Here is a 72089-nt window from a genome sequence, read left to right as displayed (position 1 = left end):
CTAAGGATATGGATTGTCCTGTGGTCTGATGAGCCCACGATAAAAATATTTGGTTCAGATGGTGTCAAGAATGTTTGATGGCAACCAGGTGAGAAGTAGAAAGACAAGTGTGTCTTGCCTACAGTCAATCGTAGTGGTGGGAGTGTCATAGTCTGGGGCTGCATGAGTGCTGCCGACACTGGGGAGCTACAGTTCATTGAGGGAACCATGAATGCCAACATGTATTGTGACATACTGAAGCAGAGCATGATCCCCTCCCTTCAGAGACTGGACCACAGGGCAGTATTCCAACATGATAACCATCCCAAACACACCTCCAAGACCACCACTGCCTTGCTAAAGAAGCTTAGGGTAAAGGTGATGTACTGCCCAAACATGTCTCCAGACCTAAACAATATTGAGCATCTGTGGGGCCTCCTCAAAGTGGAAAGTGGAGGAATGCAAGGTCTCTAACATCCACCAGCTCCGTGATGTTGTCATGGAGGAGTAGAAGAGGACTCCAATGGCAACCTGTAATACTCTGGTGAACTCCATGCCTAAGAGGGTTAAGGCAGTGCTGGAAAATAATGGTGACCACACAAAATATTGACACTTTGGGCCGGCCCAATTTGGACAATTTTGGACATTTAGGGGTGTACTCACATTTGTTGCCAGCGGTTTAGACATTAATGGCTGTGTGTTGAGTCATTTTGAGGGGACAGCAAATTTACACTGTTATACAAGTTGTACACTCACTACTTTACATTGTAGCAAAGTATCATTTCTTCAGTGTTGTCACATGAAAAGATATAAAAAAAATATTTACAAATATGTGAGGGGTGCATTCACTTTTGTGAGATACTGTATGTCTGCCACTTGCAGCTGCATGTGAAGGGATTGGGTACAAGGCCAACAATGCGCTTATCGCACATGATAAACTGAAGCAGTGCACCTGGACTCATGGAACGTCTATGATGTCTGTCTATTCCTTTGTGTCTGCCTTCTCTGGATCTGTCTGCAGAGTTCCCTCTCCCCCCACCTCCCTTATGTGTGCGCACTACACACAGGAGGTGGAGCAGGAGGTGGAAGGAAGGATCCCTACATCCTCTTTTCCTGTTTCATTTATAACACAAGGCACTGCTCACTGGCTGGGCTGCCAAGGTCTCCCCATTGCTGCTTGTCCCTTCCTAGCAGATCATTAAATGTTTACTGCGGATTCTGTGACTTCTCTGCCTCCGTGCTTGCAGTTTCTACAACAGCATCCCGATTCCCTATGAATATCGCTAGGGATCTCAGCATGCTGAGAAACAGCACCAATCTTAGCTAATACTTCACACTGGATATTTTATTTTTAACAAGACCCCTGAAGTTTGTACATTACATACTCCTAAGCATTGCACTCTGTACATTGCATATTCTTAACTCCTGCACTCTGTACTTTATGTATTTTTGACCTCTGCACTCTACGTACTCCTGACTCCTGCACTCTCTACAGTACATACTTCTGGCCCGTGCACTCTGTACATTACAAACTTCTGACTCCTATGCTCTATGCATTACATACTTTTGACCTCTGTACTATCTACATTAGATATGTCTGACCCCTGCACTGTTTACATTACATACTCCTGACACCTGCACTCTGTACATTGCACACTTCTAACCTCTGCACTCTGTACATTACATACTCTTGATACAGGCTTCCTGTACACTATATACTTATGACCCCTGATCTCTCTACATTACTTTCTCCTGGCAGCCACACTCTATACATTACACACTTTTGACCCCTTCACTCTGTGCATGACATACTCCTGATCCCTGGACTCTGTACATTACACATTCCTGACAATGGATCTCTGTACACGATATACTATGACCCCTGCACTCTGTACATTACATAATTCTGACCCCTGTACATTACATACTTCTGATCCCTATATATTACATACTTCTGACCCCTGTACATTACATAATTCTGACCCCTGTACATTACATAATTCTGACCCCTGTACTCCGTATGTAGGCTCACCCATAATTTACTATTGCCACACCTACAATTCACTGCAGCATGCATAGTGCGCCGCCTCATAAGAGAGGCCAACCTATGAGCTTGCACAATGGCCCATTCAGAAAACACCCTTGACACATATAGACCATTAAGGAAGTTTTGCCATTCACAACTTCTTATCTTTTTCAGGATCTCTGCACTTTAAGCTGGCCATACACTAGAAGCAATTTGTTGGAAACATTTTGTTTCAGGTAAGTTTGTTCAATCTTCAAATGGTCAATAGGCTCAAATCGACATACTCATTCATTTCTGGCTGCGGTGGTGGGAAAACCCTAGGAACAGGATGGAAATGTTTTCTCTTTTAATTTTAGTTTAAATTCATTCTAATAAAAAATGAAATAAAATTTTTACACAAATGTTTGTTCAAAAATCTACAATAGCCAACTCAAGTTCCCAAATACATCTTTTATTGCATCTGAGTTTCCAGATCTGCCATGAAAGTTTCAGGTAGTCTTTTCCTTCCTAATGGGGTTTTCATCTGTTTTACATTACAGATAATAGCAGAGGACTCCAAGGTGTGTAATGCAATCAGATAACTCTAGTGTGGGGATCTCACCACTGTCAGCCAATTGCCAGTATCCACCTGCAGTATAATTGAGGTATGAGTGGTGAAGCTGGCCATAGATGGATCTAGATTCAGCCAGTTCAGTAGGGACCACCAAATTTCGATCCATCTATGGCCGGTCCTTTTCGAGAACTGTTTTTTAACTGATGATCTGCTCAGGAATGGGTTTGCTGGAAAACTTTAGTTCAATCCTCCGCTGTCAGAATACAATGACACAGTGGTGAGGATTCCTGCATCCACATCGAATGTGGGAATCGATTCATTATTTTTTTGTTCAGCCTGCTGAATGAACAAACAAAACTGAGCCATGCATGGCTGACTTTAGTGAACTGTCCCATTAAAAGAGAAATATAGCCAAAGTTCTTTTGTGCATACGTCTCTTGTGGGTCACAGGAGTTCATTTACTTGTGCTCTCCTGTGACCTAAGATCAGCCTATAACAGGCTAAAGCCCGCTGTTGGTTGATGTCACATAGCTGCTCCAGATTAATGTTGGGATCCACCCAAATGCCTTAGGCACGTGTCAGACACAAGGCCCATGGGTCAAATGCAGCCTTCCAGGCAATTTTAATGTGGCCCTCACACCTTTAATGCATCTGCAGCACCCCCTTCTACTCCGCACCCACCTTATCACAGCAGCCACACAGAGAGGAGGACAGAGCTCCTCCTACAGATCCTGGCCTTCTGTGTGCAGCTGTGGAAATGCTTGTCTCTGCTCCCCTCCGCCCCCCAAGGAGTATAAGTGTGCTCCGTGCCAGTATGCACCTATCCTTCACAGCTTATGCTTTTAGCAATTACTAAAACCAGTAATAATCGAATACAGAGGCAATTACTTAATAAGATAAAGAGTATATACATTTATAATAGTTTTATAGATACAACCGACCCTTTGAGGGCAACCACAATTCTGATGCGGCCCGCAATGAAATGGAGTTTGACACCCCTGCCTTACAGGAAGCTCGCTCAGCATCTCAGGGCATTAAACCAGCTGCTCCCAAAACCCTCCCCAGCCTGGCACTTCAGTGAGCACTGGAGGGGCAGAGCACAGATGGGTGACTGACAGTCACCGCTCTCTGCTCAAAGTGAACAATGTGATTACTCAGTTCTCAGGCTTAGAGGCCTCGGGGGGACAGCCGCAGCATTGGACAAATGCTGCAGCCAGCAAGTAGGTAAGTATGTATGTTTTTATTTTTTTATATTCATACACTTCTCCTTTAATTAATAACTTTCCTTGTATGTGGGTTGATAGAAATATCCAGCCCCTCTAATCTAATGCAATATAAGGCTCCTGAAGATCTCTTCTGTGACTGTAACATAAATTGATTGCATCATGTGTTAATCTTTAGACGTGTTTGTAGTGAGACTTATCAGCTGACATCTTAATGTGAACTAATTTTAATTAGCCAAATGCATATAACCTACAATAATCCTCAGTAAGGTTAAACCATACAAAACAATAATCTGGATCAGGACACTTGTGTAAATTTCCAATTCCATTTTCAGAAGTAACATGGAGAACAAAGATGTGAAGAAGAACATGGAGAACAAAGACGTGAAGGAGAACATTTACATTACACATCGTTCTTTTCACTCAGTATATTTATTTGTATTGCACAATTTTATTTTAGGTTAATACAGAAATCAATTTAAACACAAATCAGTAAGGAATTAGTATCTCTTCATTAGCACTCCAAGTATTTAATATTTTATAATTTAAATTCATCCCATAATACTTACTCTGCCATTTAAAAAATTCTAGATTAAAGTGAAACTTTGCTTTGCCTGTGCAAATCAAAGCAACAGGTTCACTTAAAGCTTTTGTAAACCCAACATTTCATATTCCTGATATGTGCCTGCTGTACCGTGTACTTCCATGGGAACGTATCCTGTTCTCTTTGTATTGCTGTCTTTGTGTGAAATCCCCAGTGTTCCTGTCAGTCCCTCTGCTTTCCTATTAAAAACTGACCAGGAGAGCACACTGTGGTCAGTTCTGTAGCCGTGCTGGGAACACAGCCTGCTCTCTTCCAATGAGCAGCCTTGTGACATGCCGCACATGCACAGCCTTTCACTGGGAAGATCAGTGTACTGCAGCTTCTCCCCCCAACTCTTATGCAGCTGAGAAGAAAGGAAATGTGCCCACTTATAAAAAAGGGACAAAAGGCATTTATAATTTTTTTTTTTTAATCTATACACAAATGTTTTGCCTTTCATTTCTAGTGTTAAACAAACCATTCAGTTTAAAAGGTGATGGTTTACAATCACTTTAACTTAGCCTCGATTTACGGAACATACCCAGCAGAAAATACTTATCTCATCCTCACTTCTTTATTACCTTTTTATTAGATTGTTAGATATACAGAGAAATAATTTGTACTTCCGGGTATGGAGGAGCATGTGACTCATTCTCATTCCTCCTACATGATGGGAATTGGTGATTAACCAAGCGCTGTCACATTGGGAGGCAGTAAGAAAGTCGGTATGACAGCACTTGACCAATGACTAAGAACCATCGCTGTTAAGTGGAAGTAATATGAGCGAGTCACGTGGCCCTCCATACCTAGAGTGTAGAGAGGAGCGTGGATGTCCTCCAAACTCATTTCTACCTGAACTCTGAACTCACACTCTTTTTTTTACTCCAGTGAGCTGTGGCCTGGGTCATTCCTGCCCCACAGGGCAATGACCCAGTCCACAGCTAAATGGAGTAAAAGTTCAGGTTTGGGCAGAGATAAGTTGGGAGGACACCGAAGCTCATGTCTACTAGGAGGGAATCAGGTAAGATGAGATAAGATAAACCACATTCCAGAAATATATACTTATTTCTTCGTTTAAAAAAAGTAATTATAAAAAAATGACAAAGCAACCAAGTTAAATAAAATAATTACAAGGGGATATACGACTCAACATTGCATGACAAACATACTAGCATAAATTGGAATTCCTGGTAAAACTCATAATCTCGGGATTTTAATTGCACAGTTCAACATGCCTTCCTGAAAATCAATTAATGATTCCCATCTGACTGGTGACTATAGGTAAAATAAATGACAATTCTGCATAGTGCTTCCCCTCCATGCTGGAGATTACAGGAACTGATATCAAGAAATATTCTGGTACTAATGCTGGGTACATGTAAAATACATTTAGATTGGTATTAAATGTAAAAACAATCATGCAATATATTGCAGCTTACCAGTCCTTTATTAGTTCTGGCATTCGCTTTCCTTTTCTTTTTTCCCCTTCTATTTTCACCTGGTGATCTGGCCAGTGACACACTTCCTGTCTTATGGTGTCTCCACTCTAGATAGAAGAGCAGTGGAGACACCATTGGACAGAAGCACTGTCAGTCTGGGTAGAGGGTAGTGTTAAGCCCCGTACATACCGAATGGGCACGCTGGGCAGATGGCGGGGGCCCCACTTGCCCAGGGAACCCCACCTGCTCAGCGACCCAGCCCCAGCCAAGCATTAGTCCCGATTCCTGTGTGCATCTCGCCACCGAACTTAGCAGGTAGCAAGCACCTGTCAGCCCTGCGCTGCTGTCAGGCAACTTGGGCCGTGGAGGGGGAGCCCACAACTGCAGGAATGCCTGTCCACTTCTATGGGAACAGGCACACATAGGACAGTCGAGTCTGACTCTCGTCCGTGTGTGTGTGTGTTCACCCGACCCAGCCGCCAAACTGGGAAGCTGTCATTAGCCTGGCACTGCTGTACCAATAAATATTGCCTTATCGATAATTTGCATTTTTATTCTCATAGGTGATTGTGTAGGCGGGGCCCCAGTGCACTGCATTGCCCGGGGCCCTTTAATTCTCTTAAGACGGCACTGGCCCCGTACCCAGGGCCGAATGCCGGGCAACATTGGCCAGTGTTATAAAAACCAATCCGTCATTAGGGCCGTGTGTATGGCAGCTGGACCGACAGAAGATGGCTGTTCGATTGGCTTTTGTCGGGTGTGCATGCTGCAAAACCAGCAGCCAACCAACTCCCGATCAGCGCTCTCAGCCAATGGCTGGGAGCGCTGATCAGAGTATTCTGGTGGGGGGGGGGGGTGCCCTCCTTGTCGGAACACGACAGTTCAGCAGGGGAGATTGCTATTCTAACTTCGGATAACTGGAGCTGCCAGTTTTTTTTTTCGTTCAACCCAAAAAAAGTGATAGTGTGTACCAGGCTTTAGATGCACTAGTAGATTTACATGGATTTGACTGTTATAGCAACAGTTTTTTTTCCTTTTGGTATAAAGTTTTTACATAAATAAATAAAAGCTGATCATCGCAAGCATCTCTGTCAATGGTAAATGGTCTCAACACCCTAACTTCTACTTTTGTTGGACAGTTTGGTCTGTGAAAGGAAGCTGCAAAATTACAGACTTACTGGCCAGATCACCAGGTGAAAATAAAGGGAAAAAGCCTAAAGAATAAACTAACATAGCCACCATATCTACTGTAAGAACTGGTCAATGGCTCCTAATCCTATGCACTTCAAATTTTTAATTCAAAAGAACATTGAAAAGGCATATCACTGCACAAAGGTAAGGATGCACGACAACATACTTACTTAACTCTTTGCACATAAATCTAAACAGACCTGTAAACTTTCATCCACATTGCATAGTGTCATGTCTACAGGGCCACATATAGACCAGACCTGTGTGAGCCTATTGCATTGCTAATATCGACCAATTGTTTGATTAACTAAATGCATGGGTAGCAATGGAAAAGAAAACAAGTGCTGAAATATAAAATAACAAAAGATCCGAAACTTCCCAAGCCACGTGATGAACTCAGACATTTCCTTTTCTGAAAAGGTTGTTTCTTGCCCAAGGCCCCATACACACTGGCCATTTAGCCCTGGTGGATGAGGCTTTAGAGTTTAGATGAGGGTAGAGGAAACAGCTGAACCGTCCAGCCCTGCTGCCAGCAGCCTGTAAAACTCTGTAAGAGGCTGACAGTTGCTGTGGCTGGATGATGCATCTAGCAGGAATAGGGCTGTATATGCCCAGGGATGAATGCCCAGGACTCTGCCTGTACCTAAACACCAGATCCTCATGCACCAGGGCTAAACATCCAGTGTGTATGGGGCCTAGAAAGGGATGGTAATGAAGTGACTATTGTTTGTGTCTGCATAAATGGAAAAGGGCGCAGATTTTTGTTCCTGCGGAAATAAATTGACTCTGATGTAGGTAGAAGTACACAGACTAAACACCCGTGTGAAAGGGACCTTAATGTTATGGGCATATAAGAATCCAATCCTGTCTCTCTGTTCAGCTGTGTGCAATTCTCTATGAACAAGCGAGATGTGAAATTTGCATGATCTACTGCTACTTCTAGTATTGGGACTGAGCGGGTCATCTCCAAAAAGGTAAAAGCATAGGTAAGACATGTATATGGGAACTATTTTATCTTATAAAAAATCCATATAGTGATGCACTTTAACATGGAGAACAAGTCTATTCTGCCCTCTTAAAAGCAATCTGCAGTGGATCCCTTTTTAGTAGTGCAGCAGCCGCCATGCATTCAGGAAGCGACCCTGCCGCCTACTAAATGCTGTTTTTGTTTTTTTAACCACTTGCCAACTTCCCGCCGCAGATATACTGCGGCAGGCTGGCTCGACTATGCGAACCGACATAGGGGTACGTCGATTCGCAGGAGCGCTCCTGGCGGCGCACGCCCCTGTTAGGCAGCGGGGAAGCCAATCCACGGGGGCCGGGCACCCTCAATTGCTCCCCGTGGAGAGAGAACAATGGACTGCTGTTGTAAACACAGCAGACTGTTGTTCTCTCTGGAATAAACACAGAGCGCCTGTGATCCTCCTATTTAGGATTACAGGTCTCTGTATTGATTTCCCAAGTCCCTCCCCCATACAGTTAGAAAACGCCCCCCTAGGCTCACACTTAACTCTTTGATCGCCCCTCCCCTGCCACTGTCATTATTACAGTAACAGTGCATTTTTTTTAACACTTATTACTGTAGAAATGTCACTGGTCCCCCTAAAAATGTCAAAAATGTCAGGGGTCTGATCTGTCCGCCATTATGTCGCAGTCACGCTAAAAATCACAGATTGCCACCATTACTAGAAAAAAAAAAAGAAAAATAACATAAATCTTTCCCCTAGTTTGTAGACTCAATATCTTTTGCGCAAACCAATTAAAATACGCTTATTGCGATTTTTTTTTACCAAAAATATGTAGCAGCAGGGGCGTAACTACAGAGGTTGCAGGGGTTGCAATTGCAACCAGGCCCCATGCTCCAGGGGGCCCATGCAGCTCCCCTGTACACCTGAATAGGAGGAGCGGTGGGGCAGCATGTAGATAAATCGCTGTCCTCCTTTTTCCTTCTGTAGCTGCAGGAGGAAAATGGAGGAGATTGGTTCCTCTATATGCTGCCCCCGCCACTCCTCCTATCCAGTTCACTTGTGTTCTGCTGTCTCTGGGCCCCTGTGTGCTCCCCTGGTCCCCCCCCTACTGTGCTGCCAGGGGTCCGGGGGGCCCTTTATGGTTTCTTGCACCGGGGCCCTGAAGGTTCTAGTTACGCCTCTGTGTAGCAGAATACAAATTGGCCTAAAATGATAAAAACATTTGATTTTTACATTTTTTTTTCAGCATTGTCATTTTTTTTTGTTTATAGCGCAAAAGATTTAATTTGCACAGGTGATCAAATACCACCAAAAGAAAGATCTATTTGTGGGGAAAAAAGGACATCCATTTTTTTTGGGGTACAGTGTCGCATGACCGTACAATTGTCTGTTAACCTAACGCAGTGCCGAATCGCAAAAAAAATGGCCTGGTCATTAGGGGGGTAAAACCTCCTGGTCCAGAAGTGGTTAAATCACAAGGTACATGGTGTATCCAAATACTACTCCACAACTTCATTTCAAAAGGCTGGTTTGCAGTTGTGACAATTGTTCAGCGGCATCACCTGTCAAACTCTGCAAGCTGAGTCAAATTTGCTGCGACTCAAAAGCCTTTTGACCATGGCATGTGTACTTTACCATCTGACTGCAATGGCAGGATTTAGGTGGGGGGTCAGTAAAAATGCGGATCATCTGCCTTTTGCCACCCGTGTGAAATGGCCCTTACTCTTATATAACATAAGGAGAGTAGTAAACTTTTTTAGAGATTGCAGTTCTTTATACTTCATGCCCCTGACTCTTATTAATGGAAATCAGCACGCTTTTTCCCCAATTCTAGACACAGATTGAACCAATATTTCCATTTTTTTTATAAAACACCCTTCATCCCATAGATCACTCCAGAGGATAAAATATGTTGCAATTTTGTATAAAATGTAAAGCACAAAGATGAATACGCCTTCCGGAATATTATGGCAAAAATATGGAAACAATCATGATTTTATCCCCAATTTTTTACTTAACAATTAGTAGTTAGTGCAGGTAGATTATAAATTGTTGGACTGCCATTCGATCCTGCTCTAAACTTGACCCTGTGTTTAAATAGAATGCATTTATTCAAAAAACAACCCGCTTTCTAATCCCTGTTACAGACTTCTTTTTTTAATAAAGCTTACAGGCTTTTGAGAGTGGAACGCCACCATCTGGAGGGTGATAGAACTGCACACAGCATTTCAAGGAAATCTTTGCTATCCACAGAGCATATAGTGGTTGTAAAAGCTAAAAGGTTTTTTTTTTTTTTTACCTTATCAGGGGTCAGCCAACAAGACAGGAAAACATGATCATTTACAATGTTCCAGCATTTTCTCTGATGTCAACACTGGTGCACGGAGGTTAGTTAACAGAAAGCGATACGGGGGCTAATACCTGGCTGTCTCTGGCTTTAATACTATCTAGGTCAGGGGTCTCAAACTGGTGGCCCTCCAGCTGTTGCAGGACTACAATTCCCATAAGGCATTGCAAGGCTGACAGTTACAAGCATGACTCCCATAGGCAGAGGATTGATGGGACTTGTAGTTCCACAACAGCTGGAGGGCCGCCAGTTTGAGACCACTGATCTAGGACCTAGATCAAGCATACAAGTTAGGAGAAGTAACGATCTTACTTATACAGATGTGGTCATTCTTACCCAGGATGTTGCCCCGAATTTAATCCCAGCTATTGAAACTTATAAATAAAAGAGGACATGTCTGTAAGGTTCATACCACAATGCACTGTGCCAATAATTCCCAAATTTGATAACAGAACTATTAAGCCACATGCACAAATGACACTTGAAAGGCTGCTTTTAGAGCGTTTTTTATTTTTGCCTCTATACACCCCTCAATTTTAACCTGTTTGTCCATGCACACATACGTGATTATGGCTTATAAGGGGTATTTGAAGGCAGAAAAAAAACCCGGGGCTAGTTTGTTTAGGATTGGAGTGGAGTAGTGTCAAAATATGCTTGACGCACCTAAACACATGTAAACATGTCTAAATGTGCTTTAGTGCCTGGGGCGTCAAGGGCTTGGGTATTCATTCATTCATTCATTCATTCAAACAAGCAGAATAAATTATTATTCTGGCCAATAGAATGAATGAACGTCTAATCGTTTACAAAATGTAGAAGCATCCTGGGGAGGAATATATATATATATATATATATATAATGTTATTACAATGCTGGTGTTATCAAATTAAAAAGTATGCTGTGGCCATAGATTTTCTTTAACCACTTCTATACAGTGCCCTTTCATCCCCCTTCCTGCCCAGGCTGATTTTCAGCTTTTACGCTGTCACACTTTGAATGACAATTGCGCGGTCATGCTACACTGTACCCATATGACATTTTTATAATTTTTTTTAACACAAATAGAGCTTTCTTTTGGTGGTATTTAATCACTGCTGGGTTTTTTATTTGTTACTAAAAAAAAAAACTGTTTTTCTTATTTTCTGCCAGTAAATTTTGAAAATAAGTAATTTTTCTCCTTCACTGATGTGCGCTGATGAGGCGGCACTGATGAGGTGGCACTAATGAGGTGGCACTGATGAGGAGGTACTAATATGTGGCACTGATAGGTGGCACTGATAGGCGGCACTGATAAGCACTGATAGGCGGCACTGAAAGGCAGCACTGATGTGCACTGACGGGCAGCACTGACATGCAGCACATATGAGCAGGCACTGATGGACACTATGGCCACTTATTGTGGGCACTGTGGTCACTGATTGCGGGCACTGTTTTTTTACTTTACTGTAATCAGTGCCCTGATTACCTGTCCTAGCAGGATAAGAGTTGGCGCATCACACATACCTATATAGCATCAAGGGGTATGCAGTTCATGTATAGTCATTAGTCTGGTGTAGTTGATGGCTGAAATAGATTACACTCAGGTCCAGCTCAGCTGCAGAGAGAAGTCAGCTCTGAAAGTGAAAATAAAAACAAAAAGCAGAGCGCCTCTAAGTGTTATCAGTTTAATTAAAAGGGTAATGCAGGTACAGGAAAACTGCTCACATTTAAAACAGTATAAAATAGCTCATCTGTTAGGTGGTCTGCAGGAACACAGGGGTCCACGGCTGGATGTTAGTAGCTCCAAGAGGTGGTGCAGAGGATGGTGAAGGAGGGAGATGTCTGGAGAGCCAAGAGACCAGATAGTAGGATGGTCAGCAGCTTCAGGAAGGTGTTCTGTTCCTCAGGGAGACACCTGGTGAGCCGAGAGACCGTTAGGTAGGATGGCTGTCGGCTTCAGAAGGGCGCCCTGCTCCTCAGTACATCCGGCGCCAACAGATAGGGGAGCCCAGCGTGACAGATCCAGCAGCCAAATGCACAACGCGTTTCCGAGCGTGCGCAGTAGCCTCACAGGGCGTGCGCGTTCCTTTCTCAAGTGCAGTGGCATGACACAGAAGAGCTGAACAAGTTTATAGGAAGCCAGCACTCAAGCTGGGTGGATACAGATGGACTTAAAGTGGCCATTGTAAATGGGCTGGACAGTGGGACCACAATACTTAAAGCGGCAATAAGAAAATAAACACAAGAAAAAAAAAATCGCATACAAATAAAATCGCATTAAAAAAAAAAATGGTTATTTAACAAGGTAAAAAGACATACATCGGCTCTAATCATAATATGGTGTTAACATCTAGCTCTTCGTTTAAACCCTTGGGTGAAAGTGAATCCAGGGTATAGATCCAAAATGTATCTCGTTGGCATAATTTGGCAAATCGTTCGGCCTCAGATGAACGTTTGGGGATAGACTCTATTACCCAAACCTCCAATCCTGATGTGGACTTGTTGTGGAACTCGAGGAAATGGCGTGGTACGCTATGTTGGTCATAACCCTCCTCCACAAACCTGCGATGGCGACCAAATCGTTGCAGTAGTGGACGGATGGTGCGACCAACATAGAGTAGTCCACAGGGACAGGTCAGGCAGTAGATCACGTAATCAGTAGAACAGTTGTAGAATTCTTCCAAACGGTAAGTCTTATTCTCATGGGTGAACTGTTTTTTACCATGTCGCACAAAGGCACATGTTTTGCATAAAGGCTTGTTACATCGATACATGCCCTTTAAGGGAATGAGGCATAGTGGATTATGGACTTTTTTAGTTTTGAGACGACTGGGTGCAATTTCCACCTTTAGATTAGAGGCGGAGTCTTTGATCTGTAACGCAGTTAGAGATAAAGTCCTTGATACCAAAGAAGCCGCTTTTCTTAAAAAGGAATACTACAATACACCTTATTTCTATCACCTTCCCAAGGTACATAAAGACCCCCTCTGCCCACCTGGTAGACCTATCGTGGCTGCCATGGATAGCATCACCAGCGAATTGTCACAGTACATTGATGTATTTTTGCAGCCACTTGCCCAGTCCCTGCAGTCTTATATCAGAGACTCTATCCACCTATTGGCGCTCTTAGCCCCATACTCTTGGGCGGAGAGCTATCTTTGGTTGTCCCTGGACGTTAATTCCCTTTATACGTCCATCCCCCATGATATAGGTCTGCGGGCGACACAATACTTTTTATTAAAAGATCCTATGCTCAATAACCAACAAGCCACCTTTATCCTTGATGCCACCGATTTTTGTCTTAGGCATAACTACTTCTTTTTTAATGGCGACTTCTACCTTCAGACCCATGGTACCGCAATGGGCGCTAACTTCGCGCCCTCCTACGCTAACCTGACCATGGGTTTCTGGGAAGAATCCTTCATTTGGCACAACAACCCCTTTGCTCAATATCTAGTTTTTTACGGCCGTTACATAGACGATATCATCATCATCTGGGACGGTCCTCCATCCTCGATTGATGATTTTGTCATCCACTGCAACACCAATGATTTCGGTCTCACCTTTACTTCTGTTTGTGATGCGGTTCATCTAGCCTTCCTGGACCTCGAGCTGGGTAGTGAAGGAACTTCCATTTTTGCCCGGAACTACACCAAGCCCACCGCCGGCAACTCGTACCTACACTATAGTAGTTGTCATCATCCCCAGTGGGTAAACAATATACCTAAAGGGCAGTTCTGTCGCCTTAGACAGAACTGTACCAGGGATATAGATTACATCACACAGAGTGATGCTTTGAGAGCCAAGTTTAGGGATAAGGGTTACCCTGACCAATTGGTCAATCAAGCTTACACCACCTTCCTGCCTGGTAAACCCCCCAAAAATACAGCTAAATATGATGAATCCACTCTGAGGTTTATCACCAGATTCCACTGCCGCTACAGGAAAATGGAATCCATACTACAGAAACACTGGAACATTCTATTACAGAACCCCCATCTTTTACCCAGTTTAGGTCACAAACCTAGAGTTACTTACCGTAGGGCTCCCACCCTAAAAAACAAAATTGCACCCAGTCGTCTCAAAACTAAAAAAGTCCATAATCCACTATGCCTCATTCCCTTAAAGGGCATGTATCGATGTAACAAGCCTTTATGCAAAACATGTGCCTTTGTGCGACATGGTAAAAAACAGTTCACCCATGAGAATAAGACTTACCATTTGGAAGAATTCTACAACTGTTCCACTGATTACATGATCTACTGCCTGACCTGTCCCTGTGGACTACTCTATGTTGGTCGCACCATCCGCCCACTACGGCAACGATTTGGTCGCCATCGCAGGTTTGTGGAGGAGGGTTGTGACCAACATAGCGTACCACGCCATTTCCTCGAGTTCCACAACAAGTCCACATCAGGATTGGAGGTTTGGGTAATAGAGTCTATCCCCAAACTTTCATCTGAGGCCGAACGATTTGCCAAATTATGCCAACGAGAGACATTTTGGATCTATACCCTGGATTCACTTTCACCCAAGGGTTTAAACGAAGAGCTAGATGTTAACACCATATTATGATTAGAGCCGATGTATGTCTTTTTACCTTGTTAAATAACCATTTTTTTTTATGCGATTTTATTTGTATGCGATTTTTTTTTTCTTGTGTTTATTTTCTTATTGCCGCTTTAAGTATTGTGGTCCCACTGTCCAGCCCATTTACAATGGCCACTTTAAGTCCATCTGTATCCACCCAGCTTGAGTGCTGGCTTCCTATAAACTTGTTCAGCTCTTCTGTGTCATGCCACTGCACTTGAGAAAGGAGCGCGCACGCCCTCACCCTGTGAGGCTACTGCGCACGCTCGGAAACGCGTTGTGCGTTTGGCTGCTGGATCTGTCACGTTGGGCTCCCCTATCTGTTGGCGCCGGATGTACTGAGGAGCAGGGCGCCCTTCTGAAGCCGACAGCCATCCTACCTAACGGTCTCTCGGCTCACCAGGTGTCTCCCTGAGGAACAGAACACCTTCCTGAAGCTGCTGACCATCCTACTATCTGGTCTCTTGGCTCTCCAGACATCTCCCTCCTTCACCATCCCCTGCACCACCTCTTGGAGCTACTAACATCCAGCCGTGGACCCCTGTGTTCCTGCAGACCACCTAACAGATGAGCTATTTTATACTGTTTTAAATGTGAGCAGTTTTCCTGTACCTGCATTACCCTTTTAATTAAACTGATAACACTTAGAGGCGCTCTGCTTTTTGATTTTATGATTACCTGTCCTAGATCCCCCTTTGAGGAGGAGCCAATCCGCTCTCCTCGCCACACACTCTGACAGTGTGAGGCGAGGAGAGCCGGTAAACGGCACTTCCTCATTTACATGTAAATTGCTGTGATTGGACACAGCCGATCACATGGGTAAAGAGCCAAGTCATTGGCTCTTTACCAAGATCGGGTTGAGCTGTGTCCTAGGAACACGGCGCAACCAGGATCGCCACACTGGGCGCCCCCCTGCTGGCGCGCAAGAGCGGCCGTTCTGGGGGCATCGTCAAAGGACACACCGCTCAACCGTCATTTGATGGTGGGTGGGCAGCAAGTGGTTAATGATGAATTCATTGATACAGTCTTGCATTAATTTGTCTTTTATATTTGTCTAGAGTTCAGCGTAAAAAAAAACTTTGCTAAAAGAAATTTGGGAGGTGCCATTGCTGACCTTTTCCTGAAAATGCTTGTTGCCTTGCAGTTTAACCAACTATTGTAATTCACTGACCAGGAGGAAGTAAGTATATCAGGAAAGTCAGAGGTCCTTATCTGCATACATCAGAGTGATTGGCATGACAGCAAGGCAAATTAGCATTTATAGATCACTATGTTTCTTTCAGAAAGAACGAAGAATTTTTGCACTGGTACTGAAAAATAAAAGTAAGCGGGACAATCAGAAACAGGGTCTGAAAGTGTACAAGGTGGATTATGCCATAGCAGAAAATAAGTAGTATTTAGTTACTGGCTATAGAAACATTAATATCATTGGTGGGGGTAATAAACTAGTTGTAAAATGGTGAACACTAACTGCTGTGGTAATAGTGATCTAGGAGTAATTTATGGAGGAATCCAGCTGTAACACCAGAACAGCCACAGGTGCAGAGACATCTCATAGGAGAGCAGGGTACAGCAAGGCGGTGGACTCTCTTTCTGAAGTCTGGCGGTTCACCAAGTAGAGTTGTTCATGCTGATAATGCTCAATCAGGTGCACAACACTGGGAAACACCTGAGAAAAACACAAATGGGTGGGTGTTAGTGGGGGGAAAACACATCAACACTTTAGAAGGTAACAGGGGCACCTGAGGGTGACGGTGTATAATGTACTCTAAATCTTTGTCTTGGGAGACATTGTAGATTAGAGAATAAATTGAGAGGCAAGAAAGTTTAATTATTTGTACTTTAATCTGGAAAACAACTGCTATGAAAACCACAACCAGCTTTCTTGCCCTTCAAGCCATGCTTTAAAAACAAAATATCAGTGTTTATTTCCATGTAAATAGCTGCAAGAATAAATGTGCTGCGGTTGGCTACAATAAACTACTGAATTACTTGTGTTAGAAAGATGAACGCTGATAAGGAAATGGCAGCAAGAGGAAACGCCCAACAGAAAAATCTACACGCTTCTGACCATGTTCATAGCTAAATATTGCATAGCAATTTGTGTTTCAAACATCAGATCAATCTTTCTTGCAACTCAAGAAGACTGAAAAATAAGGAACCAGCCCCTTTGAGGATTTGCCAAAGTCACTCCTTTATCTTGTATCCAACCAACTTGGCCATCACAGGCCCAGCACCATTATCTTCCAGAAGGTTATTATGAATGCTCAAAATGCAGCTACCAGACTACGATCTGTACACTGCTGCCTTATCACATTGCTTACAATTCTGACTGTCTTTCTAAAGGAGGACCTTGAGGCCGATGGTGAGGCTTAGGCTGACCATACACAATTTATTTTCATTCAGCCAGTGGCCTGAACTAATAAAAAACAAACAGATTCATTCTTCCATACAAATAAGATTTTTCAAGGAATTCCACTGGCACTGGCACTCGCACTGTCAGAAAGAATCGATCAATTGGCTGATCGAGAAAAAGATTTCCAAACATATCTCTTCAACCAGGGGCGTAACTACAGGGGTTGCAGGGGATGCAATTGCAACCGGGCCCCATGCTCCAGGGGACCTGTGCGGCTCCCCTGTACACCTGGGTAGGAGGGGGCGGGGGCAGCATGTCGAAAAATCACTGTCCTCCTTTTTCCTCCTGTAGCTGCAGGAGGAAAATGGAGGAGATTGGTTCCTCTGTATGCTGCCCCCGCCACTCCTCCTATCCAGTTCACTTGTGTTCTGCTGTCTCTGGGCCCCTGTGTGCTCCCCTGGTCCCCCCCCCCCCCCCACTGTGCTCCCTCCCCTCTCCTGCTGGCTGCTGCAGGGGATGTGTCACAATAGAGAACCAGGAAGGGGTCGGTAAATATGTAATTTACCAGCTCCTTCCTTTTCTGAATGGACAGAGTCATAGTCAGTGACATTGTAAAAAAATAAAATAAAATGATAAAAAATAATACAATTAAAATACCAAAAAATAAAAACTACTGACACCAGTGGGTGAACTTCCAGGATTGCAAAGGTCACACGTGCAACCGGGCCCTGACATTCCACCACCATGGGGAGGCCCCAAGATGGCAGGAAGGGGGCCCACTGCAGAACTTGTGAAAAGGGTCCCACTGTGGGAACGTAATAAAGGGCCCCACAATGAGAGTAAAGGGCCCCAGGATCAGTGGGAAGAGCCCCAGGCTTGAAGGGAAGGGCCCTGGCAAGGGGTCCGGGGGGGCCCTTCATGGTTTCTTGCACTGGGGCCCTGAAGGTTCTATTTACGCCTCTGTCTTCAACAAAAGTCAAACAAACGATAAGCGGGGATGGCCACACACTGATTGAGATCCTGCTAGTCACTGGTGAACCAGACAAATTTCAATCAGTGTATGGCCAGCTTTAGAGATGGAAATAGTGGGGCCAGACTTACGACTCCTCTATGCAAAAAATAAGTGTGTTTCAGGGCATTTGGTTATTCTGAGCTTAGGGTGTGCTTATGCTGAGAAAAGGCTTTGTATAGTATGCTGATGGTGCTGGGTTAGGTAAGTTGATGAAGTTTCTGGTTTGCTTTAATGATTGTTTAGATCAGGGGTCTTCAAACTATGGCCCTCCAGTTGTTCAGGAACTACAATTCCCATCATGCCTAGTCATGTCTGTGAATGTCAGAGTTTTACACTGCCTCATGGGATCTGTAGTTCTACAACAGCTGGAGGGCCGTAGTTTGAGGATCCCTGGTTTAGATATTATATTATCCACATAGGAGGTCAGTGAATTGGAGGAACCTACTTGCATAGCTAGAAGGAAATCTACATTATAAGTACACATCATCAACCCACATAATCATTAATCTTGAGGCACAGGAAAATGGAAAATGCCAAGAATAAAACAAAAGGCTTTTGAATTCTGTTTTCTTTCTTTTCTGAAAATACAGCATTATGAAAATTGTTTTTCCTCTTCAAGAGACCCCATTTGTGAAAATTCTCCCCCAAAATATCTTTACTGTTCGATTGCTGTTATGAACCTGGTATTGTCATAATCCATCATACAAAAGATATAAATCAGTAAAAAGTACACCACATTGAGTCCCAAAGGATGGAAGTAGCATTTGTTGAAGTGCTTTTCAACGTCCATAAAGACCAAACAGAATGTTTTTGATGGCCATGTACAAAAGTCCAGTGACTCCCCTCTACTTCTCACAACTACATAAATGAATGAGTATACCTCATGCTGTAACTGACTGGGAACCCTCTGCCCCAGGTATACTCATGTAGTGGAGTTAGGTAACTGTTGTGTAGTGTTAAATAATTCCAAACATGTGCAAGTGATATAAGACATGTTATGTAGTCAGGTTCCTAAACATGCAGATACTAGTCTATTTGTCCTCGCAATGTGGGTTATCTACGCAGCTAAGTGAAAAGCCCCTAGGTCAGCATTCTCAGAAACCTTACTTTTATTGGGTGGAGGCAAAAAAATACATTGTTACAAGGTTATTTCCAAAAAACATAATATTTGTTTAATCTTTTATGTAAATCGTGATTGCACAACCGTGGATTTGTAGAGCAATCATTCACGGTAACAACACAGGTAAAGTCTTGCTATGTTTCTATATTTCCTGGCCGGAACATCGTGTACCTACTCACAGCAAAACAAACATTGAAGAGGTAACCTGGATATCTACATAAGGATAATATGCTTATGATTTACACATTCTACACAAACAACCTTACGTTACTTTGCACCTAACAGTTTGCACTGTTAGGTTACATGGCACCCGATGAAATAGCCTACATGGCTGCTGTCTTACATGTGTGTGGATAGACACACACTGGGAGTGGACACACTTCTACCTAATAGAACACGAAAAAGAAATTGCACTAACATCAAGCAAGAAGGGAAGAGTCTTGTACTGTGTTAGCCATTAATGAATGCAGAAATTTGGAAGTTAAAGTGATACCCTTGTAGCACTACCCCCAAGGGAGCCACTGATAGATTTGGGTCCACTGCTCTTTCCGTGGCTCTAATCGGAGCCCCACTCCTGCTAACACCACAAAAATATCTTGTCCGGGAGGGTCTACCAGCAATCACACAAAAAAACATACACACCAAGTGTGATAAAAAAAATTACCAGGTTGTATTAGTAGCAATAAAACTTAGACAATGCAATAGTTTAAAGACTAACCAATAGACACAGTGAGACAACACAGTAACAATACAGTACACTCAAAAACCCTTTAAAACATTGTAACCTCTGTCCTACAGGACTAAGGGCATAAGCAATAGCACTCCAACTGGCAGATCACTCCCCTAGTGAGACGTGTATGGATAAACAAGGAAACCAACTGGCTGGCTCACTTGTAGGCCCTCAGTCAGGAAAGTCTAGGGGTAGGCCTTAAACATTGGTAAGACTGCCTGCAAACCAGTAGGGCTTACTGGATAAACCTTGATTAGGAAGCAGTCTTAAAATTGGTTCTTCTGCCGGCTCAGTTGGGGCCCTTACATTGGCGTGCAATGTAAGATGCTGGCACTTTAAGATGTGGAATGAACAGGATAGTTCCCTTTAAGAGGCAAAGTTGTTTGTACAGGTCACTTTAAACGACACATTGTTGGATCGCTTTAGGAGGGTGAATCTGTAGAGGCGGTTCCCTTTAAGATGTGAAAGGGACCACATGGTGGTGCTCTGGCACATGACTGTCATAAGGTTTAATGGCATATCTATAACATCAGTTTGTGTGCATCTAGCCTTGATCACAGTAGGTGTTCGTTGGCTGGGCAAACAGTTATGAATAGCTACAGTATAGCTGCTGTTGGCCTGTCACTGCATTCTATGGGCTGAGCAGCCACAGCTACTCACACACATCATTCCAGTAGCAGGAATCTGCAGATTCTTAACGCAGGAAATCACTGGGTGTGCTGATTATCAACACACAAGCACAGAGGCAGAAAGCACAGATAGTTATCCACTCACATGATTTTTCTTGTACTTATTGAACAGATACATATATCTAAATTATTTCAATGCTTGTATATTTAACAGTTCAAAAGGGAACAAATAAGGGGACTTAAAGGGAAACTAAACTCTCTCAATCAACATTAATTTTTTTTAATCCTTATGTGGCTAGCATTAGTTAATAGATATGAGGGTATACTAATTACTAAATGTACTTGTTTTAAACGTTTTTTTTTTTTACATTTCTTCAGTTGGTTTCTGGTCTAGGCCAAAATTATACCATGTATCCCAGGAGTCTTTATGGGCATTTTTTTCTTTCATCCGGAGGAGGGGGGAGGAGGGGCTTTCTCAGCTAAGCACATCCTCCTACTTAAGTGCCTAAGCTAAGGGCAGGTGGATTCCAGGAAGTAAATGCTACATGAATCATCTGCTCTTACTCAAGATGACCATAGCTAGAAATGCTAGGAGGGTGTTTTTTAAAGTGATTCCCAAAAAAAATAGAGCATAGAGACATTAATGGATAGGTGAATTTGCTTCAAATATTAAAAATGAATGAAATAGTATTTTTGGTGCTCAGATGCAGTTGGGTTCTGCTTTAAATATTAGGGTTAACATACTCTTTAACTGGTTCCTCACCAGCCGCCGCAGATATACTGCGGCAGGCTGGTTCCTACAAGCAAATCACCGTAAATGTACGGCGCTCGCCTGAAGGCCGAAGGGGGGGAATGCGCGCCACACCGCCGGTGCGCTCCCGCCCCCGCTTGTTCACAGGGAAGCCGGCGCGTGTGTCAGGCAGCTCCGATTGCCACCTGACACCAGCGATCTCTCCCCGCTGAGGGAGAAGGACGGTCGGCTGATGTAAACACGGCCGTCTGTCCTCCTCCCTGCAATGAGCAGAGACCATGTGATCCTGCTATATAGGATCGCATGTCTCTATGGTCATTTCACAAGCCCAACCCCCCTACAGTTAGAATCACTCCCCTAGGCTTGCATTTAACCCCTTGATCACCAACAGTATTAACCCCTTCCCTGCCAGTGTCATTATTACAGTAACAGTGCATATTTTTAGCACTGATTACTGCAGTCATGTCACTGGTACCCCCAAAAGTGTCAAAAATGTCAGTTAGGGGTCCGATCTGTCCGCAACAATGTCGCAGTCCTGCAAAAAATCTCAGATCGCCGCCATTACTAGTAAAAAAAAAATATATATAAAAAAAACAATAAAAATGACATAAATCTTTCCCGTAGTTAGTAGATGCAATAACTTTTGCGCAAACCAATCAAAATAAGCTTATTGCAATTTTTTTTACCAAAAATATGTAGCAGAAGACAAATTGGCATAAAATGTTAAAAAAAAAATTTTTTTTTAAAATGTCATATAAAAGAATGTGAAAAATATTGTTTTTTTTTTTTTTTTTCAAAATTGTTGCTCTTTTTTTGTTTATAGTGCAAAAAATAAAAATCGCACAGGTAATCAAATACCACCAAAAGAAAGATCTATTTGAGGGGAAAAAAAGGACGTAAATTTTGTTTGGGTACAGCGTTGCACGATTGTGCAAATGTCCGTTAAAATAACCCAGTGCCGAATCGAAAAATAGGGCCTGGTCAGGAAGGGGGCAAATCCTTCCGGGGCTAAAGTGGTTAAAGACAGAGGAAGGACTGCACACCTTGTACAATGCCCTGTTCAGCAGTCGGGCCCCCTAGGCTACCCAAGGGTACATCTCCCCAACACATCCATTAAAAGCATTGGCACAAGGAACTTGCTCCTCAATTTTCATAACGTTTAATTTTATTGCTTCTCAAAAACATTATCAGTCTTCTGCAAAGGAGTGTACAACACAAATTAGCGCTCAATCTCCAAGACACAATGCTTCAATTCTATACCAACCCTTTGTGAAGTTTGGAGCTACAATGACAGGTGTCAATCTGTACCACCCAATCCGTTGTTTTCACATCATATCGCAGTTCACTGCCCACCATGGCAGGGATGTACCCAGAATTAACATGTGACAATGGTAAATAACATTGTAATCACTCACCTCTTCATGCCTTTTGCCCTCTTTTCCCAATGAGAACCCAAGAGTCCCTGCTGTTCTAATAGGGATGTTGTAAATGTGGTCATGGTAAAGCACTGCCAGGGTATATGAATGCAACTGATTTTGTGCTGAGCTGTGACGTACCAGGAAACATCCGTCCTACACATGTAATAAAATAGTTATAATAGTTGAAATTTTCCTTTTTTTTTTTAAGTACAGTAAAGTTTAGTTTATTTACATTGAAGTTTAATGAAGGAGAACCTACAAGCTGCATGTAAATTTATACTAGATGTATTTGTACCTTATTGATTCTACGGAGGGCCCACTCTGCTTCTCTGCGCTCCATCTCTCCTCCATACCAAGGTTTACTCTCCAGTCCCATATTCTGGAATATAAAACAGATCAATGGAAGTACCACCAGAAGGCCTCACGTGGTATCTACAGGCCAGTCCCACAGTTAGTTACCCCTACATACATAAAATACTAATCCCGTCTGTGCCTGTGGAATAGCATTGCCATTTCACTAATATGCTTTGTCAAATTCTAGTAATGCATGAGTGTGTGAGCATGTAGAGATTGGCATTGCTAGGGGTGTAAGGGGGGGGGGGCAGCTGCTGTGAGGGCAGCATATATTATGTGGTGGTTGGTGTTGTGGAGGACTTCTAGCAGTGTGACCATCACTTACTCACATTGCTGCTACTCTTAGGCCGGCCATAGATGGTGCAATTTGTAACTACGGGTTACAGGAGAGAAAATTGCACGATTCCTCCATCAACACAGGAAGTGTTGACAGGGTAATCAGCAATTGTAGAAGCAATTGTAGAAGACAGTTATAATCACTAGTGGCTACAGTAGCCTCTAGCGATAATCGCAAGAGAATCGGGCAGGCTGGTTGAACCCAAGTTGATTGATCAACTTGGTACATTCAGCCTGACCATTAACCACTTTACGACCGCTCACATTGACACTACTGCGGCAATGTGGCACGATCCTACGTCACTGGACTCCTCCCCTTGTGGGCGGCATGTGCGCGCCGCCGGAGGCTCGCTCCCGCTGTATTCAGTTACAGCGGGAGTCGGGCCAGGGGAGGAGAGGCGGTGATCACCGCCACTCTTCTCCGATCGTCGGGGATCGAGTGTGGACATACGCCCGCTTGTGTAAACAAAGCGGGCGGATCTCCTAAGTGACAGGCAGGGTCAGATTACAGGATTCAGCATAGCTGAACATGCGATCTGTGCCTGTGTCACACAGTCCCCTCCCCCCACACACGTCAGTAAGCACCAGGCATGCATTAACCCCTTGATCACCAATAAAAGTTAACCCCTTCCCTGCCAGTGTCATCTTTACAGTAACAGTGCATATTTATAGCACTGATTACTGTAGCAATGTCACTGGTACCCCCAAAAGTGTCAAAAATGTCAGTCAAGGGTCCGATCTGTTCGCCGCAATGTCGCAGTCCCGCAAAAAAAAAATTGCAGATCGCCGTCAGATCGCCGCCATTACTAGTTAAAAAAACAATAAAAATGGCATAAATTTCCTGTAGTTAGTAGCTGCGATAACCTTTGCGCAAACCAATCAAAATACGCTTATTGTGATTTTTTTTTACCAAAATATGTAGCAGAAAACAAATTGGCAAAGAAAGTAAAAAAATTTTGATTTTTACATTTTTTTGGGGGGAATTTCATATAAAAAAATGTGAAAAATATTATTATTTTTTTCAAAATTGTCGCTCTTTCTTTGTATATAGCGCAAAAAGTAAAAATCGCACAGGTGATCAAATACCACCAAAAGAAAGCTCTGTTTGTGGGAAAAAAGGACATAAACTTAGTTTGGGTACGGCGTTGCATGACCGCGCAATTGTCAATTAAAGTCGCACAGTGCCGAATCGCAAAAAGTGGCCCAGACGTAAGACAGCAAAATCCTCCGGTGGTAAAGTGGTTAACGGTTAGAATCTCGGCCGGTTCCTGCTGAACCAACCAATCAGCGCCCCTCCCCCACCTGGCTGCACTAAACGCACAGCTGCAGTTGTGCGCTGGGAGTATACAGTGCTGAACATGCCGCATTAGGGTCCTTTCACACGAACGATCAAATCAGGCGGACCTGATCGGATGCCACATGCATCCCTATGGGGCAGCTGATGTCAGCAGGGACATTTCCACTGACACCCGCTGCTATCCGCTTCCGATCCGGTCCGTGAAATCCGGATGGATTGAAACCCTATTTTCCATCCGCCCAGCGGATTGGATGGGATCGGATGAGAACGGACAGGCGGTCTGTTCTTATGCGATTCCCCCACAGAGGACAGCGGGGATCTGACAGCTCCGTCTCCGCACACAGCTCGGAGACGGAGCTGCCATCTGCCTGCTCAGCGGCGATCGGTGGATCGATCCCCCGCTGAGCAGAATGGAGTCCATCGGCGGATGCAGAACGTGTGAAAGGACCCTTACACTGTTTTTTTTATACTTCTTAGAACTGTGGACTTTACAAGTGACATTTACACAGCAGTGTTGGGGTGCAGTGGTTAGAAAACAAATACAGCTGTTTTAACCACTTGCCGACCGCCCGCCACAGTTTTACTGCGGCAGGCTGGATCGGCTGCGTGAAACGACATCCGTCAGTCACGCGCATGGTGCTAGGCAGCGGGGATGCCGATGTACGGGGCCAGCAGGCCCAAACGCTCTCCTCTCAGAGAGAAGAACAATCAGCTGTTGTAAACACAGCTGACCGTTCTTCATTCTGAAATGATTACAGAGCGCCTGTGATCCTTCTATATAGAACATCAGGTCTCTATGGTAATTTCACAACCCCTTTTCCCCACAGTTGGAAAACACTCCCCTATGCTCCCACTTAACCTTTTGATCACCCCTAGGTTAACCCCTTCCCTGCCAATGTCATTATTACAGTAACAGTGCATATTTTTAGCACTGATTACTGTAGTAATGTCACTGGTCCCCCCAAAAGTGTCAAAAATGTCAGTTAGGGGTCCGATCTGTCCGCCGCAATGTTGCAGTCCCGCTAAAAACCGCAGATCGCCGCCATTACTAGTAAAAAATAAATAAAAAATAAAAATGACATAAATCTTTCCCCTAGTTTGTAGATGCGATAATTTTTGCGCAAACCAATCCAAATACGCTTTTTGCAATTATTATTTTTTTTTTTTTTTACCAAAAATACTGTATGTAGCAGAATACAAATTGGCCTAAGGCTCGGTTTCCACTAGTGCGACTTGCGGTGCGACTTGACACATGTCAAGTCGCATGACAAGTCAAAACCCATTGTTTTCAATGTGGACCGTTTCCACTGCTGCGACTCAAGACGCAGCGTCTTCAAAATTGCTTCTTGCACTACTTTGGGCCGACTTTAGTGCGATATGTCCCTCATAGAAGGTAATGTAAGTCGCAACGAAGTCGCAGTACACGGTTTTGAACGCGACTTCGTCTCGACTTCGTTGCGATTTGCACGGAAGTTTACAGTAAATTTTTTTTATTGTTATGTTCCGCCCCAAATCACATGATCTCTGCACCTCCCAAGAACATCACTTCCCATAGTTAGCAGAGGAGAGGAGAGTGTTATATACAGCAAGCATGCCAAGATCCAGGAAGAATAAAAGAACTTCTCATGATAATGAGGAGATTATACGTCTGGTCAGAGCTCGCCCCTCAATATACGACACCCGAGACCCCTTATATAAGGACCATGTGAGGAAGGAGAGAGCATGGCTGGAGATTGCAAGGATCTATTTTGAAAATTGGGACTGTCTTACAAGTACAGAACGGACTGAAAAATGTAAGTGTTTCATATATGCAATTTATCACATTGCTGCTTGCCCCCATATGTACAGTACAGTACCGTTATTTTCTTTTTTTCAGTGCACTCCTTACAAACCAGATGGAGAAGCATAAAGGACTGCTATAACCGCTATCTCAGAAAATTACGAGAAGCAAGGAGTGGTTCTGGGTCCTCCAGGATTGTCCCCTATGCGCATGCCCAGGAGCTGGAATTTTTAAGGCCGGTGTTGGAGATGCGAGAGTAAGTTGTCAGCATTTTTTTAGATACTGTAGTTGACATATAAAATATATTAATATTCCTAAAATTTGAAATGTATTCATTATATTTCAGAACCCAAGCAAGCTGGCAAGACTCCTCACTTGGTTCTGACCAGCAGGAGGGGTCACAGGAGGCGGCAGCGGAGGAGGAGGAGGAGGAGGAGGAGGAGGGATGCCAAGACCCTGGTGACCCTGACCCTGATGGTGAGGAATCAGAGGGAGTAATATCAAGACCATTGTCCATTATTGATTCTCCTGCTGCGGTGGAGGCTGAACCAGGGCCTAGTACAGAACAAAGGCCTTCACGAAGATCTTCCTCAAGGTCTTCATCAAGGGCGAATCCTAGGGGTGGTAAACCCATGGAGGAGGTTCTGAAGGTGGTGAAGGAAATGAACGCACACATGAAGGAAAGCATGTGTGATGACACTGCTTTCATGACCGTGTTGTTGGGTATGTGCAAGCAGGTCCCCCCTGAGAAAAAGTATGCACTAAGGATGGCTCTCATGTCAACCGCCCAATCTTTTGTGGTTGGGGAGGCAAGCTCTACAGCATGTATGGAAACCCCCCCCCCCCCACCACACATATCCCCCCAATTACCAGTACCCACCACCACCACCACCACCACCAAGTTCACAGTATGGGCACCAAGTTAATCGCCCATACTACGATGAGTATGGCAACATGCCGAATATCTCCAGGCCCCGCATGTTGCACCCAATACCGCCCCCTATTGCCTCCACCCTTGGCACACCAAGACCTTACCAACCTGCTCCCATGCAGGTTACGCCTTTCCCGGAAAGGCAATACCGTCAGGGATCTGCAAGTGATTACCCAAGCCCATCTGGCCCATCAAATATTTCTCATTCTGGGTCCACTGAATCTCCAATTATATACCAGGATTTGTAATTTTTTTTGTTTTTGGTGTTGTTAATATTTTACCTGTTAATTTATTTTTTCATTGTTTTGGTGCTGGTATCTCCAAAACATTGGTGATGTTGTTATAAAAAGTTTATTTTTTTCTAAATTTTGAGAAAAAAAAAAAATAAAAAAAATTACCTTGTTACTCTACTCTGTGGTTTTTGTTTGGATTATTTTTGCTTCTATAGTACTGTCAATAATGTGTGTATGCTATATAATTATATCTACAGTAGAAAACAGCAAAACAGAAGGTTAAGCAATGTATTTTTATTATAGCTAGAACTGGAACAATATGCAGACTTTGGTTATAATTGCACAGAAATATAAGGAAAACATAACAGAATTTTATTCAAAATTGGACTGTGTTGGAACGTGTGATACATTATGAAATAGCGTCCAGCTGCCAGGGGACAGAACCAGCAGCAGACATGAAAAAGGATGTGAATCCCTCACGCACAGTAGCACCATTGCTTGTGCCCCTACTGGCACTCAAACTTGCACCCTCCATGTCATTCATGCCACAATCTTCATGATTGTACCCATCACGAAGTGCAACATAGTTGTGAAGAACACATGCTGCTTTGACTGCACATATTGCATTATCCATTTTTAAATTGATAGATGTGTGCAGGAACCTCCACTTGTTAGCTAAAATTCCAAAGGCGCATTCAACAACTCGTCTTGCCCTGGTTAAGCGGTAGTTGAAAACTCTTTTTTCCACAGTCAGAGACCGATTTGAATAGGGCCTTAAGAGATGATGACTGAGAGCGAAAGCCTCATCTCCAACAAAAACAAATGGCTGTGGTGGTCCGTTTGTCCCTGGTAGTGGACAGTCCGGTGGCAGCTGAAGTCCATCTTCCCTCAACATTCTTCCGAATGTGGATCTCGCAAATATGCTCGAGTCTGAGCTGCTTCCATACGAACCTATGTCTACATAGCTAAAACAGTATTTGGCATCAGCCACTGCTAGTAAGACAAAAGAAAAGTATTTTTTGTAGTTGAAGAATTTACTTCCACTGCCAATGGGCTTCAATATTCTAATGTGTTTTCCGTCAATTGCACCAACACAATTTGGAAAATTGCAGTGGTCCCAGAAATATTCTGCTATCTTGCACCAGTCTTCTGTAGTGGGTTTCTTCAGGACCAAATCCTTAAGAACATTCCAGATGGCTCTGCAGGTATCATGGATAATATAGCTGGCAGTAGTTTTGCCAACCAAGAACTCATAATGTAAACTTGTAAAGGTATGTCCAGTTGCCAGGTACCTAAAAATAAAAAAATAATGTTAGAATGATGCATAAACTGGCTTGGACGAAGGTACCTGAGGAAATGAAGGAAGAAGATAGGCAGGAGAAAGACACTGTTGAAAAAAACATGGCAAACATAATCACAACCACTACTACATATATGTTACATGATAATTACATGATAATGTGTCTCTCCAAATGCCTCAGGAGGTAAGTAGGTTGGAAAATTTACCTCAATGTGATAATCAGTCTTTCTATGGGCGGAATACTCCTTCTGAATCTAGTGTTTTGTCTCTCTAGATGTGTGGAGAGCGGAGCCAACAATTCATCAAAACTGTAAAAAAAAACATATATGGCATTTATCAACATTATCCATGTAAAAAATAACATACATAGAGACATATTTGTTAAAGAGTTGACATGAACATATGTTCTGACCTTTTAATTGACATCCGTGTGTAATTAAAGAATTTGTCTTCATGAGCACGGAGGTCATGATAAAGGATCCTGAACTGGCCTCTCTCTTCCCTTTGGGAGATGACAGGATGGATCCAGAAGCGATGCCTTCTCCTTCTCCTGTCCTCTTCTTCCTCATCAATAACAGCTGCTACAGCAGCCATAATTACTGCTGCTCCAACATACTGCATAGCCAACATGTTTCCTGCAACATACACTACTATTCCAAAACAGGAAATTACATCACTTGCAGGAAAAGGAATTACATCACTAGCAGGAAAAGGAATCTTTTATGTGCAAGTCGCATACATCAAAGTCGCAACAAGTCGTAGCCGCAACAAGTCGTTGTAAATTCGTACACAAGTCGCGCGTTTATCAAAGTACAAAGTCGCTATTGAAGACGCGCGACTTTGAAGTCGCACTAGTGGAAACCCAGCCTTAAAGGATGAAAGCATTTTTTTATTTGTTTGGGGGGGAATGTTATGTAGCAGAATGTAAAAATATTGCTTTTTTTTTTTCAAAAATGCTCAGTATTTTAGATTGCATACCCACGCACTTTGCACTATTTAGTGAAGTAAGCTGTAATATTGCATAGTTTAGTTGAGTGTAGGACGTGCCTAGTTTACAGCCTGCACTCCTTTTATAGATATCTTATAGTGAGAACATAAAAATCCAGAGAGAAGCTGGCAACAGAAATGGCAAAACCTACAAAAAGCTACAAATACACCATTGGTTTTCCAGTTCCACATTGATGTAAGAGTCCTTCTTTCACATACAATAGCCTCTTCAGTGGGGAAAAGTTGACTTTATTCTGTGTAGACTGACCCCCCCCCTCCTGTCCCCCGGTATTGATAGAAATTTCCCTTGCATTTTTTCTTACCTCTGATCGCTGTTTAGATTTCTCTTCACGTCCTGTGGGGAAAAAAAAAAAGACATTTCTGAAAGGCTAAATTTCAGGCAAGCAGGTACACATATTCACTATATTGTCAAAAGTATTGGTATGCCTGCCTTTACACACACATGAACTTTAATGGGATCCCAGTCTTAGTCCGTAGGGTTCAATATTGAGTTGGCCCACCCTTTGCAGCTATAACAGCTTCAACTCTTCTGGGAAGGCTGTCCACAAGGTTTAGAAGTGTCTATGGGAATGTTTGAATATTCTTCCAGAAGCACATTTGTGAGGTCAGGCACTGATGTTGGACGAGAAGGCCTGGCTTGCAGTCTCTGCTCCAATTCATCCCAAAGATGTTCTATCGGGTTGAGGTCAGGACTCTGTGCAGGCCAGTCAAGTTCCTTCACCCCAAACTCACTCATCCATGTCTTTATGGATCTTGCTTTGTGCACTGGTCCAAATCATTTGGTGGAGGGGGAATTATGGTGTGAGGTTGTTTTTCAGGGGTTGGGCTTGGCCCCTTAGTTCCAGTGAAGGGAACTCTTAAGGCATCCGCATACCAAGACATTTTGGACAATTTCATGCTCCCAACTTTGTGTAACATTTTGATGATGGCCCCTTCCTGTTCCAACATGACTGAGCACCAGTGCAGAAAGCAAGGTCCATAAAGACATTGATGAGCAACCTTAGAATAAAAAAAGTATACATAAGAAAAAATATATGTACTGTGTTGCAATGTGACAAATATCCCAATGTAATTTTATTAACTGGAATCAAACAGGGACATCAAAAATAACAAATTAATTTGAAAGTAACTAAAAAAGTAACAAAATAATAAAGCAAACAATAGTATACATTAGAGGTGTAGAAATCCACGGCTTTCCATAATAGTATACATCAGGGGTATTGAATTTAAATTTACAAAGGTCCAGTCAATAAAATATTCTTCCTGCAGAGGTCCGAATCACATGTTTCTGCGATGGCCACCCTGTATCCTCGCAACCAATCACTTGCTTGTTAACTTGGATAGCCCCCGTCCTCTGTCTATAGCTGTCCTGCCTCCAGCTGTTGGCTCTGTGAGACTGGCAGTGGTGATGGCTGTGGGCAGAACAACTCTAAAGGGTGGGACCACAGGGGTCCGGATGAGACATTAACTGGGTCCGGATCCGGACCCCGGTCCGCCATTTAGTGATGCCTGGTATACATTAATCTCATCAAATGGGAATTCTGCTAAACACTGATTACATGAAAATTAGTAACATAGTGTCGCTGCATTTTTTTTCTGTAAAGTTTAGCCTAGGTTCACACAACTAGAGTACAGTGCGTGAAATTGATCCTTGTGCGTTTCCCACATTGCTTTCAAGTCGCACTGCTCTTGCAATCTGCAGCGGGTACCAGAGCAATCTTAACAACACCCCAAATGCAGGACGCAAATGCAGTGCGTTTCCCTGAACCAGATTGCATGGTAAAAAACAACCATGCGATTCGGTTGCAGTGCGGTTCCAAAACTGGTACATACACACATTTGGTGCAATGCGGTACGTTTTGAGTCAATTCAAAATGAATGGGTTCAAATTGCACCGCACTGAATCACATGTGAATTGAACAAGAGTGCGGTGCGGTTCCTGTGGGATTCATAAGCAGTTCATAGTGGGAACTAAGACTTATGGTGTATATGCCGCTAACAGTCATACACATGTGCACAAATTAAAAATGCTAAATAAGAATCAAGGCTGACAATGACAAATCAGTACAAACCATGACTTTTTTAAGGTCACATGCACATAGGGCGTGAAAAAATGGCACTTTGGTGTTTTTTTTTCTTCTGCCTGTAGGCACACCTCTATGTTAGCCTGTGTGTCCATGTATACATAGGCATTTACAGACGTATAAGAAGAGAATCGTTTTAAAGGCAGAAAAAAAAAACATCACCAGCATGTTCATAGGAGGAGCTAAAGAGCAGAAAAAAACGCTGAAGATGCCTAAACATGTGTTAAAGCGGAGTTCCACCCAAAAGTGGAACTTCTGCTCATTTGCTTCCTCCCCCCTGTCCGGTGCCACATTTGGCACCTTTCAGGGGGGAGGGGGGAACGGGTACCTGTTTTGACGTGGTGCTGTCCCTTGGAAGTTTGGCCCCCTCCTCCTTTCCCCACTGCCAAGCCAATCCGAATGCACAGCGCACTTTGCGCATGCGCAGTAGGGATCCGCCCGTGAAGCCGTAAGGCTTCACTGCCAGATTCCCTCACCGGCAATGGTGGTGGCAGCACCCGACAGCCGATGGAAACATCGGCTGCGGTGCCGACCTTGCTGGACTCCAGGACAGGTAAGTGTCCTAATATTAAAAGTCAGCTGCTACAGTATGCGTAGCTGCTGACTTTTCATTTTTGGAGGGAGGGCGGAAGATGGCAGCTTCCTTGGCTGAAAACAATGGGGTGGTTTACTTCCACTTAAAATGGCAATCATAGCAGGGTGTGGACAGCTGCAGTCACAGCATGGGGTGAGTGCTTAAAGGATAAGTTCACCTTTGGGAACATGTTACATATTCCATCCATTTTTAGGGTGGAACATGTAACATGTTCCCAATGCTGCAGCCTCTTGCCCGATCACCCCCCTTCCTATGACAGCAGTTCAGGGAGAAGTTCCTTATACTAGCTGTCAGTTTTTTAAATCAGCGTGGCCGCCTGAGGCTCCGCCCACACCTCATTCATTCATTCAGCTCTGTGTGTGAATGGACTACAACCGTCAACATCCTTTGTGGATCTCAGCTTGTAGTTCTCAATGAACTTCAGAAAAAAAATGCATTTATTATTTTTTTTTAGTAAAGTGAATGTAAAGCTTTAGTAGAGTTTTCTGACATTGATGCAATGGTTAGCTTTTATTTATTTAAAGCGGAGTTCCATCTTTTTCTGTGTTTATTAAAAGTCAGCAGCTACAAAAAGTGTAGCTGCTGACTTTTAATAAACACACACTCACCTGTCCCACAGTCCAGCGATGCGGCCGCCCGAAGCCTCGATCCTCTCCCTCTGGTCTCGGCGGCGCCGGCATCACTGGTGGTACGCACTGCGCATGCGCGAGTTGCGCTTCGCGTCTTGATTGGCCGGCAATCTTCTGGGACCTCTGACATGTCCCAGAAGATTGCAGGGAGGGAGGGGGAGAGGAGAACTTCCGCTCACGGCGCCGCGGCGCTCCGAGCGGAAGTGGGAGCGGGTACCTGTCAAAACTAGGTACCCGCTCCCCTCCCAAAAAAAACGAAATGCCAAATGTGGCATGTCAGGGGGTTAGGACTACCTAAAGCGGAAGTTCCACTTTTGGGTGGAACTCCGCTTTAAGTAAAAACTGTTGCTGTACCAGCTTATAAAGTGTTAGCTGAAGCTCAGCTTTAACTAATCAAGTTCATCCAAAATTGCCAGTCTAATCCTACCCGCTGCACAGATTCACAATGATGTTGTCCTCATGTGTCTCTTTGTTGTTCCACCATCTAGAGTGAAGACACCCTATAGCCGGCCATAAACGTTTCATATCTCAGCCGATTCAGCAGGGACCAACCAAGATTCAAGCCATGTATGGGCAGGCTGTTTGGAAAGATCCCAATGAAGACAATGCAATCAACAGGTGGCCTGGAGCGTTACCACAAAAGAAGAGCACTACAGTTGGGGAGGGGTTGTCTTTTATTAACCTCTTGCCGACCACCCGCCGCAGATATACTGCGGCAAGGTAGCTTAGCCCTGCAAAACCCCGTACCCATACGTCGCCCCCTGGGAGCGAGCGTGGGGGCGCGCAAGCGCCACGATTCACCAGAGGAGAAGCTGATCTATGGGGTCGGGGGCCACGATTGCCGCCAGGCACCTGCGATCACTCCCCGGGGAGACAGAATGGCAGTCTGCCTTTATAAACACACCTCCCGTGTTTCTCTTATTTAGGAACACAGGTCCCTGTGTTGATTCCATAAGTCCACCCCCCCCCCCACAGTTAGAAAACACCCCCTAGGCATACATTTAATCCTTTGATCGCCCCTGGTGTTAACCCCTTCCCTGCCAGTGTCAGTACAGTAACAGTGCATATTTTTAGCACTGGTTACTGTAGTAATGTCACTGGTTCCCCCAAAAGTGTCAAAAATATCAGTTCTTGGTCCGATCTGTCCTGCTAAAAATCGCTGATCGCCACCATTACTAGTAAAAAAAAAAAAAAAAAATTATAAATGTAGACTTTTGTGCAAACCAATCTATATACAGGCGGTCCCCGGGTTACAAACAAGATGGGGACTGTAGGTTTGTTCTTAAGTCTAATTTATTTGTAAGTCGGAACAGGTAAATTTTTTAAGTGTAGCTCCAGCCAAAAGAATCAAGTTTTTTGGATAACATAGGGAAGGGTTAACACCCCCGTACCATTTGTTTTGCTGTCTGTACCCCTGTTCAGAAGATTTCCCCTCACTTTCTGTCCCTATGATAACTGTATTTTGAACATTTTGGGTTGTTGTGGAAACCAGGATTGGTGATGAAGCTTCAGTGAAGACCTCTTTTTCCCATGAGAACTCTTACAGGAGTGAATTTCCCTTCCTAGGGGTAGATTTTTCCTCACTTCCTTTTCTCTCTCTCCGTTTGTAAGTAGGAGTCGTTTGTAAGTCGGATGTTTGTAACCCAGGGACCGCCTGTACACTTATTGGTATTTTCTTTACCAAAAATCTGTGGCAGAATACAAATTGGCCTAAAATTATGAAAAAAAATAGATTTTTAAATTATTTATGAAATGCTATATAGCAGAAAGTAAAATATATATACATATTCTTTTTTTGTTTATAGTGCAAAAAATAAAAATCGTCAGGTGATCAAACACCGCCAAAAGAAAGCTCTATTTGTGGGATAAAAAGGACATCAATTTTATTTGGGTAGAGTGTAGTTAAGTCAGTCAGTCAGTTAAAATAACGTAGTGCCGATTCGCAAAAAATGGCCTGGTCATTATGGGGGTAAAATCTTACGGTCTTTAAGTGGTCAAGCTAAGCAGAGGTGGTCCTGTGGGTTCCAGAGGAGGAGTTAAACCGTCGTGTGCTGACATAAGGTGGGCCAGGAAAGGAACTTTTCTTTAGGGTCCAGCTATACAGTTTAAAGGCTTCTTCATGTACATGAATGATTTCAGTGACATTTGTGTTCACCTACCTGCACCAACATCTTTGTTTGGTTTTACCTGCAGGAACAAAATGGGACAAACCTTAGACTGCTAAAAGCAAGGTCTTTTTAGGTCCAAAAATTATCTACACTCTTGTCCAGCTGCTGTTATGTAGTCACTAGAGATGGGCTTTGAGCATGTTTGGGATCCCTCCTGCCCGATCCCGCCAGGAAGCTGACACTGCACACGGCTATTTACAGGCAATGAGACATTTCCCAATCCGTGCAGCTGTCATTAGCCGTGTGCAGTGTAGGTGGCATTCCTGGTGGGATCAGGCAGTTGGGATCCCGAACGGGCCCAAGCCCATTCCTAGTAGTCAGAGCAGACTAAAGCCTCGTACACACACAATGAATTTCCGCCGACCAGTCGTCCATCTTTTGTCCAGAGTTGTGTTTTGTTGGTTGGAATGTGCTTAGACTGCACACGAATTTTCCTGCACGACAGAATTCTACTTCAGAAGTGATGTCATGTGTTAGTTTGCTTTCTTTGTGTTCTTTCTTCTCTGAGCATGCCTAGTCTTGCTCTTAAGATTTTTCCCTGTCAAAATCTGTACTGACTGCACGAAAATCGGAGGTGTTTTGACGGAGGACAAAAATTTTATAGCCTGCACACCAGAATTTTTTCGGCCGAAAAGTCGGAAGCATCATACTAACAAGCCAAAAATCGGCAGATCGGTCGTCGGACGAAAATTTCCGTCCGAATTTCGACTCGTGTGTACGGGGCTTAAAGCTGGCCATACACTAGTAGATTTTTAAATTAACATTCATAGAAATATTCATATAAAAATTCTCAGTATATTCAATGATTTGACGAATGTCGTTCGAAAGTAGTTCAAATTTTTGTTTCTTTATAACAACATTCGATTTTGGATTAAATGAACTTTCCTGAGCAAAAAACACAAAAATACCACTATTAGAATTTTTGATCATTGGGGAAAAATTTTCCATTCCGTTCCTTCAAATTTTATTGTTACTGCAAAAAGACTCTTGATTTGACCCTACCATTGATTAGAAAATCAAACAAACGTTCTTGAAATGAACAATTTCTAAAGAGATTCTACTAGTTTCTGGCCAGCTTTGGAGCCCTCATAAGAAGCCTGACTTTACTAGCCTTTAAAGAGGTTGTAAACCCCCCTTTAATGACTTATGCCTATAGGTAAGCCTATATTAAGGCTTACCTATAGGTAATGTAAATATCTCCAAAACTTGCACCTTTAGGGAATATTTACATTGCATGCAGCTGATGATGTCATCGGCGCATGCGCTCTGTGCTGTGAACTGCACTGCGGGGGGCTTCGTTCTAAGGTAAGTACTTCATAATGAGCTAGTATGCAATGCATACTACCTTATTATGCCTTTGTCTTTCAGGTTTTTCTTTTTTTTTTTTCTGAGGTTTACAACATCTTTAATGTACTATGTTTTCAAAAATGTGCAAAATGAATTCAGTAATGATACTGTTTCCAACAGGATGAGTTTTCACCAATGTACTCCATTGCTTTGCACTGGTAAAATGTCCACTGTGCTGTATTTTATTGGGTTTAATTGTAATTTGCAATTTAAATCATTGAGAAGAATAACTCCATAATGCAGCGCAACAAATAGGCAAACACATGAAAAGACTGATGAAGTCACATGGGTTTGTTGAATAGAGACACGTGTCCATAAAGTTCAATTTTTAGCCCCGGTTCACACTGCTGCGTCAAGTCATGCCCCATTAACTGCAATAGAAACGTTCATATGCAAGTCATATGCAAGCCGCAATAAAGGATATGGGATGATGGATTTAAAGTCGCAGCAGTGTGAACCAAAAAAAAAAGAAACCACCCAGCACACTCTGTACCATTAACCTTTAGTGGACTAGAAATGTTGTGACCACAGTTCCCAACTGTGCTTATTTTCGAGAAACCCCTTTTTTTCTAAAACAGCATTTCTAAATCTATTTGAATCTCAGGGCCCTTTAAAAGTATGCAAAATCTTGTGGCACCCCAGTTTAAAATGTAAAAACCGAAAAATTACTTATCAATACGAAATCTGTGCATGGTGAAATGCACACAACTGTCTTGATAAAATTTACTTCACATCAGAGACCCCCATCACGTCAGAAGTTCCCCATCACATCAGAGAGTACCCCATCACATCAAATTCCCTGCATCACATCAGTCTCCCCATCACCACCTAGTCTTCCTAACACAGAGCCCCTTTTACTAATGTAATGCACGGTGTGATCCAAGGCAAACTGGGTCCTGTGAAAGGCAAACGGGTTGGGAACCACTCCATAGGCTTCCCTGTAGGATACTCAGTTGCCAAAGAAAGATCCTGGGTGCCTGCCTGGGTCCGCATACCCCATCTAAGCAAGTAGAAGAGGAGACAATGGCGGCACTTCTAGAGAGTAAAAAATAGCTCCTTTATAGAACAATCATGAGGATAAAAGACATGCCAAACACACTCAACCAAAAGAGGGACAGCAGACCTGTTTCACACTCCTGTGCTTAGTCATTACAATGATTAGGCACAGGATTGTGAAACGCGTCTGCTGACCCTCCTTGGGTTGAGTGTGTGTGGCATGTTCTTTTATCCTCATTTTTGTTCAAAAAAGAAGCAAATTTTTACTCTCTGGAAATGCCGCCATTGTCTCCTCTTCCAAACTGGGTGCTTTGCTTGCGGCACCCCGGTTAAGAAACAATGTTCTAACAAAAGTACCATCTAAATCTAGAAAGCATTTATTACTGACATCAACTCCATGTCAAGTCAAGTCTGGGTATGATTTCATTGCTTATTTTTAGCACTATTACAAAGAAACAGTAGAAGTGTTGTCCACAGTAATCAACTGTCTATTTTTGTACTTACTCCAGAGATTCAAAGGCATTTAGTTGTTATGGGCAGCATATGTGTTTCTTTTAAAACAGTGAGTTTAGCAAACTATATCTTTTTAATATACTTTTTTTTTGTTGGTATTAGGCAGGCCATACATGGTTTGAACCGTGTATGAGCAGGCTGAATGTACCAAGTTGATAGATCTATTAACTTGGGTACAACCAGCATGCCAGGTTTTACCTGCGAATGCGATTATCGCTAGTGGCTGTTATAGCCGCTAGCAATAATCACCGTCTTCCTTCAGCGAGGACGGCCTCCCCGATCCTTCCCACCCTGCCCACTGGGAGAAGACAACGGCTTGACAAGAGGGGTTCTCGCATCAACACTGTCTGTGTTGATGGGGGAATTGAGCAAATTTCTTTTGTGTATGGATGGCCTTAACCACTATAAGAAGCATGTGATACAAACATCTGTCTTTTCTATATAGTGTCTTGAAAATTAGCTGTTAATGTCCATTTGAAATATTGGATGTATCGCTGGGGATGCAGTCTAACACAAATTGGCATAATAGTTCCTCCATCGTGTTTGAAAGTTTGTTATATGGTTCTTGTGTATCTGTGCAATGTTGACAGCTAGGACTGACAGATTTCTTTTCAATGACAGATGGCCCATCTATGATTAGCCATTGAAAGGTGTGCTCGCAAATAAACTGCAGGCACACTGATCTTCTGCTTGAAGATGACTGAATAGTTCTGGACTGGTGATGACCTCAATCCTTTGGCCGGGCTCCAAACCGGAAGCATGGAACTCAGAGCTTGTCAGGCAACTTATTCACTAACATCTGTGATATTTGTTTAGCTCCCTCTGACCACCATTGTAAATGGGCACTTGATCACCAGTTTAAAGGGGTACACTACAATGACAATCAGTGAAAAGGGAAGCCCTATACTGACCACCAGTTTAAAGGGGGAGTCACTACACCATCAACCAATTTATTGGGGGGTACTAAACTTATCACTAGTGTAAGGAGCACACCAATTTTCACTGTCTGGGTTGCTTTTTCTAGCCATTATTATTTATTTGTGTAATTTTATGAATACTAATTAAAATATTTTGTTAATTAGAGGAGGGGGTTGTAAATCTCTTGCTGAGCATGTAATGCATATGTGCGGAAGCAAGGAGGGTAGGCCTTAATGCCACATCCCGCACATGGGCATCCACAGCATCTGAGGTTTTTGTGCTGAGAGCACACTTACTGTGTGCTCCCAGCACTACAATTGAGCTGTCAAAGACAGGTATTGGACTCTAGTTATGATCAGGAGCTGCCGGTGTTCCGTGAAAAAACCATACCCGTGAGAAAACCATACCCTCGTCCCTTCCGGTGCACCTACGGAGGGTATGGATTTCTCACGGTACTTACACTTACCGCGATTACATTAAAACAGCTCCTCTGCAACATAAATCATCTCCGTTCCTTCCCCTCTCACTTCCCTGCTCACGGCTAATAAATATAAAAGCGCATCACGGAGCCGAGATCTCCGTCATTTCGAATTCATACACCCGCCGCCGCTTTTATATTTACTAGCCGACATCAGGGAGGTGACAAGGGATAGCAGAGGAGATGATTGATGTTGCAGCCGAACTGTTTTTATGTAACTGCCGCAAGTATAACATTACACACAATACCGTGATTATTTCATTCCCTCCGAGCATGCGCACTCCTCAACTTCACAGCTGTTCAATGGTGTTTTCGGGGCTCTGAGCATGCGCACTGTTACGCTGCTCAGCTGTTTCGGACAGGAAGTGACGAGGGTATGGAAATCTAACGAGGTATGGAATTCTAACGTTACATCGGGATGCATTCCCAATCATGTGACCTTTTTGACAGTCACTCCCCCCTTAAGTGAAGAGCCCTTTACTCCCCCCTTAAGTGAAGAGCCCTGGGGGGCAGTGGAAAGGGGTTAAAGAACCGTTCCAATATGAGTTTCACATACTCTAGGTATTCCTCTGAGAGTAGCTACAACTTATTTATAAGATCTTATCATATATTTAGCACTCATTTAATTCCATATGTGTACACTTTACCGAAGTCTCCAGAAGTGTCAAATACAAATCTGCAAGAAAGAAAATAATAATATGAATCACTGGTCAAAAGTTTAACATTAAATTAAATATCTCCATTATTGTGCTTCTTTCATGTATTTATAAGGTGCTAATGTACTACTGCAAAGTGCATGCATTCTTATGACATTTGTTATTCTCATCCTTCTATTTAAAACTTGTGCTCAGCGGCACAACTGTTCATTGGCCCCATGAGGTTACATGACAAGTGCACTTTAACCTATGTTGGTGGCTAATGACAGTTGCACTTTAACGTGTTTGTGTGTAATTATATTATTTCTATATATATATATTATATATATATATATATATTCTTTGCTGCAATATTGCATGCTAACATGCAATGTCGTGTCACATTTAAACATTTATTCTTTTGATAATAAACACAGATGAATTTTTTGTGACATGTAACATTCTAAAACATGTGTTTCTGTTTGAATGGTGAAGAAATGGCACCACCTATGGGTTTGAGTTGCTAATAACAGGCCTACAGATAGTGGTTCTATGATAAAAGACAATCCCAGAAAAAGGATCACACTGTTTTCTGAGGCAAATGAAACAGAAAATAAAAACTTCAGACCGGTGAAAAATTTGATTTTTGACTTCCCGTAAAATCCATTTCTCTAATGTTCATTGATGGACACAGCTCCTGATCTTCTTAACCATTCAGTTATACTACTCTCTACAGGAGTAGGGCACTAGGCAGAAAAAAAGTCTGGCTACCCCTATGGGCAGTCCCAGGGGGTATACGCCTTCTCTCTGCTATAGGTACTCAGTTTTGTTACATGCAGTGTCAGAAGAATTACAACTCCACAGAGGGGTGGGTGCTGTGTCCATCAATGAACATCAGAGAAATGGACTTTACAAAAAATAGGTCAAAAATCTAATTTTCTCTTTCCTTCATTGACGGACACAGTTCCTCATCTTCTTAACCATTGGGACGCCCCAAAGCAGTGTTAAACATGAGGGATGGGATCACCCAAGGTCCCCAAGGCTAAACTATAGCCAACCAAGTAAACAGGAGCTCAACCAAAACATCTGGAGCCCACCTGAAAAGAACAATACACCCTCAAAGAGGACCAGGTCCTCTAAACAGCAGCCTGCAAAACCTTGCGGCCAAAGGAAGCATCCGCAGATGCCAACACATCCACTTTATAGAAATTTGTGAAAGTGTGCACCAACGACCAGATGGCCGCCTTGAAAACCTGCGTCACTGATGTCTGATGATGGAAGGCCCAGGAGGCACTAAGCGCCCGAGTAGAGTGCGCCTTGATAGGGAAAGGAGGAACCTGACCCTTGAGGGAATAGTCCTGAATTACCGTCTTTCTGATCCATCTGGAAATAGTCACAGAGGAAGCGGAAAACCCTTTTCAAGGCCCATCCATGAGCACAAATAGTGAGTCTAACTTCCTAAAAGACCCCGTAGCTGCCAGGTACACCCTATTTGCCCAGACCACATCCAAGGCATGCAAGGCAATTTCCTTTGGAGGTTTTGGCCTGGGACACAGGGAAGGCAACACAATGGGGATGATTTACTAAAACTGGAGAGTGCAATATCTGGAGCAGCTATGCATAAAAAAACATTTAGCTTCTGTTTTTTTTTTGTCAAAGATTAACTGAACAAGCTGAAGTTAGAAGCCGAGGATGCCTCCCCAGCCAGACAGGCTGGCATCCGTGGTGACCACTGTCCAATACAAGGGGAGGAAGGATTTGCCCAGCCAAAGTGCCAGAGAAAGAAGTTACCATATCAGGGACTCTTTCGTTCCCCGGCTCAGCCGGATCTGATTGTCCAGAGACTTCGGATTCTTGTCCCATTTGCCCAGAATCTCCCTTTGCAGGGACCTTGTATGGAACTGTGCAAAAGGAACCGCCTCAAAGATAGACACCATCAGGCCCAGCATCCGCATGCAAGTCCAGGGGGATGACCATCTGTTAGACAGCAGGAGACTAATCGAATTGTAGCCTGCAGTTTCTGGAGTTTGTCCAGAGCAATGAGCATTCTGGCTAGGGTCAAGTCCAGAGTCAGACATAGATAGTCCAGCTTTGTGGACGGAACCAGAGCAGACTTTTGAAAATTCAGAATCCAGCTGAACTTCCTCACAGTTCGTATGGTGATCTCCAGGTTTTCACCAGAGCAGTAGGAGACCCGGCTCGCAGAAGGAGGTCGTCAAAGTAGCCCACTACCGCGATCCCTCGTTGGCGTAACAATGTTAGCACCGGGGGCTAACACTTTTGTAAAGACCCAAGGAGCAGAGGCGAGACCAAAGGGTAATGCCACAAACTGATAATGCTCCTCTCCCACGGCAAAGCGGAGGAAGTGCTGGTGACCAGCACATATTGGAATGTGAAGGTAAGCATCCTTGATGTCGATAGAGGCAAGAAAATCACCCTAATGCAGGGATGCCACCATCGTGCAAATGGACTCCATTCTGAACTTCTCCACCCAAACAAAGCAGTTTTGTGCCTTGAGGTCCAGGATTGGATGCACCTTGCCTTCATCCTGGGAACTCTAAAACAGTTTGAGTAGAAACCTTGAAAACTTTCCGATGTCAGAACCAGGACAATCAGCCCTTGAAAGTAAAAGGGCTTGTACCGCCCCAAACAGACCCTGTAAGCGGTCCAGGGACAGGCGTAAGTTCGAAGGAAAGAACGTTGCCGGGGGGTAAGAGCGAACCTCGATCTTGTAGCCGCACCGTATGACTTTGCGGACCCACTTGTCTTGTACCAGGGAAGTCCACGGGTCCTGAAACAAGCAAAGACCTCCCCCCACCCCTGATACGGGTGAGGGCACACCTTCATGCTGAAGGAGCATTGTCCGTGGGTCTGGAGAAGCCCGCTCTCGACTTGCCAGACACCCCTGAGGTAGGAAAAAACTTCTTATGAGCAGAGAAGGAAGGCCTACAAGGGTTCTTGCCCTTACAAGCCTGCGTAAAACAGGTACTCTTCCCCCCTGTGTGACCCTTAATGATGTCATCCAGGGTAGCTCCAAACAGGCGATCTCCTTGAAAAGGAAGTTCAGTCAAGGCCTTTTTAGAAGTTTGGTCCGCAGACCAGCATTCCAGACAACAAATATGCCAAAGGACCACTGCTGAAACAGTGAGCCTAGCTAGGGAAGCTGTGTCCAAAGAGGCATCAAAGATAAACTGCAGCCCATGGACCAAATGGTCTGCCAGCTCAGCAAAGGCAGGGGAGAGCTGCTTCCCCTCCAGGTCACGGCGTAAAAGCTTAGCCCACTCGGTCAGATTTTGCGACAACAGTGCAATGGTAAATACCAGCCTCAGTGCCGAACCAGCCAGAGTGTACATACTGCGGGCCACAGCCTCCGCCTTCCTGTCAGCCGGGTCCTTAAAAGCCAGAGACTCTTCAACCGGAATCATAGTTGCCTTGTTCAACCTGGAGACCGGAGGGTCCACCACCGGTAGAACAGTCTACTTTTTAAGAAGGGACTTCTCATAGGGGTACCGCATAGCAAATCGCTTAGGGACCACAAAGGGACATTTTGGCCACTCTTTAGCGACGATTCTGTCAAAATAGGCGGGGGAAAGAAAACACCTTTGCTGCTCTGGATGGCTTGTAAATGCCAAAGGGAACCAAAGCCTCCATCGCAGCTTCAGCTGCGTCCTCCATTTTTAAGGTCTCACGCACAGATACAATCAGAGCAACCACTACCGCCTTCTTGTGCGTGGCTACAGGAGTGGAGAAATTATCATCACTATCTGAGAACTCAGAGCACGTGGTCGCAGACCAAGCAGAGTGACCCACGCCCGAGGCGGTCAAATCAGATTCAGGATCTGAAGAGACAGATAAGGCAGGGGGAGCTTTTTACTAGCCCGCCGCCCAAAAGCCACCTCCACCTGGGACACAAAGGACTCCAGGACCACCGTCAGTGCATCAATGGATGGTTGGAACCCGGAGGGCCCCGCAGAGAGGAGATCAGGTGGGGAAATATTCTCCAAAGACTCCATGAGTCAATATGGGGAACCCACAAAAAAAGATGTAAAAACACTGCTAAGGGACACCCCCACCACTGCAGGAGCACCACTCACCGCCAGTAACAGAGCACCTAACCGATCCTCAGCAGAGAGAGAGAGGGCCACCCCTGCCAGAATACTCCGGGAACAGTTTGGGCGAGAAACACATTAACCTTTAAATTTATTGTTCGTTCGGTAGAATTTTCCAAACTGTTCCTTCCTTCCTTAAATTATTTTTTGGCTAGTGCCTGGCCAGCATAAGAGTGTTAAAAAAAACACTAACAAACGTGTCTGATAGAGCCTTATCTTTACAATTTCTATCTTGTGGACACCTGCAGATAGCCCTGGGCATCCATTCTTCAAAGAAATTGATTTCACTGACCATGCCCCCCTCCACCTCTCCTTTCTTTAGGCAAAAACAGACTTGCTACTAGGAAGACCAGATCATATCTACATGTATAACCCTTCCACTGTTTCTGCAAGAGCATTTCATTTGCTATGTAACTTTCTGCTTTACGTTATCAGCAAGTTATGGGACTACTGAAGAGGAAGTTTGCTCAGTAAACCATAGCCATATTTATCTTAAATACTGTATCTACTAATTAAATGATGAGTATGATGGGATGTTATCTTGAAATTAATGTTTACAAATTATTAAAGACATTAGTTTCATAAGCCTAATATATATATGATTGTGTTTTAGTTGAAGTGATTACAGTGTCTCTAGAGATAATTTGATTTGTGTCTAGCTTACCATCCATGCTTCTGGGAAAGTTGGTGAAGGTTGGTGGCGGTGAACATATGGAAGAGCAAGGAAGAGACATCCTGCGGTCAGGAAGGGGAAGAGGCACTGCACGTTTGCAGGGTGGTGGAGGCCTGGCCTGTTTCAGGGCTGAAATAGAAGACAAAGAAGTCATCTAATACAGTTACAGCCCATAGCCGCTCCAAATGTTCTAAAACCCGATTAAACCCAAGTAGACCTCCCTTTTTTGCCAAACATAACGGCAAGAATATTTATTCAGTGGTGTAACTATAAGTTGAGCTGTGGCCCCCTGGGTTTCATAATGATATCACAGCAAATACAATGACCTGTTTATTACAGTGATGTCATTTAGAACTGGTCCCAAGAACATTCCCTGCACTGTAGTACAGAACAAAATGTGCAAATTAGCCCCAACCTCCATGAGTAAAAAATATACTTGCAATATGCTTTTCTGCTGCTATGGGGCACCTAGACATGCAGCTGTGTGTATGATCTATATAGCTAGGGGATGCAGGCACACCAGCTGCCTTTGGCGTATATAATATAACTACATAGTAAAAATGTGTGGGTTCATTGTATGGAGTACATTGGTGTATTTACTATAAATACATAGTAAAAATGTGTGGGCTTATTGTATGTATTGGTGTATATACTGTAGCTATATAGTAAAAATGTGTGGGCTCATTGTATGGGTACATTGGTGTATATACTGTAGCTATATAGTAAAAATGTGTGGGTTCATTGTATGGGTACATTGGTGTATATACTGTAGCTATATAGTAAAAATGTGTGGGCTCATTGTATTGGTATAATGGTGTATATATACTGTAGCTCTATAGTAAAAATGTGTGGGCTCATTGTATGGGTACAATGGTGTATATACTGTAGCTCTATAGTAACAATGTGTGGGTTCATTGTATGTATTGGTGTATATACTGTAACTATATAGTAAAAATGTGTGGGTTCATTGTATGTATTGGTGTATATACTATAACTACATAGTAAAAATGTGTGGGCTCATTGTATGGGTACATTGGTGTGTATACTGTAGCTATATAGTAAAAATGTGTGTGTTCATTGTATGTATTGGTGTATATACTGTAGCTACATAGTAAAAATGTGTGGGTTCATTGTATGGATACATTGGTGTATATACTATAACTACATAGTAAAAATGTGTGGGTTTATTGTATGTATTGGTGTATATACTGTAGCTATATAGTAAAAATGTGTGGGCTCATTGTATGGATACATTGGGGTATATACTATAACTACATAGTAAAAATGTGTGGGCTCATTGTATGGGTACATTGGTGTATATACTGTAGATATATAGTAAAAATGTGTGGGTTCATTGTATGGGTACATTGGGGTATATACTATAACTACATAGTAAAAATGTGTGGGCTCATTGTATGGATACATTGGTGTATATACTGTATGTATGTGTAGGTTTCAGGACAACCAAATCCTCTCACTCCATCCACCCAAGAGTCTGTCTTTATGGTGCAAATGGTTGCACAACTATTGATCATGAACAACTGAAGAAAGAATACCAAACTTACGTGTTTTCTGCTGCTGATGACTCTGACAAAAAAAAAATTCAGGTGTAAGGAACATGCAAGTTTCTAAGCTGTTGTTTAATAGGTCGGTTTCAAAGCTCAATACAACAGCTGTTTCTCTACCATTAAAATGCTCAAGCTCATTAATAAGAAGCAGCATGTCTAGACATCCAATTTATAAATCAAGCCAAAGATCCCTACACAAGAGTGAAATTAATTCTCTGCTTTAGCTGCCTTCGTAATGGGCTCATCCTCTGACTGAGTCCAAAATGTACATGTATAATAAACAGTCAAAATAGAAACGCACAAAGTTCAATCTACAGTAACCCATAGCAACTACTTTCTTTAATTAAGTCAGACCAGTACAGTATTCATTCTGGTTTGCTTGGGTAACGCACTTTGCCCATGGCACTTCAAATCATGTACTTTTTTATTAATCCCAACTGTCTACTGCTGCAGTTACATACCGCTGCCCTATTGACAAATCAAAGTATTATGCCCGCTAATGTAAGACCTAGTGTTTGACTTTGTGGGCAGGTACAGGGTGTTCCCTAATATGGTGGTTAAAGTTGACTCGATTTGCTTTTTGATATGTTATAGGGAGGACTTAGAAATGTTTTTGTATCTAGGCACCTCAGTGTTTTGAGGAAAAAGGTATACCCTTGAAACGCGTAAACTTCTGTTACATACTATTGTGTATCATCTGTGCATTGCCAGGGCTACAGGCTGAGGCTATGGTTGAAGTCTCCTGTTTTATACTCTGAGCCTAGCACTCATCTGTGTTAGTGAGTATAATCGTTTACTACTTTTATTTTAAGGGTGCCATTTATTTTTAATGGTGCCATTGATAATGCACTAGACTGGTGTGTCCTTGCTTATTGTTTTTTAATAAATCTTCATTATTTTTAACAATTAAGTCCAAAAATACAAAGGTTAGTAGCTGCACTAAAAATATAATTTACCTGCTGAATTCTGTCTGGTAAGGGAGGCTTATGGAAACTGGGTCCCCCTGCAGAATGATCTAAACGGAAATAAACAAAAACTGAATTTTTGTAAAATCTTACCGTAAAATTCCTTTCTCTGAGTCCTCCGACAGTCGCCGCCCCTTCATAATCTTCACCAATGGGTATTGACCTTTGCTCCGTAGGAGTAGCTAGGCAACAAGATTTGTTAATACAAAAGCTTTTAGCATAATCACACCCCTAGGGGGCGGTCCCCTCAGTCAATACCTCCCTGCTTCCAGCATCCTCAACTCAGTTTGGTAGCATAGCAGTGGAGTACATAAACAAAACCCCAAAAGAGGGGCGGGGGCGGAGACTGTCGGAGGACTCAGAGAAAGGAATTTTACGGTAAGATTTTACAAAAATTCCGTTTTCTCTTACGTCCTCCGACAGTCGCCGCCCCTTCATAATCTTCACCAATGGGACGTCCCAGAGCAGTGTAGACATGAGGGGTGGGAAACGCAGCCGCGTACAAAGCAACGCAGTACCCACATCAGAGACAGGAACCTTACCAAAGTAAGAGAACCAACTGGGCAACAGGAAAACGTGCTCAACAGGAGCAACAACCCAGGAAAGAACAAGTAACCCAGGGGTAAGACACCCCAACAGCCAAGGGCCCAAAAACAAGGGTCCCTAAGGCACGGCCGCACTAAGAACCTTGCGGCGAAAGGAAGCATCAGCCGATGCCTGAACATCCACTTTGTAAAATTTTGAGAAAGTGTGAACGGACGACCAGGTCGCCGCCTTACACACCTGGGCCACAGAAGCCCGATGATGACAGGCCCAAGACGTACTCAGAGATCTGGTAGAGTGTGCCTTCACAGGGAAAGGAGGAACCTTCCCCCTCAAAGCATATGCCTGCTCAATGGTCTGTCTGATCCATTTGGCGATGGTCGCAGCCAACGCCGCCATGCCCTTCCGAGGTCCCTCAGGAAGGACGAATAGGGAATCCGACTTGCGAAAGGATTCAGTCGACGAAAGGTAAACCCTGATCGCCCGAACAACATCCAAGGAATGCAGGGCAACTTCCTTTGGATGCTTAGGCTTCGCGCAAAGCGAAGGCAAGACAATGTCCTCATTAAGGTGAAATTCCGAGATCCTTTTCGGAAGAAAGGAAGGGTTAGGTCGAAGGACCACCTTATCCAAGTGAATCACCAAGTAAGGAGAGCTGCAGGACAAAGCCGCCAGCTCCGACACCCTGCGAGCCGAAGTGATCGCCACCAAAAAGGCAACCTTCTTGGACAACAGAGACAACGAGATCTCCCTGATCTTTTCAAAAGGAGCCTGTTGCAACACGGACAGAACAAGGTTAAAGTCCCATGGAGGTAAAGGTTCCCTCCTAGGAGGGACCAAATGTCGCACCCCCTGAACAAAGGTGCTAATCAACGAATTGGACGCCACCGGGCGTTGGAAAAGAATGGCCAGCGCAGAAATCTGACCCTTAATCGTGGTCAGCGCCAAACGCTGGTCCACACCAGTTTGGAGGAAAGCCAACACTCTCGATACCGAGTATGAGCGAGGGGAATACCCCCTGGACTCACACCAGGCAAAGTACGCTTTCCAGGTACGGTAGTAAATTTTTCCTGAAGAGGCTTTTCTAGCCTTAATCAAGGTGGGAATGACCTCAGGGGGGAGACCCCTATCCTTCAGGACCTGGCTTTCAACAGCCAGGCCGTCAAAGCCAGCGACTGTAAAGCAGGATGGAATATCGGCCCTTGAGACAGAAGGTCGTCTCGAAGCGGCAGACGCCACGGAGCGTCGACTGCCAGATTGACGAGGTCCGCGTACCAAGACCGGCGAGGCCAGTCCGGTGCCACCAGAATCACCGTATGCGGTTCCGAAGGAACCTGGACAACAGTTGAATCGGGGGAAAGGCATACATCAGACGATACTGATGCCAGGGCGCCACCAACGCGTCCGAGGTGTCTGCCCGCGGATCGCGCGTCCTTGCCACGAACCTTTCCACCTTGTTGTTTAGACGAGACGCGAACAGGTCCACATCTGGAAGACCCCACTTTGCGCACAACATCTGGAAGACATCCGGGTGAAGGGACCATTCTCCCTGGTCCAGGGTCTGGCGACTCAGATAGTCCGCCTGCCAGTTCTCCACCCCCGGAATGTGTACTGCCGATATCGCCGGGACGTGCGTCTCGGCCCATGACAGAATGTCGGCCACTTCCCAAGCCGCTCAGGCACTCCTGGTGCCCCCTTGATGGTTGATGTAGGCCACCGCCGTGGCATTGTCCGTCTCAACCCGAACTGGACAGCCCTGAAGCCGTTCCGACCATTGCAGAAGGCAAAGCTTTATCGCCCTCAATTCCAGAATGTGTAACGCTCCTGCGTTTTTGTAGTAGGCTGGATATGCAGCTGCAAAATCTCCACTCAGTAGTCATGTAGAGATGTGTTGAATAACCAGATCCAACTCTCCAGACTCATCACTGTGGGCCTGTCAGCTTCAACATACAGATATATACACACTCAATAAGATGTTCCTGGAGTGGTGGAATGTATATGACAGTATGAAGGTGTTGTGCTGAAGGGACAGGTGTGAACAGTGATAGAGATGGTAAGTACTTGATAGGTTTGTTCAGGAGAGTACTAGATGGTATTAGGTAGAGTGCAGATAGGTTAGTAATCGAGTATGGTAACAGGTGGTAAGGACAGCAGATGACAATTACAGGATAGACTAACCCAGTGCAAGGATAGATGATAGTAGGCTCAAGAACTAGCAATCTATGTAGCAGTGCAGATGATAGATGGTAGTAGACTTAAGAGCAAGCAATCTATGTAACAGTGCAGATGATAGATGGTAGTAGACTCAAGAGCTAGCAATCTATGTAACAGTGCAGATAGTAGATGGTAGTAGGTTCAAGAGCTAGCAATCTATGCAACAGTGCAGATGATAGATAGTGTAAGTAGGTTATGGAGGATTCCCCTGTGGGGTACTTATCACTAGCAAATGTTAGTAGTAGAGGGGTCCAGTAGAGAGGGGAAGATCCAGTAGCGAGATACAGGGATCAGTAGCGAGGTTCCGGTCTGCTCCAGGTAGAAGCAACCAGCTGGAGGTTCCGACAGCAAGACAGGCTTGAAAGCATGTGGATACACAAGGCAGGTTGAACGAACGATGTGAGTGAGAACGCCGGCGGTTGAAATAGCCGCTCTGCGGCGCTCAGCGATGACATCATCTTTCTTAAAGGTGTATGCGTACCACCTAGTAAGAAAGGTGGGACGCATATTTGGAAGGAAATAAATTATTAAGGGTACCAGAATCTTACAGAATGTTGATCGGAAGAGACGACTCCTCCTCCGACCAAGTTCCCTGGGCGGACAGAACGCCCAGAACACCACCCCAGCCCGACAAGCTGGCATCCGTGGTGATCACCGTCCACAAAAATGGACGAAAAGACTTGCCCCCCGACACTGCTGGGGACTGGAGCCACCACAGAAGACCCCTTCTGGTGCGATGGCTCAATGAAATCCGTAGATCCAGAGATTGCGGTCGCCCATCCCACTCGGCCAGAATCTCTGCTTGAAGACCCCGCGTGTGAAACTGGGCAAAGGGAATCGCCTCGAAAGCCGATACCATCAAACCCAGACATCTCATGCATGTCCGGAGAGACGAGTATTGAGTGTCCCTGAGGGACCTGACCTCGTCCTGAAGCGTCCTGAACTTGTCTTCCGGCAGGAAGACCTTCGCCTGAACAGAGTCCAGAATCATCCCCAGGTAGGGAAGACGAACCGACGGACACAGCGTCGATTTCGGAATGTTTATCGTCCAACCGAACTCCTGCAGAGTCTGCATTGTGGCGGACAGGTCGGTTACCAGATCCTGACTGGCAGGGGACCGATGTAGGCTATCGTCCAGATACCCCAAGACAGAGATGCCCTGAGCTCGCAATAGAGCCAGGACCGGCGCTAGCACCTTGGTGAATACCCGCGGAGCTGAAGCGAGACCGAAAGGTAACGCCACGAACTGGTAATGATCCTCCCCAACGGCGAATCGAAGGTACTTCTGGTGACCCTCGAAAATGGGGATGTGTAGGTACGCATCCTTCAAATCGATGGAGTCCATGAATTCCCCCGGAACCAGGGCAGCCACCACCGAGCGCAGGGATTCCATGCGGAACTTGCGAACCCGCACAAAGCGGTTCAGAGCCTTTAAGTCCAGAATCGGACGCACCTTGCCCTCCTTTCTGGGCACAGTGAACAGATTGGAATAAAACCCCCGAAACTTGTCCCGATGAGGCACCGGGACCACCACTCCTTGGGCCCGCAGGTCCCGCACCGCCAGGTGCAGATCCTGCAAGCGCTCCGGAGATAGCTGAAGATTTGAGGGAAAAAATCTGCCCGCCGGCCGAGAGAGAAACTCGATCTTGTAACCAGATCGAACGATTTCCTGAACCCATCTGTCCCGAATGCGGGCCACCCAGGGTTGCAGAAAACCGCGCAAACGTCCCCCCACCCCAGAATTGGGTGAGGGCGCCCCTTCAGGCTGAGTTGGCGTGGGAAGCGGAACCGGACTGGCCGGACTTCTGCTTACCCGCCCACGGCTTCTTCTGGGAGCCTTGGCCTTTGAAAGGCTTGCCTTTGGATTACGACCGAAAGGCACGAAAAGAACCCTGAGCGGGCCTAAACGAGGAATTCCTTTTTCCGCGAAAAGACTTATTCTTGTGAGAGTGGGGCAAGAGAGTGCTCTTACCCCCTGAAACACCTTTTATCAGTGAATCCAACGCCTCACCAAAAAGGCGAGACCCCGCATAAGGAAAATTAGCCAGCGTCTTGCGAGAAGTTTGGTCAAACGACCAACTCTTCAGCCATATCAGACGACGGTTCAACACCGCTACACTGGATAGGCGCGCCGCCAAGGGGACCAAATCCAAGTCCGCGTCACACAAATACATGACACCCTGATGAATTTGATCCACCATAGCCAACGTGGTCGGCGGAGCCGAATCAGTCACCAGGGTGCGCCTGAGCACCTGTGTCCAATCTGCAATAGCTTGGGCTGCCATAATGGAAGCAAAAATAGGCTTCAGCATAGAACCAGCAACCGTATAAGCATGACGAGCAAGGGACTCCAATCTCCTGTCCGTAGGGTCCCGGAACACCGGGGTATCCTCAGCAGGAATCGCAGTAGACTTATTCAGAACGGCCACCGCGTGATCCACCTGAGGCGGTACACACCAACGCTCTTCGGTGGAGGGTGAAAATGGATAACGCAGTTTGAACCTATTTGACACAGAAAAGGGCTTCTTTAAATTGCGCCATTGCTCATCAACAGCGTGTTGAAATTCCGCAGGGCAGGGAAAAACCTGCGCTGATTTGCGTTTCCTTTGCGTCCCATAAGAGGACATCAGAGCAGGAGGACTTGGTTCATCCTGCAGACGCAGCGTTTCTTTAATAAAAGTAATCAACTCATCCATGAGTGCAAGCTCTTCAGACGAGCCAGGGGGAGAAGTATCAACCCCCTCCACCTCAGCCTCCCCCTCAGACCCCATAAGGTCCAGAGAGGAGCGAGACCCTGAGAAGGGCACGCCAGCCACAGCAGCCCCATCGCCCTCTGAATCAGAGGAAATGGATAATCTGGCCATTTTTGCGGATTGATCAGCCATCAGCATCTGCACCTGAGAAGCCAAGTTCGCTACAACAGCAGCCAAATCAGCCCCCTCGGGGGGTGCAGCAGCCCCTTGGCCCCCCACCAGGGCGGGAGGAAACTTGCAATCCTGAGAATCCATGCCCCAGTAAAAAACTGAAAAAAAGGAACTGCCCCTTTAACACCGCGGCGAGCGCAGCCCACCGCACACTACTGAATGTACCGACCCCGCAGGGAAAATGAGCACTGAGCAAGGAAATGCAGGATAAGGAAGGTAAAAACCTGGAGAGACCACACAGGCTGCTGCCACCGATCGCTGTTCCAGTGAAAAAGGAAGTGATGCAATGGCTGACTGACCTATATAGCTTATGAAGGCTCCACAAACATGGCCACTCGGCTGAGGGATTCAGGCCACAAGAAAATGGCGCCGACATGTGCTTGCTCGATCGTTCGTCGGCAAAATGGCGGCGGTTGGGCGGCAAAACACAGCGCTGTACTAGACAGGGCCGGTCACCACACATTAACCGAAAAAATTGGCTGAGCCCAGTCTGCCCCATACATTACACACAGCAGAGCGGGAGAGCCCCCCCCCCCCCCCCCCGCAGCCCACAGAAAAGCAGCTACACAGGGATCTTAGGGAGCCCGCACTTACACAGACATGTGGGTCACACAGTCACAGACCAACACCCATACAGACAGGTCCCCCCATAGAAAGTTACTTACCCACCGGATGGCGTGGGGAGCCGTCACCAGCGAACAAACCGCTATACAGATGACAGGGAGTGTCGCAGCCAGGACGCAGCGGACTGCGGTGCGAAACCGCAAAAATGGCGTCCAGTGAGGTAGCCACCTCACAGGCAGCATCCCTGCAGCGAACAGGGATGGGTCGTTCAATATGCCAGGGAAACCTGAGCTGAACGCTCGATGGCAGGCTGGGGAACCTTCTGGCTCTCAGCCCTGGGATCCAGGGCGGCCAGTCCGAGACCCAGCTCCGCATAATCATCTTCATCCGAAGAAAACTAAACTAAGGCTGATAAAATAACAGCTAAGTAAAAGAAAGAGAAAAATACTTTAAATAAAATCAAAAAAGGATAGAAGGCTGAGACTGAAAGCCCCAGCACAGGAACAGCCAGCTACTCCTAAGCTAGGCAAATTCAAACTGAGTTGAGGATGCTGGAAGCGGGGAGGTATTGACTGAGGGGACCGCCCCCTAGGGGTGTGATTATGCTAAAAGCTTTTGTATTAACAAATCTTGTTGCCTAGCTACTCCTACGGAGCAAAGGTCAATACCCATTGGTGAAGATTATGAAGGGGCGGCGACTGTCGGAGGACGTAAGAGAAATTAAGTTTATGTCTGTGACATAAATCCTGAGAGTTTCCTTACTTACTGTGAATCGGTACATTATAAATTACCATCACAAGGTGTTTATCAAGGCAGCCATGTCAAGTCCTACTAGACCAGTGATGGTCAACTTTATTAATATAGGGGGCTCCTAGTGTGACCTCTGACAACACCAAAGGGCTGTAAATAATATTCTGCAAAAGTAATGCTACAGAAAGCCTGCAGACAGGTGACAGGACATGACCAAAAACCTCATGCATGCTACAAGAGATGGTCAGAGACTGCAGAATTGTTGCAGGAGAAAGACTGGGAGTACACTGCTGAAGATCACTGCTATTCAGCCCCTATACCAGTGTTTATAAATCTTTTTGCAGTCAAGGCACCCTTTAAAATTATGTACAATCTCGGGGCACCCTCCAAATTTATGGACAGTCTTGAGGAGCCCCATTCTAAAATTTAAAAACTATTCTGATAGCTTTACAAAATGTGGCAACATCAATACACGTAGGACAGCCAACGGTAAAGGTGATTTATTCTTCCAAAGCAAATACACTTTTGCAAGCTGGTACTGACTAGTATTCTTATCTCCCTCAGTTTTTCTCCATCACTTAGCTGATGAGACCCCAAAGCTGATGGAGAGAGGCAAAGGAGGGTCAAACAAGGATGATTTGCAGGCAACTGACATCCTCCTTTTTAATTTATGATGTCATTGGTTGTTAGGAGGTTGGCAGGTAAAAGGTTGTAATGGTGTACAATTAAAACCTGTGGCTTGGTGTAACTAAAAGGCAGGTTTCATCCACCCACCGGCGTGTATACAATTTTGGAGCAATTTTTTGGCATTTTGCCAAGGCACCCATGAAGAACCCTAAAGGCACCCCAGGGTGCCTGGGTGCTCTGGTTGATAAAGACTGCCCTATACAAATCAATGCTTTCTATTTTGTTCTCCCTAGAGTCCCCTTGCAATGACTTTATCCACATTTATTATTTCTTTCAGCAAGATCCATTATAAAAGATCAGCAGAAAAAATATATATATAAAAAATAAAAGAAGGTTAGCATATAAAATAGGAATACAGTGAAAGAAATAATCCAAGCCATTTAACAATTAGAACCCAGTCTAAAGAATGTTTTTCCTTCACCAGGCTGAGTAGGCACCTGGGTAATAAAACACAGGCTACAGTCTGCAGGGGGTCTGAGGGCAGCACAATAAGCATGAGGTTGGGTACCAGGGAACTGGACCATCCACTAGTTTCCCCTTTCTTGTTTTACCTAAATATAAACTGTGGTTGTCCTGGGGTGTCCACATACAGTGGGGTCCTCTGCTCTGCAGATCGCATGGAGGGGCTTCGTACAAGTCTGAATCATCCTCCTCATTCTCCTAGAGAAGCAAGTAGGTGGTAATAATATAGGTGGATATAAAGACCTGTCCACAGAAAAGCAGTATATAGATTGAAACAGATGCTTACCTCTATCACTTCATTTTCTGAAAAGAAGACAAAGACTTTATGTCAGCTCTAGTCAAGTTATTAAAGCTGAAAATAATCTGCTTGCTCTCCGTAGCACCCCCCCAATCAACAACCTGCTAATAATATGTTTAAATTTAAAACATTAGGTTTTCATTACATACTTATTTTAGCCATCGCTGGATCTTTGTGCTTCTCTATGCAATGCAGGCAGGTCACAGCTGAGAGTACTGGCGGGATGCTGTACATAGCTTTCTAAAAGCATCATAGCACCCTGCCCCTATAATTCATTGTAAAACCACTCAGCCCTGATACAAGCTTTTGGGTGGCTTTTTGGAGGAGTTATGCAAATATGAAAATGGATTAATAGGTGGGTGTCAGTCTGGGGAAATCGGTGTTCCTAGCCAGACTGCATTTACATGTATACATACATATTCGCCAGCACACCAAGGCTCTTGCACAGCAGTCCGAAGAAATTTTATATTGCAAAAGTATCACATCAGGGTAGGTGCAACGTTTCGGAGTCACAAGGTCACCTATCCTGATGTGTTCTTTTTGCAATAAAAAGTTTCTTTGGACTGCTGTGCAAGATCCTTGGTGTGCTGGCGAATATGTATGTATGATAGATCCAGTGTCCAGCTGGTGATCGCTGCAGCACCCAAAACTGATGTGCCTATATCCAGGAAGGTGTGCGGTGGGAATATGAACTATTCTGCATTTAAATGCAGTCTGCCCTTGGTGATGTTCACATGTGATGCTGTGCCTCCAGAATTTGAAAAATGGAAGTCCATTCAATAAAAGGGATGGGCTAGGGACAATCAGGCTGGGGAGGAAAGAGCTAGAGGATGCTAGACCTGACAACATTGGTTGCCTAAGCAGCTTGGCACTTACAAATAGTTTTCCTCTCTCTGGTGCCCATACAGAACAGATAAAGAGCAAACTGAATGTAGGTGCAGTTGGGAAGGGTGGCAGTAAATTAAAGTAGTTGCCATATTGACCATAACCACCTCAACCCCCCACTACTGCTGAAAAAACTGCCAGCAAATACACTTAATATGGTAAGTACTTGCGTGGTCAGCCACAAGTCTATGAGAAAAGGCATTGGAAATGCCATGTGTTCTCCCATAACTGGAAATACTACAATTTGAAACTTGGTGGTAGCAGAGATTAAGGTGCCAAAAAGCAGCACTAAGAGTAAGTTAAAGTGATACCAAACATACATTAAAATAAGAAAAACATGTTATACTTATCTGCTCTGCAATGGTTTGGCACAGAGTAGCTTTGATCCTCCTTTTTTCTGGTCCCCCGCTGAGTACCCCCATAGGAAGCCGCTTCAGTTCATCAGTTCAGTCACGTCAAAATGTATCTGTTTTTCATCTGTTTTTCATCTGTTTTTCATCCATTTTTCATCTGTTTTTTGTCAGTTGTCATCTGTTTTTCGTCAGTTGTTATCCGTTTTTCATCCATTTTTCGTCATCCGTTTTTACATAGAGATACACTGATGTCTGTTTTTCATCCGTCAACGGCTGGATGAAAAACGGACAAACGGACAGCATGTGTGAAAGGGGCCTCAAAAGGTTTTTTACCTTAAGCCCAGGTTCACATTGGTCTGATTTGACAAGTCAAATTGCATGTCAAATCTGAGCCAATTGGTGACAATTGCACTGTCCGAATTGGTGCGACGCTGACTTTGCGGCACCGCACCAATTCCCAAAAGTAGTTTCTGTACTACTTTTGCGACTACGGGGGGATTTCCATAGATATCTGTGCAGGAACCTGCACAGATAAAAAAAAGGAAACAAATCTCCCCCCACCCCACCATTATGTGCTAGGCAAATGTGGTTGTAATGGTAAAGGTTTTTTACCTTAATGTATTCTATGCATAAGCCCAGGTTCACACTTCGGCTGTTTTGAAATCGTGCAAGTTCAGCTGAATAACTTTACGAATAGAAGCGCTATGATCTAATATATTCAGCTTGCCCAATGCTAGAGCATCCAGCAACCATGGCTTGGAGGAAAGAACTTGATTTCCCATCAAGACATTCAGTGGAGCTATTGTTTTCTGACAGCAGGAGGTTTCCCAGCCACCAGAATACAATGATCTCTGCTTGTGGCTATAGCTGCCTGCAGTGATTGGCTGTAAAAAATCTGACAGATTGGTTGCACTGAAGTCGATCGATGGATTAACTTCAGTACAACCAGCCTGCCCAAACATGGATTGAAATTCAGCCAGTTCCTGCTGAGCCTGCTAAATTTTGATCCGCCTATAGCTGGCTTTATTGAAAGGCAACCTTTGTTTCTGAGCACTACATTACAATGCTGTATGAAGCTTCTTCAGATCGACAACCTTTTGTATAATTCTGTTATCTAACAAAAATAAGTAATTTGCATCATGCTGTAACCAAATTTCCTGTAATTTGTGAGGCACTTTTTCCCAGGAAAGCCAACCTTTTTAATGCAGCTCCAGACCAGAACTGCTGTCAGAAAGTGTCCTTCCTGCTTGTTCAGAACTTATTAAAGTGATTGTAAAAGCAGAAGTTTTTTTTATCCTAATGCATTCTATGCAGCAGCCCCCCTCAGCGCCCCTAATACTTACCTGAGCCTATCTATATCCAGCGATGTTGCAGGAGAGACTCGACTGCCAGGGACTCTCCTCCTCATTGGCTGAGACAGCAGTGCGGCGCCATTGGCTTCCGCTGCTGCCAATCAAGGTCAGTGAGCCAATGAGGAGAGAGACGGGGCCTAGCCGAGGCTCTATGTCTGAATGGATACACGGAGCTGCAGCTCGGCTTGAGTGCCCACATAGCAAGCTGCTTGCTGTGGGGGCACTCGTCAGGAGGGAGGGGCCAAAAGTGCTGACAAGGGACCCGAGAAGAGGAGGATCTGGGCTGCTCTGTGCAAAACCAACTGCACACAGCAGGTAAGTATAACATGTGTATTATTTTTAAGCAAAGAAAAAAATGTGTCTTTAGTATTACTTACTTGCAGTGCCAAAGAGAGTGGGCCCACACCCCTCACATATGCTTTAATGAGTATCCAGAGGTGCTCCAAGCCTTGTGACAGAGCTGTCATAGACAGCTCTTGGTCTCTAGTTATGATCAGGAGGCTGGTGGGACTGCCTCTGGATCATGTGACCACTGTGAAAGCCAATCGCAGTGTTCACATTATAGTGCAGACTTTCCTGTTCCCTGAACAGAAAGACCCTGTTAAAGGGACACCACACACCAGGGCTCACTATGTCCTTGTACAAACCTCGTGCTGAAACACATTGGGCAGGCATGGTCCATTATCAGCAAACTAGTCCCGAACAATGAGTACATGTAAACAGTAATAGGCTCATTTACTTGAGGAGAGAGGAAATCTCTACAAAACGAGGGGAATCCCTATCTTCGACAGTTGTCATCAGAACATTTGTCCCCGTTGGAAGATTTCCCTTCACCTTTTTTTTATATGACAACTCCAAAATGTAAGATTTCCGGTTACTTTCTGTTTTGGTGCTAATAGTCTCTAGGACAAATAGAAAGGCTATTCTCTCCAGCAGGGGCACAGACCTCTATAAATCATGACAGGGGGGTCTAACCCTTCCTTACTCTATCCAAACCGAAAAAAAAAGTCTTGCCTTTTCACACAAAATAACATTAGAAAACATATTTATACCATTAGATCTCCTAACATGCAATACTCTTGATGGCTGAAAGCAATTTAAGTTTATATTACCGTATCTGCACAGAGGCTGTGGAGGCAGACAAGACCTGAAAGAAGAAACACAGCTACAGTACGTGGGTTGTCATTCAGCTGGTGTATGGTTAACAGTACCAAGATAACATAAATGATTAAAACATAATTATAGTTAGTATAACATAACCATATATAAATATATACTTACAGTTTTCTGTTGCTCCCATACATATTCTGAATGAAAAGGGAATAATAACTGTTATTGGAATGCACAGTATGATGGCAAAGACATTTAACAGTAAAATTTGTACATGTCGTATCTTGGGGCCTAATTTATCAAGCTGTGATTGCATTTAGAGAACACCAACAAAGTTTGCGAACCTACACAATTTAATAAATAAATGCAATAAAAAAAATGCATAAGTAGAGTTAGCTTTAGAAAATAATGAACAGCAGATCTAGAGATGGGGCACTGAATTTATTTGCAAATCCTAAGGCTGCATTCACACCTGAGCAACATGTTTTCAAGGGTTTTTTCAAGCATTTTTTTTTGGAGCCGAATTGTCAATTTTTGCAGCTTTTGTCAGGTTATTTTTCAGGCGTTTATTCAACTAAAAGGGTGGAGAACTGCTCTTTGAGGCCCTGTTGACACCTGGGTGTTTGTCATCGTGGGCAGAATCGCTGCGATTCTGTTTGTGATCCCAAAAGGCTCTGCAAAACTGACAATTCGCACCACGCTTGTTCAGGTGCCAATAATTTTCAATGGCACCTAAACACAGGTGCCGCGATAAATCGCAGCAAAGTGCATCACGCAAAGCTTGTTGCCCAAAAGAAGCTCCTGCTCCTTTTTAAGCAACATCCGGAACGGATCTGGAGGACATTTTTGTGGTGTGAACCAGCATTTTGCAGAAAACGTGCGTCAAAATGCTTAAAAAAACGCTTGGAAAATGATCATGTAATGCTTCTCAGCTGTGACATTAAAGTATGGAACTAGATTTAGACTTTGGGGGCCCAGGGGCACTCCGAGTTCAAAGGGCACCTAATACACAGATTTGGTTTACATTCCCAATGACAGACACATTTTTAGAATGCATGACACAACGTCATTCTGAGGTCACACTTGCCCACACACATGCAGTGTATATATGTGTGGTTTGCTTGCGCTAGCAAAAATAATTTTTTTTAAATTATTCAATAAACCAGTCCAAAGTTTTGCAGATGATGACCAGGAAAATATTACTTTCTCAGATGTTCATTGACGGACACAGCTCCTGATTCTTCTTAACCATTGGGTTAAATTCCCCCCCTACAGGAGTAGGACACTAGGCAGGAAAAAGCTTGACTACACCTAATGGGCAGTCCCAGGGGGTATACATCCACTCTCAGCTATAGGCACTCAGTTTTGTTACAAGCAGTGTCAGAAGAAAGTCAACTCCACAGAGGGGTGGGTGCCGTGTCTGTCAATGAACATCAGAGAAATGGATTTTAAGGTGAGTCAAAAATCCCATTTTCTCTTTTGTTCATTGATGGACAAAGCTCATGATTCTTCTTAACCATTGGGACGTCCCAAAGCAGTGTTAAACATGAGAGGTAGGAAATCATCAGAAAAAAATTCCCAAGGCTAATCATAGCCAACCAGGTAACATAGAGCTTAACCTTAAACAACTGAAGCTCACCTGAAGAACAATACACCCTCAAAGAGGACCAGGTCCTCTAAACAGCAGCCAGCAAAACCTTGTCAAAAGAAGGATCCGCAGATGCCAACACAACCACTTTACAAAAAACTTTGTAAAAGTGTGCACCGACGACCAGGTGGCTGCCTTGCAAAATCGACATCACTGACACTTGAAGACTGAAAGCCTAGGAAACACTAAGCGCCCTAGTAGAGTGCGCCTAAACAGAGAAAGGAGGAACCTGACCCCTGATGCAATAGGCCTGAACCACCGTCTGTCTGATCCATCTGGAAATGGTCATAGAAGAAGCGGACAACCCTTTGTGAGGTCCGTCTGTGAGCGCAAATAGAGAATCTGATTTCCTAACAGACTCCGTAGCTGCCAGGTACACCCGGACCACATCCAAGACATGCAAGGCAATTTCCTTCAGATGTTTAGGCCTGGGACACAGGAAAGGCAAAACAATTTCTTCATTCAAATGACGGTCATAGACCACCTTGGGAAGGAATGATGGACAGAGGCAAAGCACCACCTTAGCCATGTGATGCATCATGAGGTGAACGACAGAATAACGTCATCAGTTCTGATACCCAGCATGCAGAGATAATAGCCACCAAAGAAGGCCACCTTCTGGGGCAACGTAAGCAGGGAAACTTCCCAAGTATATTCAAAGAGAAGTTTCAGTAGAGCTGAAAGCACCACATTAAGATTCTACGGTACCCAAGGAGCATCGACGACCAGCCGTATCAGATCGGCATACCAAGACCGACAAGACCAGTCTGGAGCCACTAGAATGCCTGGAATCCCTTCTGCCTAAATCCTGCACAGGAGTAGTGGCAGAAGTTTGAAGGGTCTGGAACGAATCAGTCAGTCCATCTTAGAATACCAGCTACTTTCCGAGCCGCCGGGATTGACATAGACCACTGTCATGGCATTGTCGGAATGAATTCATACCGGACAACCCCGAAGACAATGGTCCAAAAAAACAGACAAAGTCTGATCGCTCGGAGTTCCAGTACACTAATCGGCAGTCTGGGCTCTGCCAGAGTCCAGACCCCCTGAGCACGTCTGTGCTGAGGATGCCTCCCCACCTGGACAGGCTGGATAACCGTCCAGTACAGGAGGAGAAGGATTTTCACTGTTGAAGTGCCAGAGAGCGAAGCCACCTCTGGAGACCGTGGATCCTTGACCCACTTCACCGGAATCTCTTTAGCAGAGATCTTGTGTGGAAATGTGCAAACAGACCGCCTCTTTGGTGGACACCATCAGGCCCAGCACGCGCATGCAAGCCCGGAGGGATTATCGTCTGATAACAACAAAAGCTGAATTGCCTCCTGCAATGTCTGGAATTTTTCCCAAGGAAGAAACACTCTGGCTGAGGCCGAGTCCAGAGTCAGACCCAGATAAGCCATTTTTTTCTGGACAGAACCAAAGCAGACTCCTGAATGTTCAGGATCCTACTGAACTCCCTCAGAGTTCACAGAGAAATCTCCAGTAGTCTATAAGAGCAGTTGGAGACTCTGCTTGCAGGAGAAGATCATCCAGGTACCACAGTACCACGATCTCCCGCTGACTCAAAAAATTCCAGCACCGGGGCATGTGCAGAATGTGCAGGTAGGCGTTCTTGATGTCGAAAAAAGCGAGAAGAAATCCCCCTGTAGTAGGGACGCCACTACCATGTGAATAGACTCCATGCGGAAATGTTGTACTCGCACAATGCAGCTTAGCGCCTTGAGGTCCAGAATTGGACGTGCCTTGCCTTCCTTCCTGGGGACTGTAAAGAGGTTTGAGTAAAAATACCCTTTATTGTTCCGGTTCCGTCTTGCACTGCCCCAAAGAGACCCCCCAAGTGGTCTGAGGAAAAGTGCAGGTTGGAAAGGAAAAAACCTTTTCAGAGGACAAGTCCGAACTCGATCTCGTAGCCTGACCGAATAACTTAATGGACCCACTTGACCTGTACCAGGGAGGTCCATGGATCTGGAAACCAGCGAAGATGTCCCCCCACTCCAGATATGGGTGAGGGCGCCCCTTCATGCAGGGGCAGCCTTGTCCACAGGTCTGGAAGAGCCTGCTCGTGGCTTGCCAGACCAGGTCCTCTTGGAACCTCTGGTGGAGGCCCTGACTTTTGATCCCTAATCTTGAGATCCTGAGAGACGAAGAGGCCACTTAGGAGCCGAGGAGATTGGCCCACAATTACTACATTACTTCCCCCCATGAGACCCTTAACAATGTCATCCAATGAAGCTCCAAACAGGGGACCCCCTACAAGAGGGAGATCAGATAAGGCCTTCTTACAAGTCTAGTCCGGAGACCAGCATTTCAGCCAGACAATACGCCGAAGGACCACTGCTGATACAGAAAGCCTAGAAATTACAGGAGCTGCATCCAAAGAGGCCTCACAAACAAACTGTAGCCCCGATCTGCCAGCTCCGCAAAGACAGGGGGAAGCTTTTTTTCCTCCAGGTCCTGGTGTAAAAGCTCAGCCCACTTGGTCAGAGTTTGCAACACCAGGGCAATAGTAATTACCAGCCTAATTGCCGAACCAGCCACTCATATGGATGACCAGAGCATCCGCTCTTATTAGCTGGACCTGTAAAGGGCGGGGACTCCTCAACCGAGATGAAGGTAACTCGAAAAATTCACAGTGACCAAAATTTTAGAGGGGCTGAGGGGAAAGGAGGGGAACCCGGGGGTTCCAACCATCCCAGGGAGGGACCCACGTCCACCCCAAATTCTTCCAGGGGTAGTGGGGGGACAGCTACTTACCACACCAAGAACAGGGTGGGCACTGCTCTGGACAGGACAGCGCTCCATCGTAATGTGGGTGCTGTTGGCCAGAAGGACACGCTGCGACTCAGGCTGAAGCCAGTTCGTATGCGTTCTCGCGAGATGTTTAACTTGCAGGCCAGCCCCTGTCCAGTGGGGCTATGTTGCCGCCGACCTAGCGCAGAGGTGCGGTCTGCACGCACTCGCTAGCCGGAATGGGGGGACCCTAAGGATCTAGATTATGCAGTTTTTTACCCAGTCCAGAACCTGATTGTAGTTCTCACAGGAACAAAATAAGAAAATAGGAAAAAAAAAATTCCATTTAGAATGAAAAAAATTGCAAGGACCAGAGATCCCAGCAAGGAACTAGGTCCTTATTCTTGACTAGGCAGAAAAAACTGAATGCCTATAGCTGAGAGTGGGAGTATACCCCCTGGGGCTTCCCCATATGCGTAGTCAAGCTTTTTCCTGTCTACTGTCCTACTCCTGTAGGGGGCAGTATAACCCAATCGTTAGGAAGAATCTGGAGCTGTGTCTGTTAATGAAAAAAAAAAATAGGTTTTTGCTTGTTGAGCATTTTTGTGTTATGAGCTACAAGCTACTTTATGCTCAAGTGTGAACATGGCCTAATAAATCAGTGAAAAATGAAAAAAATTAGGTGTGGTCCTACTCCCTCCCACCAAGGCTACTTTATTCAATTGGCCTACCCATCACAAGACCCACAGGTAAGTTCAGCAGCTGGAAGGGATTTATTAACATTAGGGAGTATAGTATTAGGGGAAGGGGGGGATCAGCATTGTATTAGGGGGAGGGGGCCGGGGGGAACAGCATTGTTTTAGGGGGAGGGGGCCGGGGGGGAACAACATTGTATAAGGGGGAGGGGGCCAGGGGGGGAACAGCATTGTATTAGGGGGAGGGGGCCGGGGGGGGGCATCGTATTAGGGGGAGGGGGGTCAGTAGTGTATTAGATAGTGGGGAGGAGGGTAAGCAGTGTATTAAATAGTGGGGAGGGGGGGTTAGCAGTGTATTAGATAGTGGGGGGGGGGGTCAGCAGTGTATTAGATAGTGGGGAGGGGGATCAGCAGTGTATTAGATAATGGGGAGAGGTGCCAGCAGTGTATTAGATAGTGGGGAGGGGGGCCAGCAGCATATTAGATAGTGGAGAGGGGGGCCAGCAGCGTATTAGATAGTGGGGAGGGGGGCAGCAGTGTATTAGATAGCAGGAAGGGGGGGGTCTGCAGTGTATTAGATAGTGGGGAGGGGGGACTGCAGTGTATTAGATAGCAGGGAGGGGGGTCCGCAGTGTATTCGATAGCGGGGAGGGGGGGTCAGCAGTGTATTAGATAGCAGGGAGGGGGGTCAGCAGTGTATTGGATAGCGGGGAGGGGGGTCAGCAGTGTATTAGTTAGTGGCAAGGGGGGGCTAGCAGGGCTGTTTCTAGAGCCTGTGGCCTTCCAGCTGGGCTGTCGCTGGAGCCTGCCCCGCTCTCCCAGCCTCCCTCCCCCAACAAGGAGTAAGAGAAGGAATAAAAAGAGAGAGGAAAAGTGGGGGAGGAACAAAGAAAAAAAGAGAGAAAGAATAATAGAACAAGAAAGCCGGATAGAGAGAGAGAGATGGAAAAAAAACAAGAAATTAGGATAGAGAGAGATGAAAAGGGAAAGAAAGGAGAACAAAGAGAAGGATTGGTAAATCCTAAAATGTACCATAAGGGGTTTTAATTCTGTATGAGTGGAAGGGACCCAGAGAACACTAAATGTCCGCTGGTTAGGGGCGCAAATTTACTTGCCTTGGGTGCTGACAACCCACGTTACGCCAATGGGGCTGGTATGAAAGTATTTCCAGGGCTGGTTTTTATTCCCAGTCCGGCCCTGCCTTTAGGTACTGTAAATATCTCCTAAGCATGCACCGTTTAGGAGATATTTACTGTATATGCAGCCGACGATGTCAACAGCGCATGCGCTCCAAAGGAACGACCACCCGTGCCGTTTCTTCAGAGCCCTGTGCTGTGACCATGGACCAGGAAGGAATACGGGTGCAGATGGATGCAGCCTCCAGTGGTGACAACGAGCCCTTCGTTTGCAGGTAGGTTTCATGCATACTAGCACATTATGCCTTTAATTTTGCAGGTCAGGAAAAAAAACAAAAAAAAGCAGCACTTTACTTCCTCTTTAAAGTCAGAGGCTGGGATAGAAACAACAATGAATCCTCTATTAACATGCTACTTTTGTAATCCCAAGACTCTAGGTTGGATTCACATCTTTTCTTGTGTGTTTTTAAACATTTTATCCATAATCCAAAATTTAAACTGCATTATCCACAATTATGCATTTTTATGCATTGCCGTTGACATCAATAAGCCCTATAATGTAAAATATAGCATCAAAAATTTGACAACACATGCCAATGCATCACAACAAGTGTGCACTAGCTCAATTAAACACAATGGCTAACCTGTGTACATGCAACTGGTGTGCATTAAAATGCATAGGTGTAAAAGGGCCCTTAAGGTCCACGTCTGGCAAACCTAAGCAATACATTTTAAATATATTATTAAAAAAATACTTGAGCAGAGTTTAATTTAAAAAAAAGGAAACAAAAAAAGATCAGCAGATATAGAGATATGAGCACCAAAGTTATACCCAAATCTGGACATAAACTCTAGTCCTACCCGTTTTAGTTTTATGTCTCGCTACTGTTTAGGGAGCCCACCCATCACAAAGGACCTACCCAAAAGCAGCACAGTGGCTAAGTGGCTAGCACTTCTGCCTAGCAGCATTGGGGTTGCTGGTTCAAATCCTAACCACAACACTACCTGCCTGGAGTTTGCATGTTCTGCCTGTGCCTGTGTGGGTTTCCTCCCACACTCCAAAGATATGCTGGTCAAATGGCTCCTGTCTAGAAATTGGAACTAGTACAGGGCTTTTTTTTAGTGGGAACACAGTTCCAGCACCTCCAGTACTAAATGTATAAGTGCAGCTCATAAAATTAAAATATCATCAAAAAGGTAATTTATTTCAGTAATTCTATTCAAAAAGTGAAACTCATATATTTAATTTAGATGTATTACACACAGAGTGATATATTTCAAGCAATTTTATATTTTTATTTTGAGGATTAAGACTTACAGCTAGTAAAAGCCCAAAATGAAGGAATCTCAGAAAATCATGATATTACATAGGCCCAATAAAAAAAAGGATTTTTAATACAGAAATGTTGGCTTACTAAAAAGTATGTCCATGTGCAAAATAATATGCACTCAATACTAGGACGGGACTCCCTTTGCATGAATTACTGCATCAATTTGGCATTGCATGGAGCGATCAGATTGTGGCACTGTTGAGGTGTTATGGAAGCCCAAGTTGCTTCGAAAGCTGCTTTTAGCTCATCTACATTGTTAGGTCTGGTGTCTCTCATCTTCCTCTTGAAAATACCCCACAGATTCTTTATGGGGTTTAGGTCTGGCGAGTTTGCTGGCCAATCAAGCACAATGATACCATGATCATTAAATGAGGTATTGGTACTTTTGGCAGTGTGGGCAGGTGCCAAATCCGGATAGAAAATTAAATCAGTATCTCTGTAAGGCCCCTTTCACACAGGCGGACCGTTCAGATCCGCCTGTCCGTTTTTTTGGCGGATCTGAACGGTCCCCCCATGCATTCCTATGGGGCATCGGATGTCAGCGGAGACATGTCCGCTGACATCCGACCCGATCCGATCCGTCAAATCTGGACGGATGGAAACCCTATTTTCTATCCGTCCAGCGGATCGGATGGCATCGGATGAGAACGGACCGACGGTCCATTCCCATCCGATTTCCCCCATAGAGATGGATGGGGAACTGACAGCTGTGTCTCCGCACACAGCACGGAGACACAGCTGTCATCCTGCTGCTCAGCGGGGGATCGGCGGCTCGATCCCCCGCTGAGAAAAACGGACTCCGTCCAACGGACGGAGTGTGTGAAAGGAGCCGGTAGCTGGTCAGCAGAGAGAAGCATGACTCCTCTAGAATTTCCTGGTAGAGGGCTGCACTGACTTTATACTTGATAAAACAGTGACCAACATCAGCAAATGACATGGCTTCCAAATCATCACTGGTTGTGAAAACTTCACACTGAACCTCATGCAGCTTGGATTCTGTAGCAATAAAGTCAATTTAATAGCAATTTAAAAGAATATTACTCACAAGCGAGCGTAAAAAACAGGCATCTCAATAAGTATGGGGCATCTGGGCACTGTTCGTCCAGGGTGTCATTCGGGATCCCTTGTGGAGCTGACGCTGTGGGGGATGAGCGGCGATCTCCTGTTGTGAGGCAGGGGACGTGCAGATCCTTCAGCGGCGGTGTAGCAGCGTGGGTCCCCACAAGGGATCCCGAATGACACCCTGGACGAACAGTGCCCAGATGCCCCATACTTATTGAGATGCCTGTTTTTTACGCTCGCTTGTGAGTAATATTCTTTTAAATTGCTATTAAATTGACTTTATTGCTACACTTAGATTGGCGCTTGGTCTTCTCTCTCTCTTTGTCTTGGATCCATACAGGGTTACTTCACCCCACAAAGCCTGCAGCCATCAAAGTGTTAGCAATTCCACTGGACTCTGCCATCTGCTTTTTGCCCATATCCAGATTATCGCAGCAGCTCGTGCCGTCCGATTGCGCCAATCTCCGCCCTTTTTCCAGCTTGGATTCTGTGCCTCTCCACTCTTCCTCTAGACTCTGGAACCTTGAGTTCCAAATGAAATGCAAACTTTTCCACAGTTTGTGATGATTTGGGGAGTGCGCGAAAGCACCCTGGAAGTTCATTGAGAACTACAATTCCACAGCTGCAAAGGATGTCGGTACTTGTAGTTGATTTATTCACAGAACTCTGTGAATAAATGACACAGCAGTGTGGGTGGAGCCCCGCACGGCCTTGCTGTTTTCAAAAAGGGAACTTCTCCCCATACTGTTGTCACACACAGGGCCTGGATCGCCAAACCGCTGCAGGAGCGGGAACATGTTACATGTTCCACCCTAAAAACAAGTGAAACATGTAACACGTTTCTGAAGGTGAACTTATCCTTTAAAAGTTAAACTTAGTGCTGATTTTGCTGTGAACACCATGTTGTTGGTTGCTAGGGTTCTGGTGGCAGGGCCACACAGCATCATCAATTGCTAGGATGCTAGCAATAGGGCTACACAGTGTCCTTTGTTGGTAGGATGCAAGAAGCTAGGCCACACAGCATTATTAGTTGTTGTGGAGCAGGCAGCCGACTTCATCATAACAATTATTGTCGTTGGTTGAGAATACACAGAGCTGAAAAACTACTGAGAACAGCATGCCCAGTATAGATATTGGGTCCTCAGTGCTGACCCCCCCCCCCCCCACTGTACCTCCATGTCTGCCGCCTGATACAGCTGTCTCAGTTGGCTTCATGGGTGGCACAGCCTTGACAAATATACAGTGCCTTGAAAAAGTATTCATACAGCTTGAAATATTTCACATTTTGTCATGTTACAACCTTAAACGTATATACGCACATATTTTATTGTGATTTTATGTGTTAGACCAACACAAGGTGGCACATGATTGTGAAGTGGAAGAAAAATGTTAAATGGTTTTCACATTTTTTTACAAATAAATATCTGAAAAGTGTGGCGTGCATTTGTATTCACCCCCCCTGAGTCAATACTTTGTAGAACCACCTTTTGCTACAAAAGTCGCAGCTGCAAGTCTTTTTGGGGATGTCTCTACCAGCTTTGCACATCTAGAGAGTGACATTTTTGCCCATTCGTCTTGGCAAAATAGCTCAAGCTCTGTCAGATTAGATGAAAAGCATCTGTGAACAGCAACCTTCAAGTCCTGCCACAGATCCTCAATAGGATTTAGGTCTGGACTTTGACTAGGCCATTTTAACACATGAATATGCTTTAGCTTTGGAGCATTGTAGCTCTGGCTGTATGTTTAGGGTCATTGTCCTGCTGCAAGGTGAACCTCCGCCCCAGTCTCAAGTCTTTTGCAGATTCTAACAGGTTTTTTTCTAAGATTGCCTTGTATTTGCCTCCATCCATCTTCCCATCAACTTTGATCAGCTTCACTGTCCCTGCTGAAGGAAAGCATCCCCACAACATGTTGCCACCACCATGTTTCACGGTGGAGATGGTGTGTTCAGAGTAATGTGCAGTGTTAGTTTTCCGCCACACAGAACGTTTTGCTTTTAAGCCAACAAGTTCACTTTTACTCTGATACCTCTAACTAAAATCGAATGGAACGAATTGCTTTCAGAAGTCACCTATTTAGTAAATAGAGTTCACTTGTGTGTAATTTTATCTCAGTATAAATACAGCTATTCTGTGAAGCCCTCAGAGGTTTGTTAGAAAACCTTAGTGAACAGACAGCATCATGAAGGCCAAGGAACACACCAGACAGGTCAGGGAGAAAGTTGTAGAAAAGTTTAAAGCAGAATTAGATTATAAAAAAAAATATCCCAAGCTTTGAACATCTCATGGAGCACTGTTCAATCCACCATCTGAAAATGGAAAGAGTATGGCACAGCTGCAAACCTACCAAGACATGGCCGTCCACCTAAACTGTCAGGCCAGGCAAGGAGAGCATTAATCAGAGAAGCAGCTCAAGAGGCCCATGGTAACTCTGGAGGAGCTGCAGAGATCCAAGGCTCAGGTGAGACTTGAGACTGGGGCAGAGGTTTACCTTCCAGCAGGACAGCGACTGTAAACATACAGCCAGAGCTACAATGGAATGGTTAAGATTAAAGCATATTGATGTGTTAGAATGGCCCAGTCAACGTCCAGACCTAAATCCAATGACATTGGACAATTACAGACGCTCTCCATCCAATCTGACAGAGCTTGAGCTATTTTGCAAAGAAGAATGGGCAAAAATGTCACTCTCTAGATGTGCAAAACTGGTAGAGACTTACCCAAAAATACTTGCAGCTGTAGTTGCAAAAAGGTGGTTCTACAAAATATTGACCCAGGCGGGATGAAAACAAATGCACGCCACACTTTTTAGATATTTATTTCTAAAAAAATTTGAAAAACATTTATCATTTTCCTTTCACTTCACAATTATGCGCCACTTTGTGTTGGTCTATCACATAAAATACCAAAAAAATAAATTTACGTTTTTGGTTGTAACAATTTTAAATTCCAAAGATCATTTGGTAATGTCAGTAGGAAGAGCAATGGGGGAACCTCTGTCAGATTTTTGTTGGTATCTGGGTTCCTTTTACAAGTGATCAGTCAGACAGCCAGTGTAGAATTTCCCCAATAGCAATCGGCAATAATGGGCTGACACAAATTGTCCCTGTTCTACTGTTTTTACTGCTAACTGGTTATTGTGTGTAGCACCCCCTAGCGTTGCTAGATTGCTTATGTTAGGATTGTTCTGTGTTAGAGTAGGTAAATTGTGAGGCTTGGTTGGCAGTCAAGCCTGTGTGTTAATCTTGGTTGGGTAAGTGATGACTCAACAGCAGCATGTCTGGCGACTCCCCCTGCATGCCGGAAACTTGGAGAAGATTCCAGAAGCAGTTGGGAGGGGTCTAGGGGTAGCTGTCTGGAGTATTCTGAGGGCCCTGACCAATCCCCAACAGATGGCCCCCTTTAATACATACCTGACAACTGTCCCATTTTTGCAGGGACAGTCCCAGGAAATAGGACCCTGTCCCGGGTAATTTAATTTGTCCCGGCTATTTGTAAATGCCCGTTACGGGCAGCCGGTGCCCGGGAAAAAATT

The 72089-nt window shown here is 44.6% G+C and overlaps 1 protein-coding gene across 1 annotated transcript; it reads right to left on the bottom strand.

Moving 5' to 3' along the window:
* Positions 1 to 16213: 16213 nt before the first annotated feature.
* Positions 16214 to 59984, bottom strand: SH2D6 (SH2 domain containing 6). Its single transcript, XM_082254276.1, has 12 exons — positions 59956 to 59984; positions 56242 to 56258; positions 56045 to 56153; positions 47803 to 47861; positions 46844 to 46865; positions 45270 to 45407; positions 40509 to 40537; positions 35601 to 35628; positions 30436 to 30467; positions 23190 to 23273; positions 22892 to 23047; positions 16214 to 16547 (listed from the first exon to the last, which is right to left on the bottom strand). The coding sequence occupies exons 3-12, from the start codon at positions 56079 to 56081 to the stop codon at positions 16431 to 16433; spliced, it is 702 nt and encodes a 233-aa protein (XP_082110402.1). The 5' UTR covers positions 56082 to 56153; positions 56242 to 56258; positions 59956 to 59984; the 3' UTR covers positions 16214 to 16430.
* Positions 59985 to 72089: the final 12105 nt, after the last annotated feature.

Source organism: Pelophylax lessonae (genome assembly GCF_965119305.1).
Source record: "Pelophylax lessonae genome assembly, chromosome: 4".
Lineage (NCBI taxonomy): Eukaryota > Metazoa > Chordata > Amphibia > Anura > Ranidae > Pelophylax > Pelophylax lessonae.
Note: the sequence above shows the minus strand (reverse complement) of the source record. Positions and strands in the feature narration are given on the sequence as shown.

Coding starts and splice junctions, on each gene's coding strand:
- SH2D6 (XM_082254276.1), bottom strand. CDS start 56,081: ATGTGGACACCCCAGGACAACCACAGTTTATATTTAG. Junction 45,408..46,843: donor TCATCAGCAGCAGAAAACAC/GTAAGTTTGGTA, acceptor CTTCTATTTCAG/CCCTGAAACAGGCCAGGCCT. Junction 35,629..40,508: donor TGACACTTCTGGAGACTTCG/GTAAAGTGTACA, acceptor TTGTTCCTGCAG/GTAAAACCAAACAAAGATGT.